Genomic DNA, 71,753 nt, shown 5'->3' on the forward strand with positions numbered 1-71,753 from the left:
CAGATTCAGGACTTGAAGACTGTTTAAGTGTTGTGTGTCCTTGTACACAGATATAGATCGAGCATGTATTCACCACAGACTGGAGGATGCTGGGGGAACATCTGCAGCTGGTAGAGAGAGTTAGGATGTGTTCAGGGACCTGCCTCATCACTGCATGTTACAGTATGTCTCTGTGTTGCCTTCAGGACTTCAGCTGAGGAGACTGTAGCACTGAGGGATCTATGAGGTCAACGCACAGAATGTTCAACCCCCTCACACACACCAGAGCAGACCAGGACCCAGTACGCTCCACAGCCAACCTTCTCATTACATGTGAGCACAGCTGAGATGGGCAGGACAGAGAGGGCTGATGGGAAAACAGGCAGGTTCTGCAGCTGTCAACAGACAAGAGGCCCCACACACTGCTAGTTACAATCATATTGAGATGCTGCAGAGTCTGTGTGTGTGTGTGTGTGTGTGTGTGTGTGTGTGTGTGTGTGTGTGTGTGTGTGTGTGTGTGTGTGTGTGTGTGTGTGTGTGTGTGTGTGTGTGTGTGTGTGTGTGTGTGTGTGTGTGTGTGTGTGTGTTGCTGGTCCACTTGAGAAAACGACTGTCGGGCGACTGTGGCTCAGTTGGTTGAGCGGGTCGGCCAATGATCAAAGGGTTGGAGGTTCGATTCCTGCCCTGCCACTTGTGTCATGGTTGTTGTGTCCTTGGGCAAGACACTTCACCCACCTTGCCTCGTGTGAATGTCGATAGTAAGCCTGCTATCGGTGTATGAATGTGTGTGTGAATGGTAACGTGGGAATGGGAACAGGTCACCCTTGAAAAAGAGTCTCCGGTCTCAATGGGATTTACCTGTATAAATAAAGGTTAAAGAAAAGAAAAAAAGAAAAAACAAATCAGCAATAAAAAGATGCCTCTGGACAAGTGATGTGCCAGTACAACACACATGACTTTTTCAACACGCGTGTTTGTTTGTGTGTTTGAAAATGAAAACTTACAAAAGGGGACATCCCCAGAGACGGGCCCACACAGGGGAGAAAATATATATTTCAATAATAATAAATAATAATAAATATTCAACCACAAAAAGCTGTAAAGGTAAAGACAGTTACACAGAGACCATGTGATCAGAAAAAAACATGCAAACGACCAAATATTGCTACTTCAACAAATACTAACAAAGTGATACATTTATTTATAAAATGTCAAGTATTTGCACTTGTAATGACTGGGGGGGAGGGGGTGTTGGGACACAGGTGCGGACACAGGGGCTTCTGAAAGCTATCCCCGGAAGGATAAACACTAAATGGCTTATGCGAATATGGGGAAGGGGCGAAAACAAAAAACACACAGAACTGTAAGGGCCACACAGGCTACCTTTAATATAACACACTAAACAACAAACTGCCAAGCAGCTGAAAGAATAGACAAATAACTCAACAGTTATCATGGGAACTCTAAACACAGAGAGCACTAAGAGAGAGCCTCTCACTATCCCAGAGGGCGAGACAAAGAGCAGCACAGAGCACTGGGGTCTCAGGGCATATATAAACTCCTCACACCTGGGCTCAATCAGCCAATCAGTGCCACACACACCTGACTGTAGTGAGTGAATCGGTCACATTCTCACAGAGCCGAAATATTCCGTGCCCTCACATGCACTCATATCAGGACTGGGGACAATGGATTTGTGTTAATGGTAATGCGTAGGACTTTGGCAGCCTTTAACGATTTGTACATTTAAATTTTGATGGGAACAGCTTGTAAAAATTCAAAATACAGAAACACCAGTTGTCATTCTTAAAATGTATCCATAAGAACTATCTATATCTATCAGTCTTTTGATAAAGTCATAAGCCTCTGCTCTGGTATGGATGTTCATTGTAGACAGTTGGGACCAGGAAAAGAAAATCTAGTTTACTTGATTTTACTGAATTCCTTGACATAATTCCAGATATATATATTTTTTTTTCAATGATTCACTTTCATTTGCTATTAACACACATTACGTAACAAATACCTTCAATATATTAAAATGTATTAAATACAGTATATGGACACAACAATATTGGTATTTTTTTGCTGACCAACCAAACCAAAAAACATGTATTGTTTTACTGATCTAGTTCCTACAAAGCTGTGAAGATTTTTTTTTATTATTTATTTATTTAATTATTTCAGGACAATGCACATTGATAAACATAGTCATTCCAACATGTAAATGTGCCAGATTGTAGCCCAGGGGCTAATTTCCATCTGTTGTCCATAGGCAGGTGGATGTTACAGTAAAAGCAATACAAAAGATATACAATAAACATAACATGAAAAGGTTCTATAAAAAGCAAAGACAAACATAAGTATTGGTTAAAAAGGAAATACAATTCAATAGAAAGTGGGCCGATACAGTGCAGTGTTATATGTGGTTACATGTTTGGTTATCAGTAAGCCATGTCTTTATTTTGCGCTTAAAAGAGGCCAGTGTGGGACATGCCCTTATAGTTGGAGGTAGTGTGTTCCATAATGCAGTACCGGTAACGGAAAGGGTGTTATGGCTAAAAGCAGTTTTCCTGAAAGGAATCTCACAGTCCCTGTTTGCAACAGCTCTGGTGATCCGAGTCTGTTTGTACCTAATAAACTCTAGCAGTGGTGGTGGCGCCAGGCCATGTAGTACTTTGTAAATTAAGCATACACAGGAGAATTTACAGAAATTATCGAAACTCAGTAAATTATATTTCTCTAAGATGTTACAATGATGGTAAGAGAAAGGTTTTTTATCTAGAGTTTTAAGTGCCTTTTTGTACAGAAGCTTAACTGGTTTTAAGATAGTAGAACCCGACATGGACCAGCTGGTGATGCAGTAGTTCTGGTGAGAAAGTATCATGGAATGCAGAAACATCATAGCTACAAGATACTGTGTTCCAATCCCCATACTTTCTGCTATGTAGTATGGTAGGAAAAAAAGATTTAGGATGTCCGAATGATTGTGATCAGATTAAGCATGCATACAAATACCTGGATACCTACTACATCCGGTCGAGATTTTTAGTGTTGAAATCAGCATGTCATTTCTGACCCCCAATCCAGTGGGCGCCGGAAGTGACGCAACATCGATGGAGCCTCAGTATAAAAATAACCAGGTATGCGACAGATATATACAGTAAGTAACCTGCAGGATCAAGGCACAATGTTATGACGAAAACAAATAAGTTAAACTATGTCCCAATTGTATGTGTATACTGCATGCTAACTCAATAATTTTTATGATCATGCAGAATAGGGAAAATAAAGAGTATACGATTTGGAACGCAGGGTTTACGTCACAGAGCACAAGCCAAGTGACTTTGATCCAACATGTGAAGCTACGCAGCGCTGACTGTGGGGTCTCTGTGGGACATGACAGCCTTAGGTCAAAGCACTTGACCCACGGCGGGCTTGTGTTCCAGAGGTGTGCGGAGAAGGCTTAGCTTCAGGCTCTGTGTAGTGTCTCCTCTCTGGCCTTCTCTCAGTGAAGAGGAGGCAGATCATACACCACAAATTGGGCTCTGGAGATATCTGCACTCCACCTCTGCTGGTCCGGAAAGGCCTCAGAGCACAGGAGCCTGGGGGGGGGGGGGGGGGGGGGGAGAGGGGAAGAGAATGGAAGGGACATGAAAAAGTCAGAAGTGGAAACTGACTGTAACTTTTCTTTTCTTTTCAAGATACTTCTTTTTTTTGGCATTTTTGCTTTTATTAGACAGTTTGGAGAGACAGAGATGAAATGGGACAGAGAGAAGAATGCGATGAATAGAACAACCCGGGCATGGTAGAGACAGGCTCTGAAATGGAGTGTTTCTGAAAAGTGGAGATTCAGCTACGCCACAGTGAGAAATATAAGAGGTGTAGTGGACACTGCACTATGGAAACTGTTTTGAGTAGAAATCCAAATTACAGTTTTGAACATGAAAATCAGCATCATACGTGATCTTTAAACCAGTAAAGCCTTTAATGTAGTCCAGATGGACAAACATAGATTGTAATCTTGTTCCCCTTCATTTATACACCTTGCTTTAGTTGAGTCCAATAGAAAAGCATTACCAAGGACAAAGTATGCAACAGCACTGACGGTGAGGAGGATGAGGAAGATGGTGCCCAGGCCCAGGTCTCCCATGGCACAGGCGTTGGGACAGGCACAGGGGCTCTCCACCCAGATGTGCAGGGGCTCCTCAGCCACTAGCCTCTGGTCCTGGATGATGGAGGTGGCGCGGTCGGGGTTACAGTGGTAGTGCACTACTGTCAGAGGCTGCTCCTCCTCAAGAGCTAGGACAACGAGAGTAGAAGAATGGCTGTCAAGGTTGCAACACTGACAAAATGAACTAAAGACTTTTTGCAGCAGCCAGTAATGTTGACTTAAAATAGACTTAAAATAACATAGATAAGAAATGGACTTTAATTTGCTTTTATGCCATCATTTGCCACAACACCTCTTAGCACACAGTGGACTGGAGTAGATCAGGAAATCCTCCTTTGAACTAGATCCAGAAATAGGTTTTTGAATCTGGAATCGATTTTGAATCAAATCGTGACCCCAAGAATCAGAATCAAATCACATCGTGGGATTCCAAAAGATTCACAGCCCTAACATGTAATGTAATGTGTGTGTAGTGGCTCACAGTAGTAAGAGACAGACAGCGTCTTCAGGCTGTCGTTGTAGTGGAACTCATTGCCCGCATGTCTCCCATAGCTGATGTAGTGGCTGATGTATCTGTTGAGCCTGTGATACCTGTTCACATGATATGAGGGCAAAATATCACACAGCAACAAGGGATTCTTTCAATGTGTCAGTCACCTGCCGGAAGAGGAAAGCAAGACGGGTTATTTAAGGCCCAATGCAGAATGTTTTACACAGATCCAGAAGCTGCCATACTTTCAAACATGTCAGTGCCAGTGGCAAGATCTTTCTGGATCCCGGAGCTTCATTATCATCAACCAATCTCTCCTCCATCTCTTCAATATGCTAACTGTGCACCACAATTAACTGTTTTAATTGAAGGATGGAATTTGTTAACAGTCACATTTTCAGTCAGTGTTTGGGCGCCCCCTGGTGGCGACACCCCTCAACAGCTGCTTAGTTTTAAAGAGGAAAGTAATTAAATGGTTGTCAAGTAGTAAATATATCTGTGTACTTATGCCTAGTTTCAAACCTCGTAACTTGCCAACATAATTAAATGACTGAGCCAATAACATAATAACTTTTTGCCAATAAAGTTCTTACATTATTGGCTGGTTGCAATAGTAAGGCTAAGTGTGATACTTTACAGCCAATGATTAAGGAGTACATTATTATTGCATTAGTATCTGCTTTGAATAGCCTTCATTTAAAATGGAAAAGTTATTATGTTCTTGGCAGTTATTACGCTATTGGCCTTTAATACATTATTGGCTGTCACTACAGTAAATTGTCAAAACAAAGTCTTGAAAAGAAAAAAGCCGATGTAACTATGTCACTACATTGAGTAGTTTTTATTTGTTTACACTTAAGTTTTCATTTCTCTTTTACAGTTTAATTTAATTCTTTAAGTTTCTGTACAGTTTTAACTAGACAGGGGTAGGGGTGTGTGTGTGTGAGTGTGTGTTTTTGTTATTATGTGTTCTGCTATGGATGTCAGAATTTCCTTCGGGATCAATAAAGTATCTATCAATCTTTTTATCCATCTATCTATCTATTGATCTATCTATCCATCAATCTTAGTGTTGTCCACTCCTTACCTGACCATAAGGCACACAGCCACGTTGGTGCAGTCCACTCCGGTGAGGTCGTCTGGCTGGGAGAAGGGCAGACAGGGGCTGAAGGAGAGGAATATCTCCTCGCTGACGGGCGTGCTCTCTGCAGACATGGGCTTGAGGTAGCCCAGGAAGCCCTCCGGATCCCCCATGGACTTCAGGTTGATCACCCCGCTCCCGTCCTTCATGATACATTTGCAGTTGTTGACCCTGAAGCAGCCCGACTTCTTAGTGGTTGGATGAGTGGACAGAGACACGGAGCTGAAAGCAAGCAGGAGTGTGAGGGCAGTGTGGAGGCCCATTGCCACAGTGTGCAGCAGTGCAGACGGTATAAGGGACAAAGTTGTGTGTTGTAAGTTAACGAGAGAGAGCAGCTGACAGCAGGGTGATGGCAGGGAAAGTAATTAGAATAAAGGTGATTGCCATTCCGGGCATTCCTAAGAACCCACACAGTGTTCAGATCAGTGTCCCCGGGCCGTCCAAATGCAGCAAAACACAAACCAGCAGCTATAGTGTCATGTTATACAATTGATCACTAAGGCAAATGGCTATTTGTGTGATATTAGGATGAATGAAAACGGATTTCATTTGGGGTACGGTTTGTCGATATACCAACAGAAACCACACTATTCCTAAAAAAAGAATCTTCGGTGTTACAATCCTGATCCTTAAAATTACTTTTAATAATGCTTTAGTGCAAATTATCTAATCTTATCTTATTATACTGCCTAAATATTTGACCTGATTCTGGAAACGGCATACAGTGAGGTTGGTTTTATCTGGGGCACTGCCTGCTCTGGGATGTTGTCGAACCCAAACAGCGCTGTCATCATTATGTTATTGAAATCCCATGACATCACTTCATATAGATGGGGGAGGAGCAACAGACAAACAGGAAGTAAACCATTTAAGGGCCAAACAAAGGTCAGTGACATACGGTTTAAAGAAAATGTATGCAAAGGCAATACATTTGTCATGATGCATTTATGCATGCACAATGGCTATATTGTTATTTTTATCCTGTCTAAATTATTCTTATGTATTTTATTGTTTTTAGGAACACATGTATGTTTATTGTCCAAGTTTGTTTTGCACTGTATTTTGTGTGCTGACAGTTTTTAAGAATATTTTCTGTGAATACCGACAACAATTATCTGAATTTGAATCTCTCCACATTGCATTGCCTTTAGAGAACTATTGCTTGTATTACCACTGGCGCGGAACAACCTCTATACACTATAATGCAGCTTCCAGAGCACACATACATTTAAGAAGCATGTAAATAACTTAGTTTAATCAATAATCATATATATATGTTGAAAAAATATGAAATGTGAGGGGTTCTTGAGGTCTCCCGCCAAACACTTTAGTGAGAATGTCTGACAATGGGTGGATCAATAGTGACCTATTTGTTGAATGGGGGAAACTATTTCTGTGCAGCCTGCCAAAGCAGGATCTAAGACCATTTGGTCCAGACGGGCATAGGCCACCGTCCATGTCTACAAACAGGACTTCTTGAAGAATGGACAACTACATCAATGTGTTCAGATATTGTCTTTTCTATCCTTAATGACTAGCCTACAGCAAACTAATTTTCTTGAGGATTTGGACAACTAACTTATTTCTTCTTTAGCTAAATTCTTTGGGATAACTGAATGGTATCAAGTGTGGGTAAATGTAATAACTTCATATGCTAATATAGTAAATACGTTGAAATTATTAAATTCTTCACACAGGCTGTTTCATAATCCAGAACCGACAACAGATGTCAGACTGTTTTAATATTGTTGCAGACAGTTATAAAGCGCATGTTTGGGAATTCCATTGAAACATTTTTACCTAACCCTGTCACTAATTTGAGTTTTAGGTTGCATCCTTTTCATCTCCTTCACTTTGACTCACCACAGGTAATTAATCATTTTATATCATCATTAAAGAACCAATAAAACATTTCAAACAGGTCATAAGGTGTGAGGCTCAACCAGGACATGCCCAGAAGAACTGGAAAAACCTCACCGGCTGCTCCCATTAAAGGGTCAGTGAGACACCATTCACCGGCAGCTATAAGAGTAGTCAAAGTCAGCTTCACAACATGTTTGTAAATTGCTGAACTGTACAGCCCTGTTCATATTAATCCCATTGTCCTCGATGTTCTTGATAGCATAGGTAGATGCCCCACCAATCCCCATAAAAGGGAATGGGACTGCAGGGCAGAGGGCACACATAAATTGATGAGAAAAGTTCAGAATGTCACCCCAAAAAGTGTTAAATCAGATTCCAAATGTAATTAAGAGGTTTTTAAGTTAAACACGATTTTTCCTCAACAGTTGGTGAATGAGGCCAAGTTGGTGGATTTGTTGTTTGGTCTGGATGAGGCAGGGTGCTGCCCTCCTGTGGTGGAACAATATATTACACTCCTATTAGAAAGGACTCGTCAGCAAAACACTTTTAAAGCAGATTCAGATAAAATGATAATTTATTCACATAGGGAACTTCTATCTACACTAATCAAGACAAAGCCCAACTGAAGGTTTTACTCACATGGCCTCATGGATTTGTGAGCCTTCCATTGCTACACTGAGCAGAGAAAATGTACAAAAAAAACACTGCTACTTTGTAACCCTTCCTGGTTTTGATAAGCTGCATCAGTAACATTTAAAGGGCAAGTTTGCAGGTTCACATATCCAGTGGACTTTGGGATTTAATTCAAAATCTTAAAGTTTGAATAAGTCAGAAGAATTTGTGACCTTTGATGAAACACATGGTTATTGAACACTGAAAATTAAACGACTGGTTTGAGTGCAGCCGTGATGACATTAAAAACAATTACCAAACAATATTTTTCTGTCCTTTTCAAAGATTTTATTGAGGTGGTGTCAGGTCTCAGTCTTTTGGTAAGCAATGTGAAAAAGCATCAGCAAATCATCAGCTCACAAGTATCATCTTTGACCAGAACACCACCAAGGTAGATTAAAGAGTAGGGGTTGGAAGTATATTTGGGGCCCAATTCCCACTAGGGACAGGGAACAGTCTTGTTTTTCCAACCACAAGCCATCATCAGCACAGAGGAGCAGAACACAGACAGCTTAACTCTGGACTTGTGTGTGTAAAATAGAAGTGTCTGGGTTCATGTAGAACAACCTTTAATGGAACAAATGGGTCACAGAAAATGGATGTCAACATAAAAATATATATTGAAGAACAATTACAAAACAGATTCTTAACAAAGCTTTTATTGAGGTGGTGTCAGGTCTCAGTCTTTTGGTAAGCAATGTGAAAAAGCATCAGCAAATCATCAGCTCACAAGTATCATCTTTGACCAGAACACCACCAAGGAAGACTAACTAGTAGGGGTTCACGGTATATTTGGGGCCTAATTCCCACTTGGGAAAGGGACGTGTCTCTTATTTAACCACGAGCCGTCATTGGAACGGAGTAGCAGGACACAGACAGCCCAACTCTGGACTTTAGTGTGTAAAATAGAAGTGTTTGTTCATGTAGAATTACCTTTAAATGGCGCAAATGTTAATGAGTGTCAAATGTGAAAATATATTAAAAAATTACAAAGACAATTTTTGTCTTTACAAAGATTTTATTTAGAGAAAAAGCCTCTAGGCTTTGACTGCAAATTTGCGGATGGAGTAGAGGAGATCCTTCCTCTGCTGTTTCTTGGTGCGCAGACCCTCTTCGTGCTTGTTGAGCTGGCGGCGGATAGCTCTGGTCTTCTTGGGTCTCAGATCCAGGGGCTTGTACTTCTTACCCTGAAACAAACAATATTCACTTTGTCAAGCAGAGAAAACCCTTTCAGAATGACAACTGATCAAAGGGAAGGACAGGAACAAGTCTGCATCAGTTTGACACTAGCGTATTATACTTTGATTGACCATGTATTGACATGATGTCTTCCCCAAGCACAATGCAAGGCTTGATACACCATTAATCTGCTATCATTACATTCAACTGATAGAAAATAGAAGAGTAGAACATTAGACACTTTCAGCATATTATTTGCAATATTCCAATTCAAGATACTCTTCTGAAGGGGAAGAGGACGTTTTTTTGGGAACCTTTACTGGAAAAAATTTAAGATATGTCGAGTTCAGTTATGTCATCCATCAAACAAACAATCTGCTTGGGGAGATTCACTACAGCTCATCACTTCCATTCTGTCGTTTCCCTTGGTTATAGATACAACTGAAGTACATACATCTCTGCTTGTGGCAATTAACTGAATCTTTTTCTTGGGAATCCATTATCTGCCATCTTAGTCTACTCATGCATTTAAAAAGTCTGTTCAAACTCCTAAAATAAATGATAATTATAGCAAAACCAATATGTTAGCTGTGTGTGAGAAGCAGGGACACTGATGACATACTTCAAACAGGGGCTACATCAGGTCATTATTATTGGGCCTTTTCTTAACACGGTGGTAATATAAACATTGAATAAATTAGTACATCCAGAAACAGTCAATTCAGGTGGTGTCTGGTCTCAGTCTTTTGGTAAGCAATGTGAAAAAGCCTCAGGGATCATCAGCTCACAGGTATCATCTTTGACCAGAACACCACCACGCAAAAAGCTTCAGTCACACGGCAGCAGGTAACTCACCTTATAGAACTTCCTCAGGTTCTCCTTCTGCGTCTGGTTGATTACAGTCAGGACTCTGGCGATGGATTTGCGGACAACGCGGCTGGAAATGAAAACAGCAGAGTCACACTTTGTTTTTGGCAGCACACATTTTCTGTTTACTGGTGTTAAAGGCCTTCTAACTGTACAGAAGTCATTTTTGTCCCTACACAAGTGTTCAATCCTGAGTGGTGGCAAGTCCCCCCAACCGAAAAGGACGTGCATATAGTAAAATACTGCCAATTAGGGACACTAAGGCGTGTAAAATACATTTGCGACAACTGGTAATAATGATTATTACAAGGACATAACGCTAGATCTTAAGAACTTTTTGAACAAAACGAATGCTTAGCGTGTCTGGTCTCTTTGGACGAGATGTTGCTGGGCTTCAGCCCCAAACAGTATAAAAGGAAGCTCAGGATATATACAGCTCTGGAAAAAAATTAGATTGTTCAGTGTCTCCCGTTTTACTATTTATAGGCATTAGGGGTGTGCACGTGTACATGTGTAACCGTTTAGTAAATCATAACCGTTTAGGAAAAATCAATAAACGAAAACTGTTTTTTTTTTCCCCCCCTTCAAATTTCAAAGTTTTTAAATATGTTCTGGAGACACGCGTTCATTGATTTTACATCACTAATAAACTAATTGGGAGGATAAAAGCTAGTCTGCCGAGAATCTGTCTGTCCCTCGGCGAATGTGAGTGAGTGAGTGTGTGTATTGGCGCACACACACACACACACACGGGGAGTCGCCGTGCTGGGACTCGACTCACAGCCATGGAAGAGTGATGAAAGATAACCTAAAGATTAAAGTTACCCGGTTGAAGTGAACTACGCTCGTAAGTAGCCCGAACTTTATAACACCTGTTCAACATGCATTTAACGTGGACATGTAGAAAGCGATAGGCTATATTAATCAGGAAATGAATGAAGCGCGATTATGACGGCGAACGTGTGTGTGTGCGTGTACCATGGACCTATTATAAGAGGTGTGTAAACGAGCGTAGTTCATGTCAATTGTGTGTTTACAGGCGAACAAACGCGTGTGTGTGTGTGCGCGCGCGCCTACAAGACGGCGGGGGCACGAGGACAATGAAGTCACGGTTAACCGTGTACACGAAAAAAATTGTTGTGTACACGGTTAGGCATTTTTGTAAACGTTCACACCCCTAATAGGCATACGTTTGAGTAAAATGAACATTTTGGTTATATTCTATAATCTACTGAAACAGTTTAACCACATTCCCAATTAAAAAAACTGTCACTAAAAGCATTCCCATTAAGTAATTAAGAAATTATTTAAGAAAAAACTATATTTGAGGAGCATTGAGGTGGTGTCAGGTCTCAGTCTTTTGGTAAGCAATGTGAAAAAAGCATCAGCAAATCATCAGCTCACAAGTATCATCTTTGATCTGACCACCACCAATATGTATGAATATATCAAAAAGTACATGTTGGGCCTAATTGGGACTGGTTTCCACTTTCAAATGTGTGTATTATAACAAATGTTTGACTGCAAGCCTTCACCTGTGTGAATGAGGACACAGGCAGCCTGACTGAACATTTGTGTAAAATAGAACTGTTAAATCCTGTCTTCCTCCTTCGGATATGACAGCTATCCCAAACTCCCTTTTTCACAATTCAGATAAGTTACATTAACATTTCAGATCGTATTACAACATTTCAATCACTGCTTATGTGGAGGCCACTGTCAGACAGCAAATGAGGCCCTGGTGCTCTAAAGACACCAGGGACTGCACATGAACCGTGCCCGACTCTTCTAGCAGTCATGTCTTGTGAATGTGTGTCTGATACGGTACGTACATCTTTGAGAGCTTGGAAGCAGCTCCGCCGGTAACCTTGGCCACACGGAGCTGGGACAGCTCATTCTTCAGATCGTCAAGCTGCTTGAGCAGCTCTTCCTTCTTCTTGCCCCGAAGGTCTCTTGCCTTGATTTTGGCCTGGACCGATCAAAGCAGAGAAAACTATTTTAAAATGACATCTTCTCAACAGTGGCATCACTCACGCCATCCGCACATGAATCCATCGGGTCTGTGCTAGGTTTCCCGACACGAGTCAGCAAGGCTATACAGCTCGTTAATGTTACTAATAACACATAATGTATTCCGTTTGGGCCAACATAACTCTAGCTGCATAGCCAATTCAAGCTAGTTTACTTGCATTAACCGGGGTACTTAGCAATTACATTATCTGTTAAAACAATTCGTTAGCTGTAGCTACAATGCTAGCCATAGCCTGACATATTTTCATTAGCTTGTGGCTAGCCACTCAGCGTACAGTCTTCGGTCGGTAGCAGCGCTCCATAATATAACAATTTTCACGATTTTGGTAGAAGCCAGCTTATCTAAACATTCACCAACAGTAGCACACTAAGCTTATGTGTAATAATAACACACATTTAGTGGTGTATAGTTGAGCTAAACATGAATTAAAACAAGATTGACGGACGAGTATCGGCTCCTCACCATGTTCCCTCTCGCTGCCCTGTTGGAAAGGCCGGACGCACCGCGTGCTCACGAAAAAGTAGCTTCCGGAGAAGTACTTCTTCGTGGGTTGAGTTTTCACTGCGACACACGCAAACAGCGCCACTGATTGATGGATCGAAAATCAGAGGCTTTGCTTCTCTCTAAATTCTCTAACAATTTAATTTGCCATTAGTTTTGAATGGCTAATTAAAATAAAAGAGCACACTGATGACAGTCTGGTTGAATGTATGTAGATACATGTATTTATCTAAACTGCCAACAGAAAATATGCTATGCCTGCCCTGCCCCAAGTTATACAAACGAAATGTTTTCATACCTGTATAAAGATGCATTGATACAACTATGACTAAGGACAGTATTAAACAAAATAAATAGACCATACGTAAGGCAAAATTGACCTTTCCACCAAGTATGAAGGATTTAGAGCCAGGTGGCTTGATGTTACCATTTTGGATTTATTATCAATACATGTGGGAAAAGGAAACCTTTGTAGTGGCAGATATGGGTAAATCACAAAAAGCAAAGGAGGAAAAATAAAGCTGTAGTGATTGAGTGCACAGTCAGGATTTAACACATGGTTCAAAAGTGCATTCCTTGTTTCTTATGATTCTCATGGAGACAGTCCATCGGTCTACTACCTGTCATTAGTAACACAAGATGGTGACACTTCTGCATTCAATGATACTCCCTAATCCCAATATACAAATAATATGTTCAGCAGACACAACTTCAAATGGCTGAAAAGAAAATGAGAACTTCAATACAGTTTCCTTTCCTGTGACCACCCCATGTACTCCTGCTTCGTATTGTATTGTATGCATATGACTGGAATTAATTAAATGCAGAATCCTATGGTCGTTGACTGCTTTATAAATGAAACAATAAAGCTTTACAACAGCAGGCATGCATATTCCCTGGGCTTCCCACTGTTGATAAATGAAACCCGGTCATATGGTAAGTGATATGGTTTCTAATCTACGATAATGATTCATGATTATGATAAATACTGCAAACAGGTCACATCAAACCGTTTACATCCACTGATTTATAAAGATCTCAAAGCATACAGTATGTACATAGTTCTCTATATATAAATAGACATGTGGAATGTACTTTCATTTACATAAGCAAAGGCAGGTAAAGGTTGAGCATGTCCTCCAGTCATCATACATATACATGGCATTCACTTATTTCATCACATTATAATTAATATTATGCAAATGGACAAGTCATTCATATTGGTGTTAAAGGATCTAAAGCAGTGTGTGTGTGTGTGTGTGTGTGTGTGTGTGTGTGTGTGTGTGTGTGTGTGTGTGTGTGTACAGATTGGAGCAGCTGCTTTTTAGTTTAGCGTAGGCTATGTCAATCCAGGTGACACATGGTGGATTTGAGAGCTCCGCTGCTCTGCTTGGAGGCCCAATTTACAATAATAGAAGTCATATTCCCAAAACATGTTAAGATTCTACAGGCAGGCCCATTTCACTATCTACATACAGTATCTCACGAAAGTGAGTACACCCCTCACATTTCTTCACATTTTTCTTTATATCTTTCCATGGGACAACACTGAATAAATGACACTTTGATACAATGTAAAGTAGTCAGTGTACAGCTTGTATAACAGTGTAAATTTACTGTCCCCTCAAAATAACTCGACACACAGCCATTAATGTCTAAACTGCTGGCAACAAAAGTGAGTACACCCCTTAGAACAAATTTACAAATTGGGCCCAAAGTGTAAATATTTTGTGTGGCCACCATTATTTTCCAGCACTGCCTTAACCCTCTTGGGCATGTAGTTCACCAGAGCTTCACAGGTTGCAACTGGAACCCTCTTCCACCCATTTATGACAGCATCACAGAGCTAGTGGATATTAAAGACCTTGCGCTCCTCCACCTTCCGTTTGAGGATGCCCCAAAGATGCTCAATAGGGTTTAGGTCTGGAGACAGGCTTGGCCAGGCCATAACCTTTACCCTCAGCTTTTTTAGCAAGCCACTGGTCGTCTTGGAGGTGTGTTTGGGGTCGTTATCATGTTGCAATACCACCCTGTGGCCCAGTTTACGAAGGTTGAGTGCACGTGGTCAGCGTCGTACACAGAGGTTGGCTTTGGAAAATAGACGTATGAGTGCTGCCAGCATTGCTGAAGGGCTTGAAGGGGTGGGGGGTCAACCTGTCAGTGCTCAGACCATACGCCGCACTCTGCATCATACTGGTCTGCATGGCTGTCATCCCAGAAGGAAGCCTATTCTAAAGATGATGCACAAGAAACCCCACAAAAAGTTTGCTGAAGACAAACAGACTACGGACATGGATTACTGCAACCATGTCCTATGGTCTGATGAGACCAAAATACATTTATTTGGTTCAGATGGTGTTAAGAGTGTGGAGCGGCAACCAGGTGAGGAGTACAAAGACAAGTGTGTCTTGCCTAGAGTCAAGCATGGTGGTTGGAGTGTCATGGTCTGGGGCTGCATGAGTGCTGTCAGCACTGGGGATCTACAGTTCATTGAATTCTAACATGTACTGTGACATACTGAAGCAGAGCATGATCCCCTCCCTTCATAAACTGGGCCGCAGGGCAGTACTGCAACATGATAACGACCCCAAACACACCTCCGAACGACCACTAGCTTGCTAAAGAAGCTGAGGGTAAAGGTTATGGACTGGCCAAGCATGTCTCCAGTCTTAAACCCTATTGAGCATCTTTGGGGCATCCTAAAACGGGAGATGGAGGAGCGCAAGGACTCTAATATCCACCAGCTCCTTGATGTCGTCATGAATGGGTAGAAGAGGGTTCCAGTTGCAACCTGTGAAGCTCTAGTGAACTACATGCCCAAGAGGGTTAAGGCAGTGCTAGAAAATAATGATGGCAAAACAAAATATTGACACTTTGGGCCCAATTTGGAAATTTTTTCTTAGGGGTGTACTCACTTTTGTTGCCAGCAGTTTAGACATTAATGGCTGTGTGTCGAGTTATTTTGAGGGGACAGTAAATTTACACTGTTATACAAGCTGTACACTGACTACTTGACATTGTATCAAAGTGTCATTTATTCAGTGTTGTCGCATGGAAAGATATAATGAAATATTTGAAGAAATGTGAGGGGTGTACTCACTTTTGTGAGATACTGTATGTTGGTGGATAGGAAACAAGAAACCGCAGTACAGATACAGTATGTGTTCACTATTTCATAAACACTTGTCAGTCACCATTACATATTTGTTGTTGCCAATTCTGTCTTTACCAAATGAATGTATATAAATGAATGTTAAATGTAAACAATTAAACTAAAAGTTCAGGCCATGCTTTAAAGGTGATTTCAATGATATAGTGGGAAGAAATACAGTAGGAGTAATTTTGACGATTATTGAGAGAGCACTGATGTTTCATTAAGATGCACACCCAACTTATTTTCGATGATTTCCAAATCACACATGGTTCCAAATGACTAAAAAAAAAATGGCTAAAATTAATATTTTTCAACAGCTTATAAAAATAAAAAAAAAAGTAAAGGTTAAGAAAATTGTTGACCATAGGGTAGGAACCTTAAACTCTACATGTACACACATTTAGATCCTTTAACACAAAAGGTGAACTATGGAAGTCCATTTGGCAGGTACTATTAAATAAACTCTCACCGCGATACTGACACCAGATCAGCTTCAGTATCCTGTACAAGTCATTAAATTACACATTTTCATTAAAGCCCTCTGTGATTCAAAAGGAAACAAGTAACAGAATAAACGGTCATTGGGCAAAAGGCTGTAGCATTTGTCCAGTGCAGACGGCCACATCAAGTCACACAAACACCCATGTGACTTGTGTGGTTTGAATGTGGGTAGAAATTAGACAGTTCCTATGATAACAGTCTGTTATTTATTTCTGTATATTGTGTCTCTTTTCCTTACTTAGACTGGAAAACATGTGATCGGTGTCATACTGTATGTCAGCCAGGAGAAATGATACAAGACCTTTCATTTTACCCATAGAAGTCCATCTGCATTAACCGTGCATGGACAAAAGAGTAAAAAATAAAAATAAAGTCATTTCAAAATAATATTTTAAAATGACCAATTGATTCTGAATAGACCTGTATCCCTCAATCATACCCGTGCAGCCCTTCTCTGCTCCAGACAGAGCAGAAGACAAACAGATCTTCCCACACATAGCCAGCGGGGGACTGTGGGGGGAGGCCGTTTGAAAAAAGTTTAAAGCTAGAGTCCTTGCTTAGTGATGGGAGCCTTGGAGGAAGGGAAGGCGGTCCTTTTAGTTGCATTCTCTCCATCACTTCAGCTCTCTTTCTCTCTCTCTCTCTCTCTGCCGCTCATCAGCTCCACTGGGTGGGCGCGCCTGAGACTGAAGGCCGGATGGTTCCCTTTGGAGAAGGCTTGGATCCAAACCAGGACATCTACGACAAAAAAATGGAGCAGTGTCACCATTTTTTATATAGAAATGGGCAAAGGTCGCTCATCCAGGTTAGCTTACCTCAAACACTGGTAGTCAAGGGGAGCAGGTCAAAAAATAAACTTTACAACATCACCAAATGTTCCTGTGTACTTGTTGAGACTTGTTTATTTACCATGTTATGTTTGTTGGGCTCTATATTTTTACACATTATGTAATTTTTAAACCAAATACATACATGACCGTCACAGGCACAATCATTTAATTTGCTGTTACTGGTCATTACAGGAAAAATGAGACTGTTTCATAAACATTGAAAAGTTCCTCGTAGTCACTTTAAATAGCTTTTTTTGACTATTTTGACTGACTTGTTTGTTTTCTATGTGCTGTGGTCATCATTGTAAATGAGAGTTTGCTCTCAATGGTCTATGGAGATGAAATAAAGTTTGAAGGAATGAATGAATCCAGGCTGTATAAGAGCAGCGATGTGTTTGGTAATAAAGCTTACAGTGAACAAAGTGACTGTTAATCAAAGACCAACCTTGTACTCCAGGGTTTGTTTCAACATGTCCTCTTCCTCACGAGTGAAGTTCAGCAGCACAGATACAGCTCGGATCAGCTGGAATGCCTGACAGAACAAGACACAGATTCACAGTGCCAGGGTCAGTAGTCATTTAGCCAATACACAGCAGCTTGATATACAGAACATCTTCCCCTGCTTGTTTTAGCCTATGTTGGTTTAAATAATGGCCTTACCTCAGCCTCCCTGGATGACATGAACTTTAGCACCACGTGTTTGAGATACATGAAGTTGATTTCTCGTGAGTCGTTGAGGTCTGAGGTGTTGGTGACAGTGGTGTTGAAGGTGGGGGGGCTGGGGGTGGAGGCTGGAGGAGGCTCTGGGTTAACCCTCTCTTGTTTCTCTGCTCGGCTTTCTGGAATCTTCTCCCTGCCCTCAGCTTCTGGCTCAGGCTTTAGTTTCTACAGAGCACAAAGAGAACAAGCCCTTTACAATGTACTGCAATCCAATCTAATGTAACGAAGAGACTTTCTAATGTTCAGAGAGGAGCTGATTCAACAGTATGGTGAATACCCAAACCCAACCCTTCAAGGCTTTAATGACTTTGCACTTTGTTTAATCAACTTTCCACTTGTCAGAGAAATGTTTAATGAAAATAAATCATGTGGAAGGTTGTATTTATTTTATAATGACTGGACTTAAAAATGATTTGCATCCACAGAAACTTGGGCTTGACATTAAGCTTAAATCAGAAGTGAGAAAGTATGAAAATGTGTTCATTAAAATTTGTCCTGTACATGTTCTAAAAGTGATTACTCCACATCAAATGGCTTTACTTTGTTAAGGTCCATTTGTAAAAAAAACAAACAAACAAATAAAACAGTGAACTACAGTAGCTCCAGTGTTAAAACATGTCCAGTTTGCAGACATATTGTCTGAACTAAGGAAAGACAGTAAAGCCATGTTAAGAGGGACTGTGTCTTACCAGTTCCTTCTGCAGCGTTCTCTTCAGTTCAGCCAGCCTCTGCTGCAGCTGCTTGATGGTCTGCAAAACAACGTGGATGGGTTTAATGTGTGCCGACGGCTGTATTTTCAGCTCATATCGGTGTTTAACATAAAGCTAGAGAGACATATAAAGGCTATCTGACCCTGTTCTTGTCGGTGAGCTGCTGCTCCAGGTCTCTGTTGACCTTGTGGATGTGGTCCAGGTCGTCCATGGTCACAGTGCCGTTGTGTTCCTCCTCACACACTGCAGGGCTCTGGAGCTGCTCTGTCAGGGTCTCCACCTCCACCTCCAGGTAGGAGATCTGAACAGCACAAACACCCCAAAAACATAGATTTAAACCATACCAGTACAATCTGAATACAAACTAGATTAGAACAAACTGATGGTGGCACACACAGGAGAGTAAATAATAACAGAAGGTGTGAAAAACATTGGCAGTAAAACACTGCTACAATGTACAATGAAATCCTATATGTTTAGTTCAATATGAGAGCGGGCCTGAATGTACGTATGTATTTTAGCCTTGGTGTGTAGGTGCAACTAACCCGCGCCTGGCAGCCGTCTAGCTGTTGGGTCAGACCGCTCAGCTGGGAGTCTTTGTCCAGCTCCGTCTGCTCCAGCTGGGCACGCTGCCTCTCCAACTCCTCCTGGAGCTGGACCAGGGAGGCCTGCCGACACTGCACCTCTACACACACACACACACACAGGCACCATTGTTAATAAGTAAACAGAAGGAGGAGAGCAAAATTAACCACTTCATGAAAAAGTTGCAACATTTGCTTTCTTTTATAAAAATAAACATAATTATGAACTGCTAACTCTGCTACTAAGAGGGTTCTTAATTATTTTTGGCGACTGTGTAGGAGGTTTTGACGGTTGTGTGTGTGTGTGTGTGTGTGTGTGTGTGTGTGTGTGTGTGTGTGTGTGTGTGTGTGTGTGTGTGTGTGTGTGTGTGTGTGTGTGTGTGTGTGTGTGTGTGTGTGTGTGTGTGTGTGTGTGTGTGTGTGTGTGTGTGTGTGTGTGTGTACCATTGTGGAGTGTCCTGATGTCTTCCTCTCTCAGTGCTAGCTTCTCACTGACAGTGGACAGTTCCTGCTGTGTGGACTGTAGAGATGAGGTCATCTCTCCAACCTGATAACAAAGCAAAGGGAAACACTTTTCACTACACACATTACGCTTTCACACAGAATGACAGCTACAGTCTGAGTGATTAAATAAAGAACCAACTGAAAACAATCTCTTCTGTTCTTTTATGTTTGTACTATGTATTACTGGTTCAGAGGGAGACGGGCTACATTAGTTGTGAGTGACCACATGTTAGCGGTTGCCTTTCTATTATAGTGAATACTGCATGGTGTGTGTGTTTGCCCAAAGACCTGTGTTTGTAGCTCCTCCTTCTGTCGTCTGCTTTCTTCTAGAGCTTTGGCGATCTCCGTGCTCACAGTCTGCCGGCTGCTCAGCTCCACCTGAGGGAACAAAACCAAGACCAAGGCATTGAGCACTACAATACTGTGCTGTATTCATATCACCCACCTATTGTTTGGAGTCAGTACACCCTCGATAGCACAAATGGATCACACAATTTTGGTGAGGTTGAAAAAAACAAGCGAGTTGATTTGAGTAGTGTTACCCTGCACTGCTCCAGCTCTTGTGTCTGTTGTCTGAGAGCAGAGTCTGCCTGGTCCTTCTGCTTGTCCAGATCAGCCTGACACACACAACAAGGGTAAAGGATTATTCTACATCAAGCAAATGGCGCTCACGCTTCAATGCAACCAATACATTTATATGTACGGTAGTGCCATAGATTATAAAGAAACGAAAAGAGTAGACAATGACCAGCCATAAATCAGGACGTGAGTCGCAAACTGCAGCAAATGCCAGAAAATGCTGCGAAAAGCTCCAGTGGGGATATTTAGTGTGATTAAGGTGTTTGCATGTCTCAATAATGCGACTAACATTGGAATACCCCAGCTGTCTAAATGCGATTATGGCTTACTTCGACTATGACTCCTACTCCAGCTAAAACTATGATGGTTGATTGCTGTCTGTGTTCTCATTGACAACTTTAGTTTGGTATTTTATTTTTTGGTCATTTTAAATTGTATTTCACGTCTGATGTATTATTTGTTTTAAGTGGCTTTTGTAGCTTATCAGGGCGCCATGGTAAATAAGAACTTGTTCTTAGTGACTTGTCTGTAAGGTAAGCTGAAACTGCTGTTTACATGGCCATGTCTTATTTGTAATGTGATCTCAAACCATGTTAATATCAGAATATTGCTGTGCCTGTAAACGTGCTCATTTAGAAAGAGAACCTACCAGCCTGTCCTGTAGAGCCTGTCTGTCTGTCTGTAGAGAGGTGATGCTCTCCTCCAGCCGGCTGCTCTTCTCCTGACTCTGCTGCTCCAGCAAACACACCTGCTGCTCCAGGAAGGCCTTCTCTGCACTCCACTCTCCTTGCTGAACAAAACAACACATGTACAAATACATACTTCAATACAAATAAAAACTTTTAAAAACACAATCTAAACTAGATTATTCCCTTTTTTATTATCAGAATTTCAGGTTTTAAAATTTAAAATGTCTCTATATTTGGCAAATAGGAGCACATTCAATAGCTAATTATCTTAATTACAAGTAATATATTTTGACTTGAACACTCACAAACCCAACTTATTTCAAAAGTGAATATGTAATAGAAACAGTATTATATCATAGAAATAGCAATAGTTTTAGGCTTTAAGCTTTTAACATTTTAATTTCTGTACCAAATGTCTTCATAACTGTGACTCACTATGTTTACTGAAAACATAATTCTTATGAAGATATTTTTCTGCACAAATGCATTTTGCAAGCGGTGGTGCTGCATTACCAGGAGGACTATCTATCGTACGTTACTGCCTTCCACCATGTCATTATTGATACTACCACCAGATGGCACCAGAGTACAGTGTGGATATTTTTCGAGTCAGGAGGCGGCTATGGGAGGCGGTTGAGGAAGAACAACAATTTGAACTTTTATTAATCTTTTTAATTGTATTCAATGATTTACATAGTAAATCAAAATGTACATTTTCGAATTATATTAAAGTTTTTCGACAACCATTATTGTCCAATAATTGATAGAGAAAAGTGCCTGAACTTTCGCATCCACAGTTCTCATGAGGTACGAGGTTAAGCTCTTCATGTTGACTTTCCTGTGCCATTTTTTCCAGTTGGCTGACAAGAACTATGTGTGCCTAGAGAGTCTTCACACCAGAAATCTATAGGTTGAGTGATAGTTCTGTCTACTCAGCTTTTACTGTCACATCCAGCCTATTCCTGCCTTGTGTTCATACCAGTTTGTCCATGTGCTGCTGGTCCTCTGTGATCTGCTGCTCTGCACTCTTCAGTCGACCACTACTCTCTACCACTTGCTGCTCAAGATCTGCTATCTGAAAGCAGAAAACGGTTGATAGTGAGCAAAGCTTTACACCAGGAATATCATTATAAGCAACTTAAGTCAACAGAAAATCATGGGTTTCCTATTAAAGTAAAAAAAAAAACATATTAAAGTTAGCCAAGCCAGAACCTCTTCACTGTGTATGCTTCCAAAATCCACATGTTTTTGTTAATGAACATAGGTCAAAAGGAACAAGTTGATTTAAAGCTTATAAGTTCTCTAGTAAAAAATTAAATAAACATCAAATATAAGGCTTAGAGAACTTTCATTAACTGTAAATCGAATGAATCCTATGCCTCTATAGCTTACATGTTAGCCATAATCAGAGTAGCCTAGCCAGTGGATGTGCTCACCTGTGTGTCTGTCCTCTCTCTGTAGGCTCTGGAGGAGTCGTCTTTGTGCCGGAGGAGGTTCTGCAGCTCAGTGATGCTGCAGCTCATTCTGGAGACCTGAGGTCAGACAGGTGGGCCATTCTGTCACACTCATTTATTATTCTCACCAACAGCCTTTTTCATTTGACATCATAGCCTGATCTAAATATGGAACTAAACCAAAACGACCAGATTTGAAACTAAATAAGTCATGTTAAGCCTTGAGCGGTTTCAATTCGGTACGGTATGGCATGCATTTATTTTCGTTTCCACTGTCAAATGTGCGTAAAGGGTACCAAAATAAGCTAACCATGCCAGACCTATTTTTGTCACCCATCCGTTTGTGTTACCAAGCTGTCCCAAAGGATGGAGCTACACACTGCGGTCCTTAGATGTGTCATTTCTGTGCCAGAGAAATGCAGCTTTTTGTTTAATGTGTGGTATTCCTCCTCTTCATTGAATTTATTGGCGGGCTAAACTGTGTCCCGCTGCTATGATGTCATGATAGTTTTGTAGCTGCTGAGGCCAGCGCCGTTTGACAGCTCTGGTCCATAGACTGTATGAACTATGTTAACGCGGTCCGGCATAAACCCGCCTACCAAGTGATGGTGCTGTTGGCAGTGGAAACCCAAGCCAGATCTATGGTTACTGTTCCGTACCAAACCGTGCCGCGCCGAGGCATTAGTGAAAATGCAACTAAATAAAGCTGCAATTCTTTTGTATTCTTTTTTAAATACTGCAACATAAACCTCTGTTTGGTGATATATGACTGCAAATTTAGCACAGTGACTTAATACCTCAACAGTGATATCCATAAGTATGCACATGTTGGCCGATATAAGTATCAAATGATAATATATGCAGGGACTTAAACACAGGTTAAGGGCTCAGTGTTTTACCTGTGCCTCCAGAGAGCTGACAGTATCGGCGTGGTTTGTCCGGGCCACCAGCAGCTCTGCTCTGCTCTCCTCCACACTCTGCTCCAGGCTGCACTTCTGGAAAGCAAAACAACTGCACTGGTCAGACAGCTGATTTGGCTTTTAAGTTTTAATACAGTTTCTGAATCGCATTTCAGGGGGACTGTGGAGTTTCTCACTTGAGGGGGCAGGACGTAGTACTAGGCATAATGAAATACATGGAAACAGAAGCTTTACATAGTATCACTAAACAGCAGTAAAAGTGTGCAATCATTTCAACAACAACACTCTCCATCACCACTCAAACATCTGTCATTTCTATGGCGAAAGACATTGACAGAGCTTTTTAAAGTTACATTTCAATTCCTTTGACTTCATCCCGAATTGAATCCAATTGAATCCAATTCAGTGTATGATAACTAAATTGATAATTACTTTGAGCCATATAAATGTCTGACTGAAAGAAAGTATTTCATTTAATTGGAGCGCAGGGTAAGTGTCTTAAAGATCTGGTCTGAACAGCGCCTTGCTCTAGATGTTCTCTGACCTCCTGGAGCAGCTCTTGGAGATGTTGGTCCTGGCTCAGGTCCCCCTGCAGCCTTCTCTCCAGAGACTTGACCTTCCTCTGAAGGTCCACTAACGAGCGCTCTTTGTCCTCCTCAGTGACAGCAGCCTGGTGACGGCAAGGCAACACGTCAAACAACACAATATTACTCATGTCTTTTACTAGGGCAGTCAACTTTTACAGCAATTGTTTTTAGCTATACTGTCGTTCCCATGTGGGTGGGATGGATGTTCAAAAATGTAAACTCACTTTTGTATTACCGTAAGTTTTGTTATAAATTCATATCACATTTACATTGTCAATTTGATTTAAACAAATTATTGCAAATTATGTTTTAACAACTTTTCCTAAGTAGCTTTAGTTAACAACATTAGATTTCTCCTTAGGGTAGCTTTGCCCCTATTTCAACTTCTTCCAGTGTGAAGTCATCACAGTTTATGATTTCAAAGTATGTTCTGTTGGAATCGGTTCTCATTTGTTGATGACCTTTACAAGTCACGCACAATGTTACGGTCTATTTCAGGTTGTTGCCAAATGGAATGCAATCTAAACTGGATTGCATTTTTGGATCACACACATACAGAAGATAAAGAAGGCCCATACTGCTGACCTTTTGTTGTTGCAGTTTGAGGGCGTCATGTTCAGTGTGCAGTTCCTGGAGGGACCTCTCTAAAGTGGACACCATACTCTGAGACTGAAACACAAACTCATTTTACTCACACACAACTAGCGTGACAAATGGTTGACAGAGTGAATGAATAGTGAGAACAAGTTGAGTAAAGCATCAGTAGCGTGCAGCAGGCTGTGTTTAGTACTGACCTTGGTGAAGTCTTCAGAGACCTGCTGGATGACTGAGGTCAGCTCCTGGCTCTGGGCCTTCAGCTCACCCATCTGTTTGTCTGCCTCCTCTCTGAGCAGCAGCAGCTCCTCTCTGCACACATCACATGCACAATGTCTTCTAGTGGGGCTTTTCACACTCATATCTTAACAACAAATACAAACTTGTAATGGAGCTTGTAAATTGCATAAATAGAGTACATTTACCATTTATAATATTGATCTTTATATGCCTCATGCTTGTGAGCGCAATATCTCGTGAACGCCTTGAGGGATTTTATTCAAACTTTGCACAAATGTTGGCTTTGACCTATGGATGAACTGACTAGTTCAATGGTCTTGTACCATAATGCAGCTTGTTCGGCAACAATAATATAAAACCACACACACACACACATAGACAGACAGACAGACAGACAGACAGACAGACAGACAGACAGACAGACAGACAGACAGACAGACAGAGCGAGCTGTCGGTTGGATACCATTCTTACCGCTCTATTTCAAATTCCGTGTTGAGTCTGCAGCTCTCGTGGTGCTGCTGTTCCAGAGCTTTGAGCCTGGTGCGGGTCTCGGCCAGGCCTCTGCGTGCAGACTGGAGCTCAGCCTCCTTCTGCTGGATCTCCTGCTCCCTCACACTCAGCTGCTCCTCCTTCTGCAGCAACTGATACACACCAATACAGGGAGGTATACTCTAGTCAAAGAGCTAAACAATGAGCTGCTATGAATGCAGTTAAATTAAATGATTAGTCTAAGCAACCTGCATTTAAGAGGTAATATCAAATATAAAAGAGAAATAGACTTTAATATTACATTGACACAATATTGGTCAAATCACACCTGTACTGGTGCTACTAATGACTCTACCTATTCTGCACTGATGCTGACAAGACTGCACTGATCTGACGAAAATCCACATGTACAGTACGCACCATGTGTTTAACTTTAGCCAGCTCCTGCTGCTGAAAGCCCTCCAGTTCATCCAGGTCGTCTCTTTTCTGGAAGAGTGCTAAGCTTTGCTCCATCATTCCCTCTATGCGTGCTGACAGGGCAGCCTTCTCCTGAACACACACACACAACAGGTCACATTACACCATCGGCAGGAACTTTAAAAGAGGCCACATTTAAGTGTGCTATCAAACCCTGTAGTTTGGTTTGTTCTCCTTTTGGAGGCGATGGAATAACGTGTAGTAGGGCGATGAGCAATAACTGGCACTTTTAATAACTTAGCACACCAAATTCGTATGGTCCCCTAATTTCTGGTTTGTCATGAGCAACAGTTGTATATTGTTTGTTTATTGTACTCTTTTACTGTTCTTTTTTTGATTGTTTGTGATTTTTTTTAACTTGTTTTTGACGCCAACTGGCCAAAATGCAAATGGATACTTTGGATACTATATGTGTGCAGGTGACTGAGGAGGAGTTATCCTGTGTTCCACTACTCATTAGTATAGTAGAAAAAGATTTAGGATGTCCCAACTCTTGTGGTCAGATTAAGCATGCTTAAAGTTCCTGGATGCAGGGATGAATCAATTCAACCTGATTGATGGTGGATGCCAAGTCCACTCTCTCTCTCTCCTTCCCAGCAAATAAGGGTTTTGTTTTATTATGTTTTGTTAGCAAACTTTGTTACACTGCACTACATTCCCCACGCACGCGCACACACACGATTCCACTGATGATGCTGGTCTACATACTTTATTCTTTTTCTGTATACAATTCCAAATAAAATTATTTGTTAGTTGAATAGCTTGAAAAGACTGACCTTTTCCACTGCGGCCATTTTTTCCATCCATTCCTGCCGGTAAAGAAGAGAAAGTGATAAGCACCTGAGCCATACAATAGTACTATAGTAGTAACCTGTATAACAAATGAGACACAGAGGCATTTTTACCTGATCCTTCTTTTCCAGTGCCAAAGTCATGCCCTCCGCCATTTTGGCTCTGCTGGACTGGTGGGTCTCATTCTGGTCCTGCGTTTTCTTTATGGATACTGGGCAGAGGAAGGGAGTGAGAGAAGAAGGGGAAAGATGGAAACCATACAGAGAGGTTTGTGTACGCAAGCATCGCAAACAGAAATATAAAATCACACGGTTAGTAGCTGTGAAAAGTTAAGAAGTCCCATTAAGTAGTTAGTTTATTTCAGAAGCAAAGACAGACAGAAGGGCAAGCAATGCATGGCAGCTGACACAAACTAAAAATAGTTGGCTTGAAGCTGCAACATCTGTGTGTGAACTGAGGAAAAAATGGGCAGACCCTCAGAAGTCTTTACAATGATCAACTTAACCTTTAAAGACAGCTCTGGGAAAGGACGAAAAAAAGCTGTAAGGTCACTCTTTTTTTAATAGCGTATATTACTTCAGCAGATGGAACAATGTAGACGAGTGAGAAACTCCACTCAGAGTTCCAGTGGAACCACATCTGATCTCCTCAGGGTCCCCAAACTTTACAATAAATTCCCAGGAGCCAGAATATCCATATAGTATAATCATGTCATGATCAAAAAACAATGCAAAAGGACGAGGACCAAAACCTAAGACCCAGATATACGGGTTTCTCTGGTGGCTCTAAAGCCCAACAGAGCAGAATGCAAACAATAGGTGTGCCTGCAATCATTGCTTTGACAGTAGCAACAGTAGCTCATGAGCTATATTTACATCACAAACAGTCCCGTGTTTTATTGTAGTTTGGTCCAACTAAAATACTTTCACATTATTAGCTGCTGTTACCACTCAGTGTAGAAATGTAGGAAAAGTAAAGTCAAGGTGTGGGGGTTTACAGAGGGATGTGGGAACACCAACAGTAACTAAAGATGCATACATAACATAATTCTATAAATCAATGTACAGCTGAGCAAGTACAAGCCTTAGAGATTACACATTTTTAGATTTTAAAAAGGAAAAAGCATTCAGAGCTCCCCAAAGCAAAAGCCCATATTATTAGCATCTGGAATTTGAAATGATCTTGGCAGGAGGAAGTGATATAGGCTAGGACGGTGATGGTTAATACAGACGGATGAGAGAGAAAGGTGAAGCTAATCGGGAGGAGAGTAGAGGTACGTACAATCCTGATGCGTTTCTAATGCAATTTCAAGCTTGTCCTTGGTCTTCTGCATAATGCGTAGCTGCTCAGCGTAGTCTAGTGTTGGGAAGTATGGGTGATATGATGATGAGGTATCACACACACACACACACACACACACACATACACACACACACACACACACACACACACACACACACACACACACACACACACACACACACACACACACACACACACACACACACACACACACACACACACAAACACACAAGGTGAGGGAACAGGCAGATGAGGGAGAAAGCAAAAGGGAAAAACATGGTTGAGAAATAATGGAAGGTAGAAGCTATTCATTTTGGTATCTGAGAGAAACCATGGTGGGTTGAAAGGCTGCATGAGAACCTTTAACCTTTGCTAGTGGGGTGAAAAGTCACATCCGCCACCCAGAGGAAGGAGCAGTCATTACACTGAATGGAGGAGAAGAAAACTACTGACACACCCATCACATATTTAAACAGCAATAAGCTATTAGCATTCAAATGGGATCAGGCATTACGGTACACATTACACAGCAGGGGACAACTACTGACCAAAACACGCCTCACAATGAGTGGCTATGGTGATAGATACCTTAATTGTTTACAAGGAAATTAATCAAATGTAGGCTATTAAATAAATACAATTATTTTGTGTCTGTTATTGTATTTCCTATTTATTCTCTAATGCATGCAGATTCCTCTTGTCCACTTCCAAGATGCATTTTAGGAGCCATGTATCATCCCGTTTAATAAAAATGTGGCCTTCAGTTGCTGTTGGCAGTATTCTCTTGCGGCCAAATACATTTTCCCACCCTGCTCTCGTCCACTTCAAATGAAACCTGGTTTTGATGGTCTACGCTTTGCCGGATTCCATGTGAATGCAACATGACACACTATGTGCTGTATTATGCAACATGTACAGTAGAGCCTGCTTTAAGTGAATGGAATAACAGGAAGACGACATTGTTCTTCCAGGGAAAACACAGCTAAAGATATCACTTTTGTGGTAAATTTTGATGGTTGCGGGGGGGATGACAGGCAAAAAGAAAAGGTTTGAAATTGGGTTTTTCAGCAATGCAATGAACGTGGCATTGGTCTATTAATGTTTAACAAGAGTGTCTGTTTTGATAAGCGGCCAGTGTCTTGCAAAATTGGCTAACTCAAGATTAGAATCGGGATGGCTGTCAAAGTCACAGTGTGTTCAATAAATGGAACTTAAGCTTGTGGACTGTTTGTAGTTGTGTCAAGAGAAGACTAGAATCACAGGAATGGAACAGCTCGGGGAAGGACAGACTAAATGAAATGAAATCTGCTTTACACTTCAAAGAGTGAATCCAGCATTTATTGAATCTGGTGATAATCCTAAACAGGAGTGTCACTTGTGTCTGAATGTCTGTGCTGGTGGTTGGGCCTCTCCTCTCTCCTACCTGACAGCTTGGCCTCCAGCCTCCGGATCTGATCATTCCTCCTGAGCAGCTGCGCCGGCAGGTCATCCCTGGAGCTGCTGCTATCAGACGCCTGACACACACACACAAAATTAAAACACACTTAATATTAGTCCTTTATGAGTGGGGAATCTAAAGGTCACCTATTATGCAAAATGCACCTTTTCAGGGTTTTTCAACATTAATGTGGGTCCCTGGTGGGACTAGAGACTCTAAAAAGTATGAGGAAAAAAACAACCCTCTACATTTTTCTCCGCTTCCACATTACTGTAAAACCTGTGTTCAAAAACCCCAGATATCAAGTTTACAGATCAAGTTCAAAAAGCTGTAAGTTATCAATGAGAGTTTGAAAGACGTGGTAATATGACACTATACTGCTGTAGTGCTCCAAAAATACCTCTGTATGATTTGTAATGGCATTTGGCCAGTCAGCTGAATCATGAATAATAAAAAAAAGAGATGAAATATAGCAGACAGATAAGGTGCCACCATTCAGTAACCTTTAATCATGTTGGGTAAACTATGATCTCCACACTACTTAGTATTTATTGGTCTATATACACAGTGTCAGCTAGCCGTATAGCTACTCAGCCACTTCACTAAATAATTAAGCCAAGTGCAACTGAGACGGCATTACAGCCTCCATAGTGAGGGACTGCAGTACACTGATAGCTCCAATAAGCAGAGCCCCTACAATATGGCAAAAACATCAACCAAACCTTTAACATATGACTGGGTGGCTCTGTAGAAACCACTATAAAATGAAGCAGTCACCAAAACAGGTAATTAAGATTACATGTGAGTGTGTGTTCTGTGGTGAACGACATGAGAAATTATCAACGTGGCTTCATGTCTTAAGACTTAGTAACACAATATCCTGCTGACATGAAATCAATACAAAAGAGACCCAACCCTCCAAGTCACTTTATGGTAAATGTCAGTCACAGCCCTAGCCCTGTTAAGAGCCCAGAGCTGCCTAAACTGCTGGCCCACAACTTATTCACACTGGAAAATGGCATGGGAGAAAATAAAAATCCTTCCATGATCACTATTATTTTTCAATTTGGACTGATAGTGTAATCCAATCAAATTGTGAACAAAGTTGACAGATAAAAAAAATCTTGTAATATTGCAAAAATGACCCGTTCAGAAAATATTGACATTGAAAGACATTCTCTGGATGACATGAGTGTACTGAAGGATCAAACAAATAAAACTGCTTTCAGACTGGGTTTAATAACTGCTGTTTTATTGCTTCTAGATTTTTCTTTAATAATTCAAAAGTCTTACAGCAAAAGCATCAAAAGCAGTTTGGTTTCTTTTTTTATTTCCTGCAACATTTATATCAGTTTACTACTCAACTACTGTGTGCGCTGCAAAATAATCTGGTGTTAATGTATAGACTAGGCTCTGTAAACTACTATATTAACAAAGGGTATGTAAACTAAGGGGGACCTCCGAAACTAGCGACATGAAAACAAGTAAAGAAAATACATACTACTAACGCAACAAACCACCTGGTAAAGGGTGCAGAAAACCATTTAGAAAACCACATGCATCCATCCTGAATATGGACTGATGTTAAGGCTAACCATTTTCAAGCTATTTTTTGTTGTTATTATATTGTGTCAATGTGTCTTTGTTTTATTGTAAGAAAAAAATTAAATGCTATAAAAAAAATTTAAATAAAAAAAACATACATTAGGACTGCAATGGTTTTTACAATGAGCACTTACAAAGTCATCCCCAGAGTCTGCCCCCATGGAGGTGATGGATTCCTTGCTGATGGTGCGGGGAATACGGACACCGCTCCGAGGGGCCGTGGCCGCCTCTTCTGCGATCTTCTTCTTCAGCTTGGCAAACATGTCCGACTGCTTTCACTGGCTCTTTGTCAGCACAATCTTCACAGTTTCTGGAGAGCAGGTAACTTCATGGAGGTTTACGTCTCCTTGTTCAGAGTGCTGCCACAGAGCCGTGTCCTTACACAGTGCCATTCAGAAGAACTTCGAACTGGTGGTTCCATTCTGCTACAGCTAGGAAAGAAAGAGAGGAAGTTATTTAATAAGGCAGGCAGAAACATTGGTATTTTTTTCAAACACTGGTCAATTTTCAAAAGTTTGGGTATTTTTCTTGCGTAACATGTCTTCTTTCATACAAGTATTAGGTCAACGGTTTAAATGTGAATTTAGGTGTTTATTGGACATAAACCTTGTCTGTTTGCATCGTATATTCTCCCTTATCTCATTCTCAACATTAGTTATTTTTCAATACTCAACTTCTTTAAATAAACTTTCCATAATCATTATTAGCACATTTCTGATAGTTATTAGCTGGATTTGTTCATATGTTTAATTGTCCGATCTATGATACATTTTCTTCTTAAAAGTATGTTGAAAATGTGAAAACTCTGGCTTTACCGAAAAAGAAAAAATATATAGATGCAAATTTACACACACAATCAGTTAGATATTGCCAAATGTGCACATTTATTCAAACCATTTCATTAAACAGTTTTAATTTAAAAAAAAGTTTTGTGATGATATCGATAAGTCAGAAATTCTACCCTAATCAACTGCAGTGTGTCTGGACTTAGGTATAGTATAGTATAGTAGATTTTATTTGGAGTGGACATGACAATTTCATTGGACGAACCAGATGCATTGTTTACAGTGTGTTAGCATAAATGCTAGTTTACAACACCAGTGTTGAATGACAACAGTGGCTGCTTGTCTGCCAAAGTCACATGTTATAATCAAAATCAAGACCCACTCTTTTTGGCATCCATTATCGTCATCATATAATCATAATAAGTGGGCTATTTTGACATATCAAATATGAGCTGATCTAGGTTGTGGTTGTTAAGAGTCTAGTCTTCATGCAAATTCTATCAACTCATTTACAGGCATAATTATGAAATTATAAAATATTATTATTACTAATAGAAGTATAGCACTGAAGGAAAAAAGAAATTCCCCTAAGAAACCAACCACATATTTCTCAAACTGATATGGCACTGTGGTTGGGAGACAAACGGTTTCCCACAGTAGTCCAATAATGTACTGATAACTTACTCAAAGCAGATGATAACCTTCTGAAAGCGCCTTTTGTTGTTTACTTTTCATAGAGAACGGGAAGTATAATGCAATTCTTTAAAAAAGATGCTTTGGAAAGAAACCAGATTTGGAGTGTGTAACTACAGTACATTTATCTTCATCGCTGTGCTACAGTCAGCCCTAACTGACTGTTGTGTCTCATCAGAGATAATCCCATAAGGAAATATATAATTACAGTGTCAGACTGAGTCGGTTTTGACTGACAGCTTACCAGCTAGCTCTTACTAGCCATAACAATGAGAGTTAACGTTACCACCAGCAGGGATGTTAGCTGACGTTAGCAAGCTCGTTAACTGAAGTCGCCTTTCCCTTACCATATTCATTTTGATACAATATCAGTCCGTGGCGTTTTCAGGTGCCCAATGACTCTACGTTGGCCTTTTCTCTGAAACGTTTCAAGCCCAAATATTAGCTCTCTCGTTGAGTCGCTGGGTGCTATCCCGTCTGACGAGCTAGCTGCTGCTAGCATGTAAACTACACGTAATCGGAATCACCCCAACACAGATGACTGCCGACGTCACAGCTGTGCCTGGGTTGATTGGCCAGAAGAACTGAGGGGCGTGGGGACGTAGCTAGCAACGTGCGCCCCCTTCAGGCATGAAAATTAACAGCAGTAGCACCAGTAGCACCAGTTTCAAACCATAGGTAGTAGGCTATAATAAAACCGGCAGGTGCAGTAGTAGACATACAGTAACCTATCTTATTTTAGCTCCTCATTATGTATGCCTGTAAATAAAACTGTTCATGAGTTTAGCTATCAACGATATCAAGAGTATAAATAATAGTTGAGAAATGCTTCACGCTGCAGTGAATTTCTACTGTAGGGCTTGGACAAATTATTTTACTTCCCATGCCCAATGTAACAGTATTTGGAGTGTCACATGTCAATATTTCAACATGGATTTTTTTTTTCGCTTTCTAAGGTGAAATATAATCTTGAAAAGTTAATGTGTGCGGCTCTGTAGGGGAGAACGGGGTAATTTGTCACACGGGTTGGTTGTCACAATCGTTATATCTCGGAACCAGAAGGCGCTGTCTGTGAAATTTTGGTATGTAAATATCCAGAATTGGGATCAGAGGTCACCTACATAGTCTTCCTTGGAGTTAAACTGCTGAATTTGAGGTGAGACAACGGTTTGTGTTTTTCATGTCAAATTGAAAATATTTAGCGCCTCAGTATTTTTCTTCTAGGCTTTTACACAATGGGTTTATAACAAAACACTTGTTACCCATACAAAGTGTGAAGGGTAAACTATAGTTTAGATTGTGGTTAGCAAGCTAATTAGTTGTCAGATGGTTGTTGGCCTTGATGCTAGCAAGAAATTCAAGTTGGGGTTGGTTGTCACATTTTTTTGGGGGGTTGGTTGTCACATGTTATCTCAAGGCTGCAGCCAGAAAAGGAACCCAATAACAAAATAAATTGTCAAGCTGTATCCTCACTGACACCCCAGAGAAGGAAAGAATAGAGCAGGAAAAGGTAGCTAGAATGCAAAAGAAAAAAGGACAACACAATCAAAACAACCCAGTGCATCCCAAACTAGACCAGCTGCCAAGGCTACAGTAAGTTATGTAGGCCTATTTGTCAACTTGACAATGCAATTAAACTTTCAAATTTAGTTCTACTTGCTTGCCTTCTATTTAAGATTATTCCCATTAAGATAACATTGTGACAAACAACCCCATAGTGTTTGACAACCGACCCCTTGATGGGGTTGGTAGTCACAATGTGTAAGGGTGTCTTTGATGATTAATTTCTTCTTTATCACAATAAGATAGAAAAAGTGAGGGGTACACATTTCAAGCCAACACCTTAAGCTTCAATGTAATGTAGGAATGACTATTGAAAGATGTTTAGGTGATAAGCAATTCTCACTAGAGTAAAAAGTGTGCCTACTTACCCCATTCTCCCCTACATTCTCTCCCTTATAGTTTTGATTACTGTGTGACTCCCAATAAAATGTATTCTGGACCCCTCCATGCTCTGTGCCTTATCTCATCTTGAGGTAAGGTTGTGCAGAAAAAATGGTTTATGGGAAGTGAAGTCAAAAGTGGATGAATTTCTTTTAATTTAACAGTTTCAAAATCTCTTTGAATCCCAGATATCAAAGGTAAATAAACATAGAATAAAACATGTTGTTTGTCGGTAGTTTATTATTTTTGAGAGGAATAGACAAATTAAAGGTGCTGTAAGCGGAATGGTCAGTTTAGCTAACTTCCTGTCAGTTACAGTTAGCAGTCCCCTCGCTCGTCCCTACGTCACCACATTAATGCACTGCGGTCTTCAAGAAGCGAGTTATCTAGCATCATCTCAGATCCATAAGTGTGATAAAACATGATAAAAACCATCAAAACAGACATTGGGAAGGATTTTTACCTGCTCCGCCATTGTAAGCGCACACACATTGTCGCTCTGCACATGCACCGGCAGTGAGACGGGTGCCGGTTTGTAGCGTTCTCTATTCTGATGGTTATCAGTAGTGGGATCCCTGAAAAGTGTATTTGCCGAGTAGACTACATGCAAAGCGAGTGACTGAGAGATCGGCTTTATAAAACGTGCACCCTATCCCTATATAAGTGATCACTGTATGAATAAAGAGCGATTTAACACTTATATTAACATAAATAAATCGCTCACTTCACCTTCAACAACATCCCTTAAAGGTGAAGTAAGCAGTTTATTTATGTTAATATATCGCTCTTTATTCATACAGTGATCACTTACATAATGTGCGCGTTTCATAAAGCCGATCTCTCAGTCAGCTCCTCTGCATGTAATCGGCAAATAAACTTATTAGAGGATCCCGAAATTTTTATCCAATCACAAGAGAGAACGCTACAAATCGACACCCGTCTCACTCATGGTCTCATTGCCAGTGCACGCCAGAGGACACATCGGTGAATGTTTATGCACCGACAAAGGTGTAGCAGGTAAAAATCCTTCCCAATGTCTGTTATGATGGTTTTTATCATGTTCTATCACACTTATGGATCTGAGATGATGCTAAATAACTCGCTGCTTGAAGACCGCAGTGCATTAATGTGGTGACGTAGGGACAAGCGAGGGGACTGCTAACTGTAACTGACAGGAAGTTAGCTAAAAGAACCCTTCCGCTTACAGCACCTTTAACAGTGGGCCAGCAGGGGGCGTGGTAACATACAGGATACAGTATCTAAAAAGCTGCCACTACACATACAGCAACAACTTGGGACAGACGTTGGGATTTTAACAGTCAAAACATGTTAAAAAACGATATAGAGCTGCTGTCATCAAAGATCATGTGAATGACATATGGCAGTCAATGATTTATTTAAAAATAAATATCACAATTATTCACAATTATAAATTATTCTGCATGCACATTTCACAATTTCATAATAAGGCTTACATCGAAGCAGAAGAACTCTGTTGTCCAGCTACTGTATCTTTTTTTCCACAGACAAGGCTGAAATAGGCTGTAGACTATACACAGTGCATGGGCAACTGAGGGCAGCCCCATTTCCAATTGTTTTTAAATAAACTCAATACACACTGTGCATGGATGTGAACGTGACATGATCAGATAATTTCGGATTGCCTCCCAGATGAACTGATTACATTTTTAGGCTATTAATTATCTAGACCAAAACATTTTATTCCTTTTTTGTATGATAACTTACATTTGCACAATATGATGTTAATATCAAACTAAAAAAAAAAAAATTAAAAAGCTTAGTTCGCTTATGCCTCGGGCCGGCTCTGTACCTGTTACTTGTGTCTGGGTGTCGTTGTGAAAAGTATATGGACCAGACGAAAGAGCAGGTTGGGTACCTTTTGTAGTTCTTCTACATTCTTATAAAGAGGACAGGCTAGTCATTAGTGTGGGCAGGCCTGAAAAGGGCTGATGCTGTAGAAAAAAAGTAGCGATACATTTCTGCTGCTGTAAGATGAAATTAAAAACACTAGGAGAAATGAATACCTAAACACAAGTGTAGACAATGTAAAGTCAATATATGTCACATTCTGGATGTTTACACCCCATGAGGAATGAAATTAAAAGTGTGTATCAAATGATAGTATAGTGTACCACAACCAAGGATTGTATTTCAGCGTGCGTGCACACACGCACACACACACACACACACACACACACACACACGCAATACGGACAGGTAGTGCATCGTGAGGAGATAGGGCCTATTCACTGATTGTGTTCTCTAGAATCACTGGTGTCCCTGCAATCAAGACATCTCTACGTATACAAACATACGTATTTTCTTTTTCAGTTCATTTCTTAGGAACCCTCAGCTCTTTCAAATGAAGAAGGAAAAGGTATTTGGCATCTACATTTTTGTAAAGATAAGATAAGATAAGATTCGGTGGAATAAAATCAAAGGACTGGTTTGATGAGAGGCGGTGCAAAAACAGGACATGAACCTGATCAGCCAGTTACAACTTCACAATGCGTACATCACCTGGACTTGTGCAATAAGTGAAGTGTGCAAGTCTAACCCCTTGTCATAATGTGATGCTGCATGACAAAGAAGATATCTGACTCTCAATTGTCTCATTTTTAACTAATGGCAACATTGGTATACAGTCAGCTTGTGTACTTTGTCTAATTATTCCTTCTGGGACTCTGAATCTGCATCATGGAAATCAATCAGATAGATGTTTATAAAATATGTCAGGTCCAAAACGACCAACAGCAGCATGCCTTTACATTAGTTGACAACAGTAGAGACCAGGATAAAAAATGCTGTATATTTTGCTGAACTGACCCGTTAACCCAACTTTTCTCTGATTTAGTATTCTTACCATTTTATGGCTGCTTATTCATTCCAGGACTGCTTTGGCTTTGCTGCCTCACAGGTTAGATTCTCTGTAAAGACTGCTTCACTTTTAGTTGGTTGAATGACTTACCTGCATAGTATCAAAATGGGTCAGACATGAGCCTTACATTTGGCATTAGATTAACAAGTCATTATGGTATTTCATTCTCCCAAAAGTTCCAAAGACATACGTTTCATGGAGATGAACGCTGGTGTCAAAGGGCCCCATGTGCATGTTGTCCTAGGGCCCCTAACAGGTTCTAGAATCACTAGTATTCTACACATTCCTGCTACACTACCTGTTGTGACATCTGTTTATGAGTGTATGTAAGTAGACATTGTGGAGAAAAGTTATGACTGTTTGCTGCCGTCCTCATGACTGGTATGTTTGTATATGTGTCGCTGTCCTTTTAACTTTTTATTGTGGCTGCCGGTTCGCCCCCAACCCCACCTCCCCTCAAAAGGCATGTCTTTTGCCAGGCCGAATATGGTCTTAATCACCTGTCTGGTTAAATAAAGGTACAATAAATAAATTAGATGTCTGTCAAGGTGTGTGGTGAGTGTGTGCATTTATGTTGTGAGAATCTCACATTTGAATTTTAGACTGTGCAGATAACAGTTAGCACTTGGCTTTAGCACAAGGACTGAGTTATGTGGCAGTAAACATGACAGATGACAGATGCAAATATTTATGTTCTGTCAAATTACAGGCAGTGAGCATTGTTGGGCAATGTCACTCACAGAGCAATCATTGCATCAGAACAAAAGTTGACAACTCACAGTCCACGCAAGAGACACGTCAAAACAGGTCCTTGTCAGTCGTCTGCATGCAAATCCTATCTTCAGGCAGCATGACCATAAAAACCAAATGCAGGAGACAGATATTTACATAAGGATTTTGAAGGATACATTTTTATATTCAAGATTTAAGAGTCATGAACACAAGAATAAGAGGTGCAGTAGTCTGCACTGGAATGATTGAGTCTCATGCTCTTGTTAAAAATGTAATCAATACATATAAAATAATACATATAATATAGCTACTGTATACTGTATGTTAAAAAAAGTTGTTTTAAATGTAAAATGTTAATTACATTTAGTGCTGACATTTACAGTATGTAGTTTAACTCACAGTTTGAATATTTGCCTTGAAGGAATCTAGTTGCTTCCGAGGTTTTGGGATGTGTTGTTCTCAAAATAAATATGAATTTGCTCTGCCAGAAATTGTAGAAACCTTGAGCTCTGCATCCATTTAATGTGAGATAGACCATTAAAGGGTGACATAATTGGGGTTTGATACCTTTTTGTAACTTGTGTGTATGAATTTTGGGAAGAATGTGGAACCCATTTTTAAAAATTGTGCCAAGCAATTGTAAAAAAAAAAAAAACAGATGGATACCTTTTTTGTTTCTGATATTTTCTTTTGAAGAGTCCCTGTTATGCGTTTCTGTCTTTTCTCACCTATACATGTTATTATAATGTTGTGTGGTCATGTTGAACGATACCAAAGTGTCAAATAATGATATAAATGCATTTAGATGTGTGCCCTGCAGACAGGGGTTAGCTTTTGACAAGATAATTACTCTGTTAATGTTCCTGAGGCAAAACCAGGTTCAAATTATACCCTTGACATATGATAACATGTTCACACACCAACCAAGGTACAACAATATGCGAATTTCAAACAAGCTAAATGTCACATACCAAACATGTACAGTAGACCAGACCCATGTGTTACAAGATCAGGAGCTTGTCAGTTTACTTTAGCAGCTACGAGCAGCTTCTTCCTGTATGGTTTCACCACCCCAGATACCAACTTTTTGTTGGTGGAGTGGATGATCTATTCGTTTGGCAAAAACAAAAACTTTCCTCAACACAGCGGTCCACTTATTATCTAAAATGATCTGTGTGAGATCATAACACTGTAACCTTTCGTAAGGTAGAGGTATCTAGGACAATTTCCTGCATGCCGAGAAATGTTGGGCATATCATTTAAACAATGGAACTGATGCCAAGAGATGTGACAAAGCACAAGTATTGTAATTGGCTTAAACATCTTTATTAAAACAGTTATTATATTCGGTTGTTGATTGGTCTATGAATTTCAAGGAAACAGAAATAAAGGGAACTATTATTATCCAGAAGATTGTTAAATGAAATGCAGCCGAAAAAATGATTGCATTGACTTAAAGTTACGAATGGTAAATTGATTATTGTACAGTTGAAAACAGATAGAAGAAAAACATGATGAAAATGTGTGATATTTAAAAAATAAGCTGAGTGGTTGTGTGTCAATTTCTAAAGCAGAAGTAGTGTTTTGATCATTTCAGCTCACTTCCTGTCAGTGACTGCAGTTAGCAGTCCCCTCCTTCACACCTGCAGTGATACATCGGATCCGTAAGTACAATAAAACATGATGATAAAAAAACATAAAAACAACCATTGGGAATTATTTTTACCTGCTCTGCCATTATAGCCATAGGTAAACATTCATTTCTGTACGTTCACGGATAGAGGTTTCTGCGTTCTTTGTAGAGTTCACTTTCATGATTGGATAAAGGGTTGTGGGATACCAGAAACGTTTTAGAAAAGTGATTTAGAGAGTTGTGTTCAAAACCGCACACACTGTAACAGATTGCTGTTTGAATATAGAGTGATGTAACTCGTACATCACCAAAAATATATATTACTTTTGCCTTAATTAATGTCCTGAGGAAGTTGACTCATACTGAACTTGCCAGAAAGGAGGAAGTCAAAGGTCCTAACACGGTCTTCACCAATTTTGAAGCAACATCCTAAGCAGATTCAACTTGAGGTTACTGAAACAGGAAGTATACGTCCACATATTGTATTCACTAGAAACTGTCCAGGATGTGTGTTGCTTGACGCACAGACAGGAAGCAAACAAAGGAGTATAGCGGACTAAATTAAAAGATAGAATGTCAGTTAGTCCTTGGCCGACCCTTGTGTTCTGAAGCTTGCTACTGTATCGACCACATGGGCAGCCACATGGGCAGCTTAACAACGCAGAAAGGAGTTTCATTCTAACATTCACCTGAAACTAGACAAGCCAGCCAACTGAAAAACTGACCACTTCCACCCAGCTGAAGAATTATAAATCTGTATGGTGAATCACCTTTTGCTCTTTCTGCCACTACTCACTGAGGACTTGTAAAAAGATTTTTCTGACTTTGGAAAAGGTTGGGAATTTCTGCAGGATCCAATGGTCCGGCACCAATGAAATAGTTATTGGGCCCATATGACAATGAATGTATTTCCCAATGGATGCAGTAATCTTTTTCGTAAACTGTCAACATTTACAGAAGTTAACTTAACGTTAACTGGCATGGCAGATGTAGTATTTGACTCAGGTGCTATTCAGTCAGGTGCTATATCAGAGGAAACAGGGTTGACATCAGGACGAAGGCAGGTAGAAGCTAGGTGAATCTCCTTGCCACCAGCTTAAACTATTTTCAGTAATACTTAATTGGGTAATACCCATAGGTTAAAGCATTGGACCCTGTAATTCGGCAAAACTCATAGTATTCCCACATAGGACTCATTCCCTACCCAGTAGGCAATAGGCAATCCATTGGTTTCCTGCTGAGAACCATGCCCCCAGATTTAGAGCTGCAGATCCTCATCCCAGCCACTTCACACTTGGCTGCAAACTGCTCCAGTGGGTGCCGAAGGTCTCAGAATGGTGAGGCCATCAGGACCACATCATCTGCAAAAAGCAGCAAACTCCTCCCACATCTGCTGCTTTGCCTCTGTCCCAGCAGAGGCTTCTGCCCTTTTGGCATGTTGGGACCTCTCCACAACCTCTAGAGTCCCTAGGGATAACATATCTCTGAAGGACTCCTTCTTCATTTGCAAGGTTTCCCTGACCACCGGTGTCCACCACAATGTTCGAGGATTATCGCCCCTGTATGCACTTAGACCTTGACATCACATCTTTAGCACTGGGAGCTTTGCGCATCGCCCACTTGGGTTCTATGAACCCAGCCTCCACAGATACGCCAGAAAAGCTCCACCGGAGGTGTGAGTTGTAGATCGCTCAGAAAGGGGTCTCCTGCAGACATTCTCAGTTCTCCTGCACTACATGTTTGGGCTTACCAGGTCTGTTCAGTCTCACCCCATCCCCGATATGCTCCCCAACAAGAGCCCAATGCAGGACTCCACTCAAGGCTGAACACTTTAAGCTGGTGTTTGGGGCACATGCACAGACGACAGTCAGAGTCAACCCCTGTCCAGGAGTACGGTTCCAAAGCAGATACTGCGTAGAGGTGAGCCCTAGCAGATCTAACTGGTAGCATGTCCCCACAGAGAGGTGATGTTCCACATTCCCAGAGACCGCCCAAGTCTGGTCTGTCAAGGCCCCTGGCCTTCACTGCCACCCGTATGGCAGCAGACCTTACCCCAGTGAGTGCCATTGTTTATTCGGTCTATAACTGACAGGGCTCCATTTAAAACCATGCCCCTCTGCCCTCGCTAACGAGCACTCCTTCTTAACCTGGCTCAAGTAAGGGGACCCTCGCTTCCTCCGGGCAGTGCCACTCCTCCCCTTCCACGATCTGCCAGTCAGTCTTCGTTCCTACTCTCACCTATGGTCACTAAAGCTGAATCATGAGCAAAAGCAATAGATCACCGATATAAGCAGTGGAAATGGGTTTTCTCAGGAGTTTGGCCCCCTTGGGCGCCTCCCTTGGGAAAGGCCACGGGAAAGACCCAGGACTACGCAGAGATTTTATATCTCCACATGGCCCTGGGAATGCCTTGTGATCCCAGAGTCGAAGCTGGATAATGAGGCTGGGGAAAGGGATGTTTGGTGTCCCCTGCTGAAGCTGGAACACATAATTGTCCACAGCCAATCGTAGCACAGGAGGGAGTCATTGCAGTTCTTGCTGTTGGAAGGAAAGACTGTCTGTACCGGTCAGTAGAGTGAGCCTCCCAAAAAAAACTGGGAGGTGCTGTCTGACCACTGTGTCCCAGGGCAGTCCTGAGCACAGAGCCAGCCTTCTATATCACTTTGTTATGTTTCTCATAGTCACTGGCTCTGATGATGCTGCCCAAACAAATGGCTGCAAATAAATAGTCCACTCCACGACTGGTAGAAGATAAGCAACATCTTGTGGCACACATCGAAGGATCTAAGCTTCCTCACAAAGTACAGTCTGCTGTTCCTTTCTGTAGAAAGCCTACATTTCCACTCCAGACAGGCAGGGCCGCCCATAAGGGGTAGAAAGTGGGAAGGCTTTCTAGGGCCCAGTCACTTGGGGGGCCCATGGTCTTTGGAAGCCAAGAACCTAACTAAGCTAAACTTTATTTTTAGATTTTTAGATATTTATGTCAATATCTATTCAAAGTTGGGTGTTTACACAGAGCCGCGGCTCTGCTTAGGGCCATTTAAAAAGCAGTAGAAAAGCAGAAATGTTCAAAATGTTTCAGATTGAGCACAGCGGAGTGTAACTGTTTCAAACATTATCCATCCTAACCCTTTGTGTGCCAAATGGTGACAAGATTGGGTTTTGATATTAAACAGTTTTGGCTGGATTATATTTCCTGAGTCGTTCCTGCTCACGGAAAACACATACCTGCTACTTGTGTCTATGTGTCGTTGTGAAAAGTATTTGGACCCCATGAAAAAATATCTTTTGTAGTTATTCTACATTAGTTACTCTGTAATTTTCCTGAGTCTAAATTCTCTCTCCCCATAACGTACATTCTTGTGAAAAAGAATTTCCCTTTGGGGACTATAACTTCTAAAGGCTTTGACATAAGTCTTCAGGATGACCCGGCCAGCCAGGTCTGACCAGTTTTTCAGAAACCTGGCCAATTGACCAGCCAGCCACCCGGGTCCTACCACAATGAAGCTGACGAGCAGCATCATCCTGTTTTAATTATTGCCGTAACCACCAAGGTCCTGCTTTCTGTATTGTTTCTAAAAATTAAAAATTAAAATTGACCTAAAAAAGTTCGATTTGAGTTCAAAGATTAAGAACTTTTTTTGTAATGATTTCAGTGCTTTTGCAGTGATGAGAGGAGAATGAACTAGGCCTAAATGTTGCAACCAAACAACATGTTGCAAGCCAACTTTATAGTTTTGAGGGTTGGTTGGCTTGGTTATTCATGTAGAGAACCGCCTTTTTTCCATTTGTGTGTGAAGAATTTGTTGTTGATGTTGTTTTTTAAGTGTTATTTATTTCAACAATACCACCAACAGATTTCAAATGATTTAATGTCATGTGCAGAAATACAAAAAATTGCAATATTTGGTGCAGTCAATTAGTGTAAATGTATCTTATACCAGAAACTAGTAGCATAGAAAACGTGCAAATTGTGAAAAAACGGTTTGCTTTAGTGAATACTAAAGAAGAACAATGTCTCTGTGTGAACTGATTATTTTGTAGAGATCTGTTGATCTGTTAAACAATTGTGTGAGTGTAAGGGCATCAAAATAAATTGGTATGCTGGGCTAAGTCAGAAATGTGCTACTATTTTAAAATAATAATGAGCCCTTGCTCTCCCAACTGTCCCTGCAAGTCCCTGGTTGATAAGATAGTTAGTCTCTCTACAAATACATGTATGTGTTTATTGAGGGATGAGCGCACTCACACTCATTGTTGATAGGAGTAATGGATAAGGGGGGCCCATTGACTGGAAGTTTTCAGGGGCCCAGCCATTTGTGTGGGCAGGCCTGCAGACAGGATAATAAAAATAATTGCAATGTACAGTATTTGAGTAAACACCAGGTTGCCTGCAACACAAAATAGAACATGTATTGCCAGGTTCTGTGGTCCAATGGTGCAAACATAAAAACATAAAATTAACATTGACATTGAGAACATATTTAAAGGCAAGTCAAGTGTAGAGTGAGCCCGCACTGTAGCATCATGTCTCCATTATTAGGACAATATTCGTCACATTACAACATATATTTCTCCCCTAATACGATCCATTTGATTCTGCAGTCTGCTGTTTGTCTGTTATTAATATGGGCATCATTTTGTTAAAACCACTCAACATGCCACTGTAGCCTATCTCTACCAGACAGGAAGAAATGTGTCCTTTTCCAGGGAACTTCACTAAAACCTGTTTGACAGGGCTCTCTGTTAACATGCTTTTGGCACAGAATATTTCTGCTTCTCTTCACCTGACTAACCTAGTCACAGAGGCTGCTACAGGATTATTTAAAGATTGTTTTAAATGGTCTGGTGCCTTCTTATTCATCAATGCATTTACTCAAACTCCAGTCAAAGCACTTAAGTCATCCAATCAAATGGTCCTGGATGTTCCCACCAGAAACAGAGGTGGCCAAGCCTTTGCAGTGATTACCCCAAATTTGTATTTGTTGGCTTTCAGTGTTGGTTTGTCTTGTATATTTGTTTATGTATTTTATCCATTTTATCCAAAGCACTTTGGTCTTTTTTGGTGGTTTTTAAATGTGCTAAATAAATACATTTAAAAAAATTGCTAAGAAACAACGTCTTATTTAAGCAATGGCCTGGTAGGAGGTGAACGACCTCCTGGGGGGAAAGGGGAGAGGGAGAGACCAACATGCTGCCATTATCTCCAGATGAACAGTCAAATGAGCAAAACCCTACACTTAACATAAAAACAGGAATATCCTGCTAACAACAATACTATGCAACATTTTCAAAAAGGAGTATAAGGGAAATATTTACAGGCTATGTCTGGGTGTTTGTCTCCTCCTACTATAGATGAAAGGGAAGAACCCGGCTCCTGTATATAAAGACTGGCTCCAGGGAAGAAGAAGGAACCATATCTTTACAGGACATCCCTCTGGGCCTTAGGAAAACACAACTGAAGCAGGTATGAGATTACTGCAGTCACATTTGTGTTTACTGCGTCTAGATAACTGTATGAAAGGAAGCCTTTCATCACCACCACACTGTGCCTGAGCACCTTTCTAATGTTTTTCTTCTGAATATTGGTGAATTTGCTATCCTTTGTAGATGATTTTCCAATTTGTTGAAAGTGTATTTGTTGATTCATTATTTTTAACTCTGTCCTGTTTTCATTCCAGCCTTTGTTACAGCATCTACAATGGCAAGTAAGTGCTTTTAAGTGCTCACCGGTAGTACACTGAATGCATCATCATTGTGCAGCTTTGTATTGTCACCAGACATTTTTTCAGTATACTTCTATCTAGTCTACTTTAATCCAAAACATGTTTCCTTTAGGCACTAGCCATTCAATTGATAATGTCTTGTTTTTACAGGTGAAAGTGTTAAGCAGGAGTACCTGGAGACCCACAATGCCTACAGGGCCAAGCACAATACACCACCACTGACCCTCAGCAGTGAGTTGAATGCCATTGCTCAGAAGTGGGCTGATCACCTGCTGGCCCAGAAAGCCATGCAGCACAGCGATACCAAAGACGGAGAGAATATCTACTATATGGGCAGCTCCAGAACCATTACACTGACAGGTGAATTCAATTCACATCCTTTTATCAAGTTATTTTTCTTCAACATCTGGCCTAGTCACTCGGAAAACTTTCCAAACCCCATTTCGAATTTGTCACTCTATAGGAAATGACCACGCATCTGTAGATGTGATTAAAGGATCGATAGGCTTTCATGAAATTATTTTTACATATGTAAAGACACTAATCATGTATTTGCCATTGCAGTTAGCTATCCTTTGACTTTTTTCGACCAGTGAAATTTCACTCAAACACTGAGATTATATCTGTATGCAGACCAGGTCTGTTTAGACTATAGTATTGAAACTCCTACAGCAAATTCAGATGTTCAAATGATGTTGATTTGACGCTTGTGTTTTTTTCGTGGTTAAGGGAAAGAGGCCGTAGACTCTTGGTACAGTGAAATCAAGGACTACCAGTGGAGCAGCCCTGGTTTCAGCTCGAATACTGGTAAGTCATGTGATGATTTGCATATAGGCACCCCATCTGAAATGTGTCAATGAGAGAAAAAGTAATAACATACAGCACATGTGTATAGCTGCATTGTTAAATATTTCAACTTGACAATTGAGGCCTACTGTATTCTTAAGAACAAAATAAGTGACTCATTTCTCATGTTGCTCTGTCATAAATTAGTTGAAGTGGGAAAGACTACAATATAACGAACAATACAGCACTTGAAGAAGGTGTCTGTCTTATCTCGCAGGTTAGAAACATAGCACCACACATTGAGCTTACGCTGTTGGGTTTTTGTTTCTGCAGGTCATTTTACTCAGGTGGTGTGGAAAGGCAGCACTGAACTGGGCCTGGGCGTTGCATCTGATGGCAACACAGTCTTTGTGGTTGGCCAATATCGGGCCGCTGGCAACATGCAGGGAGACTTCGAAGGAAATGTCCTCCCACTAGGTAACACGTTATAACAATTTTGCATATTGTATTGTTTGATTCCAAGGAAGCAGGGCTGAACTTCACAATATTGAAAACACCATTCAAGATCATTGCCCAGACCAGACGTCATTTAAAGGCTGCACAATTGCACCTTCAAGTGATGTCAATTTATAGTTGTGTCCCAATAAGAACTAATCTATGATATAATGTGTTGCAATAGTATAGTTGTGGTTCACTTAGTTTTTTGTAGTGTTCACACTTAGCCAAAACTTTTAGCATAACCATACCATACCACAACATACATCAGACTTCATCATTTTTCCTGATGCTCATGCTTGAGCTTTGTCTGTAGAACACTTACACACCTCACTATTCTTTACTGTAACTTTTCCAGCATAAAGGCTGTGCATTTTACAGCTGGCAGACAGGCGGGCGGAACAGACAACGCCTCCAGCAAGAGCCCGAGGCAAAAGCAAAGCTGCACACTGCTGTAGAAGACCTGGAACCTCCCTACACACACACACATATAGGATTGTTAAATGTGTTTGCATTGTAAATGAGTAAATCAGCTATTTTCAATAAAAACACGTTGCCTCATAAACTTGTTGTGATGCGTTTGATATAATGTTTGTCAATCAATATGAACATGGTGTTATCAGTTAATACTGTATGTATGTTAAAAAATAGGTGAGAAAATCTCATCTGCAGCATAAACAATTAGATTTATTTAGTTTGGGAAGTGAACCCAAACTGGAGGGGGCAAATTTGCTTTAGCGCCCCTAGCTGCAACGCAAAGAAATTACAAATTGAACTGATATCAAATGTATACACTTCATGGACAAGTATGTACTATTCAATGAACACCTCTTGTGTTCTGGTGAAATGTGGCCGATTTCAAAGTTTTCTGTCTTTACAATGCAGTTAACTTAATCCTATTGTCATGAGGTTCCATGTGCACACTGGGCCTCTGAACACATAAAAAAGGGTGATATTATTCATTAAGCTTTGGGTGTTTTATTTATCTTTGTTACACTCATGGTGTACCCGGTCAAAAATGATTTTGAATCACAAAATCAAAATAATTCTCAGAGGATAAGTGAGCAATTTCCTTTATTTCACTTGAAATAAAATGTTAATTTCTAAGTTATAAATCCAAGTCGGACTTTTGTGAAAATGTTGAGTTGAACGCATTTCTTCCTGGAGTTGCAGGCTACATGTTTCGAAAGTAAGCTAATAAAAAGCTGGAGCATAATCAGTTTTAAACATGGTTTCCCCTTTCCATAGCGCGCACACACACACACACACACACACACACACACACACACACACACACACACACACACACACACACACACACACACACACACACACACACACACACACACACACACACACACACAGGCTTTCCTTTTCAGGCACTGCATTGACATGAAATGAGGTAATTGACGCGTCATTTCACCCTGTCTGAGACCGATTGCGTGCAGCTTACTAAAAAAAAAAGGCATTCCGCTTACTTCACAGTGTTACTTCTGAAGAATCACAGAGCAGAGAAATAACAACTGTTAAATGTAATAAATACTAGCCCTTTATTCCTTGGTCTGACACTGTCCCATAACACGACAGTCTCCATAGGAATAATTTTAGTTTTGGGTCACATCAAATTGAAACTTATCTTGATTGAAGATGATCATAAATACCAATATAAACTTATTAATTACAAAGCCTGTGCTGTTTGTGAATATTTCTGACAAATGTGAAGGGAACTGTGCAGCAGCTTTAGTGAACCTGCAGCAACATCCATATGTGACACCTGTTACTCAAAAGAAACCAGCACCAAATATTTGACATAACCAAGTAAACCTCATAATAAATAATAATAGCCCATATAGTGAACTTAAGTTGCAACCTGTGATTATACAAGGCTTCTTGTATAGGTTTCTTTTGTTAAGTTTGCTAACCTGTTCATCTCTTTTCGCAGCACAGCCCTCAGGTAAAGCACACCTGGCAATTTGCACAAACAATTGCACATTGGTTCATTGTTTAAAAATGTGCATTGTGCTCATTTCCCATCGAGCCCCCTTCTGGCCTACCATTTTAATTATCCGTGGTCGGTTCTCTGCATGTCATTCCTCTCTTTGCCCCATTTCAACTCCAAACCTTTCTTATAAAGGAACAAAACACCAAACAAATATACGTATGTATTGTATATAATACTTATTATTATACATTTTATTAGGAGCCATACAGCAGTCGAAACTATCGCAAATGTATCCAGTCACACATATGAGCTTTTCAGGACTACATTTGGTTTCACATTGGAAAAGGAAAAAATAAATCTCTTTCGTGTTAGATAATAAGTAGCCTGTATGCTTGGGAGGAATGTTGTCACAACCTAAAAAGTGTTGGCTTATTAAAACTGACAACCTTCCGTAATACACCCTGGGGAACTGCAGCCCACCATTATGGCTACCTTATCAGATTGTATATAAGGAATGCCCTGAAAGCAGGCTACATTGAATGCTGGTATACCCACATTAGGTAAGTGTAGTGAATTAGCACTCATGGAAATACACAGTGTATCAGGAGAGGATGTTGCTGTGATAAGAATGAATGTATTTTTTGCTTTGTCTCTGTCCAGGTATATGGAGCACATGCTATTCTTTGAAAACTACAGCAACAAATATGTGACCATTTCAGATTGATCATTTACGAGCTGCACATGATATGAGTTCTTTGCTTACGACACTGAACATATAACATTGTCATCTTATGATCATATTCAGATGTGACTGATTAGCCTAATATTTAAAAGGAGGAGACTGTATGAAATACTCTGCTGGTCCTCACCTTAAACCCTGGCTTTGTCTGACATATACTGCCCCCTTGTGGCTGTTCTCAGAAATATGTCTTTTCTTTGGATTCAAAGATATCTAGATGGTTTATTTCCATATGCATAACAACTAAAGCAGCAGTCGTTGGCAATGACATTCTTAAGTCCCAGGCTCCTCTCAACAATGCAGTATAGAAGAAGAAAACGTAGAAGTGAAGAGAGCAACACCTGAGACACAAATAAACACAAAAGTAGAGCAAGGACACAGTGCAGATAAAAAGTGTGATACGGTGGACCATATCAATAGCAAAATACAAAAGGAAGTTACATTACATGTAGAAGAAATAGAATATGGAAGTAAATAATAAAAGTAATAACTGTACAGTTCTTAAATATGATACTGTGTGTGTGGTAGAATAATGTTTGTTCAAATTAAAAAGCTCCCCCTCGCTGACCATGTGAATGCAGACATGAAGGGAACCTGGTTGAATCCTTCTAACGTTGAGGTTGTTCTTTGATCCCACTGCTATTGTGGGTTTTGGAATAGATCACATAAAGAGAATGAATCCAATAAGCACAATGAAGCGTTCATCTAAGTTCCTCTGTGTTGTGGTTTAGACTTTTGTATCAGCAGCTGCTCAACATTCATTCCTCCCTTCCTGTCACAAGTAATGTGTTCGGAGATCTGGAGTTTGTGTAGCTCCAGTTAGAAAACCACCAGCTTATGACCTTTTGAGGAGGTACCCAATAGGAGTACTGGTTTGGATTCTGGCTGTTGCATTTTAAATGATCTGCGGCAGCTTCCCTATTGTTTGTTTAGGCAATAGCAAATAGTGCAGTGAGGTAGTTAAAGGTGGCTGGAGTACATGAGTCAACTCCTTTTTTCAAATCACGTGTTTCATCATGTGTTTTTCAAGTGATATCTTTTTTTATTTAAGCTTTATTGTAGATATTGTCAGTGAGATGTGGGGTCGTATTTTCAAGACAAAGCGAGTTACAGACGGACCTGACAGTCAATAAAGACAAAAGCCTTTTTAACATGAAGGCCGGCTACAGATAAAAAGTAGCTTAGCCTTCTGGATTTTTTGAATCCATGTATAATCATGTGTTTTGTTCATTTGCACTGTCCCCTTCTTAAACAGACATAATTGAATTTAATTGAAAACGCTGCCATAGTTAAGTGGCTGATGGGGCTTTCAGTCAATGTTCAGTGCTTAGAGGTAACTGAGCTTCCTGGCACTAAATGTATTGCAGACACAGCAGTGACTCAAATTGTGCAAATACATTTCCTGTCCCTTATTAAAACCACATTTCCCATAAACCCCAGCTGCTTCCTGATCCCTCCCCCATGCCGTCATCCTCACATGATGGGAGTGAGGTTTAAAGCCTCCAGCTGCCAGGAACGCTGCAATGCAGCCCTCAGGCCAATAGAGGCAGCCATGTCTTTTTGCTGAAAACATTTGGGCGTAATAGTTATATAATATAATACCAGATAGGCCTACATGCTGGTGGCAAGTTTAAGCTCATCACAAAAACACATGGTGTCAATGTAGTCAGTAAATAATCCCCAAAACACACTGAATCTGTTCCCAGAGATGTATAGGCCAGACAAGACAATAGAGGAGTAGAGTAGAATGGGAGCCTCCCTCCTGTGAAGCCAGCTGGGCCTGAAACAACGCCCCATTCAGCATCAGGGGGTGTTATACTGAAAGCCGTGACCTAACCTAGTCACAGAGGCTGCTACAGGATTATTTAAAGATTGTTTTAAATGGTCTGGTGCCTTCTTATTCCTCAATGCATTTACTCAAACTCCAGTCAAAGCACTTAAGTCATCCAATCAAATGGTCCTGGATGTTCCCACCAGAAACAGAGGTGGCCAAGCCTTTGCAGTGATTACCCCAAATTTGTATTTGTTGGCTTTCAGTGTTGGTTTGTCTTGTATATTTGTTTATGTATTTTATCCATTTTGTTTTGAGCTGTAAAGCACTTTGGTCTTTTTTGGTGGTTTTTAAATGTGCTAAATAAATACATTTAAACTTGAACTAACCTAGATCCCAATGGGTAACCCAGAATGAGCAGTACATGCTGCCATTATCTGCAGATGAACAGTCAAATGAGCAAAACCCTACACTAACAATATGCAGCATTTTCAAAAAGGAGTATAAGGGAAATATTTACAGGCTATGTCTTGGTGTCTGTCTCCTCCTACTATAGATGAAAGGGAAGAACCCGGCTCCTGTATATAAAGACTGGCTCCAGGAAAGCAGAAGGAACCATACCTTTACCTGACATCCCTCTGGGCCTTAGGAAAACACAACTGAAGCAGGACTAGGTTAGTCAGACAAAACAATAGAGGGTAGAGAATGGGAGCCTCCCTCCTGTGAAGCCAGCTGGGCCTGCAGCAACGCCCCATTCAGCATCAGGGGGTGTTACACTGAAAGCCGTGACCCATCAGATTGTGTGACAATAGAGGACACTGTTCTTATTCATAGACTGATTTCAATAGACTGTATAATCAACCCAGTCTCACAGTGAAATGGTTAATAACGACGATGGTCCACAGCTCATAACGTAGTACTTTGACAAAAACAGCCCTGCCATTATGAGATTATTAGGCTACGTTTCTTAACAATTTAAATGATTGTGCTGTGGCCCAAGCCCAACGTATAGCCTCATACACATTTCACTGTAAGACTGGGTTGGTTAATCACATAAAAAACTTGACAATCTTGGATTTCAGTGCCAATTCTGTGTAACTACTATACGTTTTGTGCTGGGATCAACGTTTTAACCTAGCCATATTTCACTATGAGACTGGGTTAGGGTCACACATTCTGATGGGACACAGCTTTCAGTGTAACATGGGCACTGTTTGGCAGATCCATGCGGGATGGGGGGGCTTCCCCTGGAGCCCACTGACCATGGGGCTCGGTCATGGGCTCGGTCAGTATGCTGTGGGGCTGTGGCTCTGCATAGCTCGCTCATGACTGTCTGGCTGTATTAGCATCAAATAGACTTCCTGACTCAACTCTCTAGGGAGCATGCTAAACAGGCACAGCACTCTTAAAGGCACACAACACATAGTAAATGCTAGGGAGGGAAATCAATGCAGAGATGCCTTTCTCCCTCTGTATTATTCAGGCCAAGTATGTGTGTATGGCTTATCTGGCCTTCATCTACATTTCCTGTCGATGGGAGGCTCTCTTTTATCGTCAATACATTTGCTAACAGAATTGTAGGTTGTAATACATTCATTTGTATTACCGGTATCAGCATAAGCTGGTAATTTTACAACCAAAATACCCATAATAGTGCAAATACTCAACACTGCCATTGGGTTGTCCTAAGAAGGAATGGAGAAATGCATAACTACATGTTTAACGAGCCTACTGTATATGGATGGATGGGATGGATTTATATGGATAGGTAGATAGATAGATAGATAGATAGATAGATAGATAGATAGATAGATAGATAGATAGATAGATAGATAGATAGATAGATAGATAGATAGATAGATAGATAGATAGATAGATAGATAGATAGATAGATAGATAGATAGATAGATAGATAGATAGATAGATAGATAGATAGATAGATAGATAGATAGATAGATAGATAGATAGATAGATAGATAGATAGATAGGTAGGTAGGTAGGTAGGTAGGTAGGTAGGTAGGTAGGTAGGTAGGTAGGTAGGTAGGTAGGTAGGTAGGTAGGTAGGTAGGTAGGTAGGTAGGTAGGTAGGTAGGTAGGTAGATAGATAGATAGATAGATAGATAGATAGATAGATAGATAGATAGATAGATAGATAGATAGATAGATAGATAGATAGATAGATAGATAGATAGATAGATAGATAGATAGATAGATAGATAGATAGATAGATAGATAGATAGATAGATAGATAGATAGATAGATAGATAGATAGATAGATAGATAGATAGATAGATAGATAGATAGATAGATAGATAGATAGATAGATAGATAGATAGATAGATAGATAGATAGATAGATAGATAGATAGATAGATAGATAGATAGATAGATAGATAGATAGATAGATAGATGGATTTATTTAGTTTAAGCTTTTGATTAAGATTGCTCCTCAGCTATAGCTTAGAAAGTCTGCTTTGTCCAATTTTCTATCTAAATATGTTTGCAATGCATTGGTTTTGGTAATAGTGTAAGGTTGCATGTAGGTCGACATGCTGTTTCAGAAACAATATAAATCAGTGGCCTAAATCCAGATACCGGTAATGAGCTTCAATCATACATCTCTGTAACAAGTCTATTCATTCTGATGCTTCCCCTGCGGAGCCAGCCATTGTGTCTCGTACAAAGCCATGCAGCTGAGGAGGGCGTTGCCCACAGTCACGAAACGCTGCAGTTTTGTCCTGACACACTTTGAACGCATCATAATGTGTGTGTCTGTAGCCTGAAAGAGCATTGGGTTTGCGGCAAAATCATGAGACTGAGGCTGAATACTGCTGCAGCGGGGAGCCGGTAACCTGATATGAGAGTGAATCAGTGCTTCTCTATCGCAGACATACTGTACATGAGCACAGCTGTTCCTGTCTGACACCTGTCCAACCATTCCCCACACAATATCTATATAACAGTCTCACACTGGAAGACCCCTGCCTCGCTCAGCTGTTGCATATTGTCCCTAAAAACTGTTTGTCTGTGTGGATTGGTTGAACTATTACTAAGCAGTTCATGTTCTTGATATGATATTTCAATTAAAAAAATCAACTTGGCTCCATTTGTTGCAGTGTATGCGTTGTTGTCATTTGGTTAATCTCGAGGTAACATTCCTTCCCCTTTATTTGAATGCATTTTGCCATATACTCCTGTTTGCATTTTCTCATTACTTACTGAGTTGCATTTTGGAAATACACTACCAGCAGCTCCCTTTGGAGCTACTCAACATCCTTACATTCAATTATTTCCAAATATTATATGTTCTATTCTTTATATCAGATCTCCGCCCTGTTAGCCAATGAGAGTGTTTTCTATCAGGTTTGTAGACATATTTTATTTTTTTATCAAATCACATAACTGGCTAATCTTATTATATAACATAACCTAGGAGCAGGACTGATATGGGTGTGTCTCTCCAAGGCAGCAGCATCTGTTTCCTTCTTGTAATATTGATCTAGCTAGCTCGCTGGAGGCTGAGTGCAGAATGCTGCAGTGTCCTGACAGCTGCTGAGTCATTGCAAGCAGCACCGCTCTTTTACAGGGCGTCACACATAGGCACACTGTGTGACGCTGGACGCTGAACACACAGTGGAAGATGCTAAATCATTATAGCTAGCCTACCGTTCTCATGAAAGACATTAAACAGCAAAAATCTCCTCCTAGTGCGCTGAAAGGTTTTTCAAAGCATTATTACGCTCCAGCTGACCCCCCTCTGTCTGTCCCCACAAACCACTCAACGCACACACATGTACACACGCGCGCACACACACACACACACACACACACACACACACACACACACACACACACACACACACACACACACACACACACACATACACACACAGAGACACACCCAAAGAAAGAGATCAATGAATTATTGATCAGCACAAAAGGCAACAGACTGGGGAGGAACAAAACTGATGGAGATCAAAGAGAGTCCTATACCCACAAAAGCCCAAGAATGTTTGTAACAAAACAATGTCTAACTCTGTGTTATAACTGGGATATGTTCACATGTTTCCCTGCATATTCAAGCTAAATAGGCCATGTCTGCAGTGCTCTCACCAGGGTTTATACATTTAACTATTTACTACCATTGTTACTTTCATTTCATGATGCTAGCATGCCCACAATGACAATGCAACATTTGAGCAAGTATGATGTTTCGAATCACGAATACATCTGGCTAATTATGGTTTTTCAGGAATTCTGTCCTAAACCAAACTGGACCTAATTGTTTACTCGATGATGGCACTATGGATGAAGTGCTGAGGGATCACAAGTGATTACAATTCATACTGAGGGGAACGTGGATATGTGTATCCACTATTCAGCCAGCACACTGACATCCTGAGAGCCAAGCTGCTAGCAAGCCGGGTAAAATTTCAGAATCAGCATTAAAGGGCCAAAATGAGTGTAATATGTGTGTAACAGCCGAATTTAAACCACTCAACCTCACAATTTCCACAGGCCTAAATATCACCCAGGACATAACGCAAAGGCACAGATGCTCACATTATCTTTTCATGCTTTTGGTTACATTTAACAGACAGTGAAAATAAATCTTGAGGCTACAGCATACAGTTATAATTTAAACAGTAGCCCTATTGTGTTTCAAACACTTTTGGGGTCAGATCCATAGAGAAATGCCCGTAGTTATGAAATGAGATAGCATCACATCCACTTTTTTTAAACCTTTTATTTATACTCGAGAGATCATTGAAGGGTGACCCTCATTTCCAATAATGCCGGGTCAACCAGAAAACTCAGTCCACACCGGAAGTAATTTAAACTGTGACAAGCAATGTAAAACAGGTGATAATATAAATATTCGGTGGATATACAGTAGCCCAAGTGCTATAAGCTAACATAAATGCTGGGGAATTTCCCTTTCAGTCCAGCTGCTGTAGGCTAGCCTTTGTTTTAGGCCCTTGCCATTCTGTGCAATATTCAGAACCACCATATATCTCTCTCTGCTATAAAGGCCTATTATGATTATGAAACATTAGCTCATGCAGGGATCTAACCTTTCACTTCCCTGTTGCGGAATTGTTTGGCTCCACAGTTCAAAGTCAGCAGATAACTGATTACGGTCAACTATACACATTTTTGCCTCATAATTTCCTTAAAAAAACAAGGGCCAGTGTGGAGATGGTAATGGCACTCTAAGCTAAGCTGTTCATATTTGCATGACTCATCCCTTCTGTGACATATTGTAGCTGTATGAGCAAAAAGAGGCCTTTGTGTGTGTCAGACAATGCACACACAGTAGAAACAAGGAGCATGACCTACATAATATGATACGCATAGCAGGGGTGTTCTTGTAGTAAAAGAAGAAGAAAAAAAGCCCACGCCCAGGCAGAGGGAATATGAATTCATGATAACAATGTATAGATTTAATGAAACACACTCAATCTATTCATGAACCCCCTGAAAGCCTTAACTACTCTGCACAAGGACTAATCCACATCAAAATGTATGTTATGCATAGATCAGCTATACTGCTGTATCGGCTGGGCAGGTCCATGGAAAGTTTAGCCCTATGAACTATGCACACACAAGTCCACATCACCCAGTGGGAAAACCTAATCGTTATGGCGACAACCACCTGGGAGTGTTCTCCCTCCTTCTCAGTTGTTTGAGGCATGGCGTCCGGTGGCAACTGTATCCACAAGAGCACTGGCATCACAGACACATTCTCACCTGGCATTTAGATGAAGTAGGCTATTATAATAAAGCCCATCTGCCTGTATTCCAAAACTCATCTAGCCTACGGCATAACATATGAAAACACATGTAGGCTATATGGCTTACAGATTTTATTTTTTTCCGGACATTTCTGAGCATGCCTGTGTATATTTTTAATGTTTGAACCTTCCATTGTATCCTCGAAAGCAGCCATGAATCTGCATGCTCTGTTGAAGATTGATACAAGCTGAGTAGGCCTATACATTTAGACTTCACGAAAATCACAGGTTTTGTGTAGGCCAAGGCCTATGGCTTATTTCGGATTCTGAATCAGTCCATTAGGCCTACTAGCCTACATCTCAGGACACTTTTCTGATGGCATCATAATGTTAAAGCCTCAGTCTACTGTTCACTGTTTTCACACCTAAAATGTTAATGTTTTTCAGTATAACTATTTTTTATTTACTTTGACATAACACCACACAAACGTTGTTCATTAGACTTTCTGTAATGAGATGTTATGGCGTTGTAGTTTAAATCATGCAACTTGAAGGCTTAGAAAGCAGCTTTTCATTCTAAACTGTACAGTTCACCACATAGGCTACTGAAGGGGGACTAGTAAGTGAAATTACAGGCTGTTGTGCTTAGCTGGAATGAAAAGCTGTAGACTCCTTGGCCTCAGAGGCACATGACTGAAAATCACATTGTTGTAGCCACACCAGTGACACGTCCTGTTCTCTTGCGACCGTTTCCGCTAGCTAAATTCTGCTAAACTGGACCATTGTATTCTGTTAGTCCGCCACGTGGACTGTGCTAACAGTTTATTGGTGTATTCATTGAAATTATTATTTGTTCTCCTTTCGAAGACGAATTAAAACCTAGAAGCTTGTGGTATATGACAGACGCCCGGGTGCGGCTGTGAAATGCAGAATACAGTAGTCAGTCTCGCATTTCAAGTCCGCCATCATGAGGGAAGTAGGCCAACGTCTACAGATTAGACGGTCACATATTTCCATTTCAGATGAATGTATGTGACTGCCATACGGATTCGACCAATGGCCGAAAAGAATTCGAACATGTGATTGGTTTAAATTTGTGTCTGTAAAGCAAGTGTATGCGAATGAGCCAATAGACATTCGAGCTGAGGAGTAAGGGGCGGGACCACTTGCACTATAAATCTGGCAGTTCAGCCGTTGCTCACGCACATACAGTAAAGCTGAGTCGTTCGACGTAAGGTGTAGTCTACCTCCAGAAATAAGAAAAATGAGGGAAATTGTTCATCTCCAAGCCGGCCAGTGCGGAAACCAGATTGGTGCCAAGGTTAGTAAAGTTTTTTTTTTTTTTTTTTTTTTTATAATTTAATATTTTTTTATTCAGAAACACCGTGTTCACTGCTCTAGGGGCCGGTGCTTTGTGTTCGTCCGAGAACCACACCCTGTCATTCTGAATGTGTCCTACTTAAGAAAATTGCCTTTTAACGTTTAATCTTAAATGGATGGCTTTTAAAATTGTGTTTGGGATCTTAAAGTGTCGAAGTATATTCCAATTAAAACTATTTTTTTAAGGAAACTCGAAATTAATTTGTTAGTCTGATGTAACGAACGAAAACCGTTGGATATCAGTTGAAACGTTCCTGACTGCTTTTACGATGGTACACGTATCGGTTTATCCTCTCCTTTTTAAGTTGGCTAAGCGTTACTGCAATGCGAAAAAGGAAGCGAGGATAGTCTATGGATACAATCAAACGCGTTCATCTTGTAACGTTATATGAACAATGTGAAAGGTATATACGCAGTTAAAATGTCATCCGCTTTTTATTTAAAAGTAAATAAAGGATTTTGTTAGTTTCCGGCTCATTGAGGCCTACTTGGTGTTGCGTTTTGAACGGCACCGGCTTTGCCTGAAGTAGGCTGTGTTGGCGGTTGGTGACGTAACCATGCATTTCAAATTCATATCCCATAAGGAGCAGCCAATGGGATTTCAGACCGCGCGCGCGTAAGGCAGCGCGGCGGGAAATTGATATGAACTGTTCAACAATATTCGCCTTTTTTATTATTTAAAAACTGTTGAATGAGCGATTAACTATACAAAATTGACCATATCAGTGTTGCATATCAAATCTGTTTAAGGTCCTAACTAAGCCTTGTTTCCTTAATATTACAGTTTTGGGAGGTAATCAGTGATGAGCATGGTATTGACCCAACTGGCACATACCACGGTGACAGTGACCTGCAGCTGGACAGGATCAATGTCTACTACAATGAAGCCTCGGGTAAGTTTAAATTACCCATGATATTTGCTGAACTTGTCAAGGCTGCTTAGTTTTTTCCCCCCTAACCTTATGCCTTCATCTTCTAGGGGGAAAGTACGTGCCCCGCGCTGTGCTGGTTGATTTGGAACCCGGTACCATGGACTCTGTGAGGTCTGGACCGTTCGGCCAAGTCTTCAGACCAGACAACTTTGTCTTCGGTAATTTGTGGACAATTTTTCCTATACATTTATTTGCATCTCATTATGCACCTAGACTGCTGTGACGCTAAGCCTTTATTCTTGTCGTCTAGGTCAGAGTGGTGCTGGTAACAACTGGGCTAAAGGTCACTACACGGAGGGTGCAGAGCTGGTGGACTCTGTGCTGGATGTGGTCAGGAAGGAGGCAGAGAGCTGTGACTGCTTGCAGGGCTTCCAGCTCACCCACTCGTTGGGTGGTGGTACAGGCTCTGGTATGGGCACCCTGCTCATCAGCAAGATCCGTGAAGAGTACCCAGACCGTATCATGAACACATTCAGCGTGGTGCCTTCACCAAAAGTATCAGACACAGTTGTTGAGCCCTACAACGCCACACTATCGGTCCACCAGCTTGTAGAAAACACAGATGAGACCTACTGTATCGACAATGAAGCTCTGTATGACATCTGTTTCCGTACCCTTAAACTCACAACCCCTTCATATGGTGACCTAAATCACCTTGTCTCAGCCACCATGAGTGGAGTCACTACCTGCCTCAGGTTCCCCGGACAGCTTAACGCTGACCTGAGGAAGCTGGCTGTAAACATGGTGCCATTCCCACGTCTTCACTTCTTCATGCCCGGCTTTGCTCCCCTCACAAGCCGAGGCAGCCAACAGTACAGATCACTCACTGTGCCAGAGCTCACCCAGCAGATGTTCGATGCCAAGAACATGATGGCTGCCTGCGACCCACGTCACGGCCGCTACCTCACCGTGGCTGCCATCTTCCGTGGCCGCATGTCTATGAAGGAGGTGGACGAGCAGATGCTCAACGTACAGAACAAGAACAGCAGCTACTTCGTTGAATGGATCCCCAACAACGTCAAGACAGCCGTCTGTGACATTCCTCCCCGTGGCCTCAAGATGGCTGCCACCTTCATCGGCAACAGCACAGCCATCCAGGAGCTGTTCAAGCGTATCTCTGAGCAGTTCACAGCTATGTTCAGGCGCAAGGCTTTCCTCCATTGGTACACCGGTGAGGGTATGGATGAGATGGAGTTCACTGAGGCCGAGAGCAACATGAACGACCTGGTGTCTGAGTACCAGCAGTACCAGGACGCCACCGCAGAGGAGGAGGGAGAGTTTGAGGAGGAGGGAGAGGAGGAGTTGGCATAAACGTATCATTCTTAACAAATTCTGCTGTCCAGTCTTTGCATTGAAACGTAACGTTCCAAGTCTTTTCCAGTTTTCAGTGTTCTTTCTGTCTGCTGTTAATGTTAATAAAATTTCTTCTGCATATTTGATTATGGCTATGTGGTTTTAATGAGTTAAGAGTGTATTGTGCAAAGAGGAGTTGAGGTTTTTGATTAAATGCATTACACTGTATATAAAGTGATGCTGCATTACATCAGAATTTCTGTCAAATGAATATACTGCTACAATGAAACCCTTTACAGTTGAATGCACTGTCTTAAAACATTTGTAAAACGGTGTCAAAGGGGATAAGAAACATGCCAGATACAGTAATGGCTGCATTGAGTTGAAAACATTGATTTACTGTATCTGACATAAAGATAAAAGCAGATTAATGCAACAATCTAATTTCATATTGTGCAGTGTTGGTTTACAGCTTTAGCCATTTGATCAAATGAATGATAAAAATACTCATTACATCTGTAATATAGTCTTGTTACACCACAGGATTGTACAACTTATCACCAAAACATACATTTTGCTGATGTGTTTGAGTGGTTTACTGACTGACAGAGTAAAAAAAACATGAAATACCTTTACACAAACATGTCTGTGGCAGCCTCTTATATCGGGTCCATGGTTTTATATGGGTGGATGACGTGACGTGGCTTTTTTTGTGTCCAAGCGTCAAATACATATTAAATAATTATGTGGTTCAGACCATGTTGCTTTAGGTTGACACACTGAACATTAATGTTATAGGCCTACATCACTCACATTTCCACAGTTCAAACTAGAAGATGCTCATAATGGTGTGACTGTCCCAACCACATTTCACACATTTTAAACTTGAAAAACTAATGTAAATCTTCTCAAAAAAGGTACAATATTTTGAATTAGCTATGATTAAATAGATTTTTGGTCTGAAAATGTATGAAACCTCATATGGTGTGATGCTAAATCATATTTCTGCTTGTGGTCACTAGGTGGCAGTATTGGCTAAGTTATTCTTTTCCACACAAAGTAGACGAGGATGCTTATGGCCAATGCCAGCAATGTCCAACGGCACACTTTCTTCACCTGGCCTTCCAGGCCCTGCTTCTCTCCAAAGCGTAACACAAACCCACTCTGTAAGAAAACAAATAAGAGGAAAGTTTCAAATAAAATTATACATATTGTTTAATGGCTTACCAATGGTATTGGTAAGCCATTAAATCCCCTTTTAGCAGTATTCCTTCCTCAAAACAGTAAGAGAGCATTTAAATCATGTAGGTCTAGTAAAGAAAAAAACAGTAGGCTATCTAATGGAGTATAGTAGCTGGTGGGATTGTCCATTTAAAAAAATAATTTTGTCAAAATTGTCGCTAGAAAATGAATTTTTGACGGGCGAGTTATCAATTCATTGACTAATGTTTCATCTGGGCTGTGTAGGCTTACATTGGGTAGTACAGGCTTACAGTATTTTGAAAACTCTCCGTATGTTTCCTGTGCCAAAGTCATAATTGATGAAGTAATTATAACTTAAATCATCAGATAAATGTAGTGGAGAAAAAGTAGAATATGTCCGACTGACTTGTAGTGGAGTAGTAGGCTATATACAGTAAAGTAGCATGAAAAAAAATACTCGGGTCGAATAATAAAAAACTTTTACTAAGGTACAGTATTTGAGTAAATGTACACTTTACTTTACAAAAGTCATACATGTTTTGATTGCCCTTTAGTAGGATAAAATACTGGAGCGGTTTCGTAATGTGACACATAAGCACTTTTTGTATAGGAGATCGGTGGAGTATACACACACTTCACAAAGCTATAAGTTACAGAGGTTCCTGAAAACCTACTGTTTGACTGTTTGGTTTAAAAAAATATTCTCGTACGTTTGGTTCCAAGGGGCCTCAAAATAATTCTGTTTTGATTTATGATGATACAATTATTCAGTTATGAGAAATACATACAGAGTAAAGGTGTTCTGCAAACAAATCTCCCACCCCTGAAACTGCATAGCACACAGTGGTAGGCTATTAATGAGGTATTAAACAAGCCCCAACCACAACGAGTTCTACCAGCATCCAATGTGGAAGTGACACAAATTGCAGTTCACCTAGTGGCCACTAAGGGCAGGTTTTAAAACAGAGCAATTTCTTATTGACTCCCATGTTAAATGCCGTTTTCACAGCATTATTAAGCCTATTTAAGGCCTGGTACAAAAAAATATTTAGTCTGTATGTTTACATGACAACACTGATGGTGACTTTTTTTCTACAATGCTAGTTTTTATTCTATTGGAGGTTAATGTAATTAGGGGCCAGGCCTCTTGAGATGGGCGTATCTCCCTCCCCCGACGTCACATCAATGCCCTATTTCGGTAAGAGGAAATGAGGCGGAGTAAAAATCGGACAAAATGGCGACGCGCATATAGGCCAGGACGATTGGGTGCAGTTGAAATAACAGGTCAGCCAGGATGCTACATCCATTTGATATACTATCTATGGTATTAAAAAGTCTTCAATTTAACTTGGAAATTCCTGGGGGTACCCTGAGCCTAGGAGATTTGGCTTGTTTTGTCTTCTCTGTTGATGATATTCACCCGTGAACACACTTACCCATCCTCCCTTTTCTCGTAGGTCGGGGCAGATGACCCTCTCCACGTAGGCCCCCGCGCACTCCTTCAGCTGGGGCATGACCACCAGCAGACCCCTCTCGTGGCAGTGCAGAGCCATCTGTCCGGCCAGCACGTACACTGACAGCACGGCGCTCCAGGCCAGCTCCCTGCGCCGCCCCCCGGGGGCAGCGGCGGCGGGGGGGAAGAAGTGCTCGTCCAGGATGCTGAGGAGCGTGGGGCAGGCCGTGTGCTCCGTCACGTCCTGGAAGATGCGAGGCCAGCGCCGGAAGAAGATGGGGAAGCGCGTGAGGAGCTCGTCTCCGGCGTGACGCAGGGCCGCGCAGCAGACAGTAGGGGCCGGACCCATGGTGCCGTCGGCCCCGCCTGTGGTCACATACTCTATGTAGTCATGGGCCATCTGGAAAGCTTCTCTCACCAGCGGGTCAGGACTGTCCAGGCCCAGTCTGGCCTCTGGCAACTCCGACTGGCACATTAAGTCGCCTGTAAATTGCCACTTCACTAATCACCAAGCTGTATTCTCTGTAAGCGACAGATGACATGCTCCATCAGCATGGCCTGTATGTCATATCAGTCTGTGGTGGTAGGCTCTGTAAACCTGGTCCAAAATAGTACAAGTCAATATATGATATCAAAGTTGGGTGCCTCAATAAGCTTTTACCAAAACCTGATATATGGTCATAATTATTTGAGAACTTAAAAGTTGTGGGTGTGGCCATGTCAAATGGTCTCCATGGAAACAGTCCTTGTTTGGGCAGAGAACTGCCGTGATTGGTTCAAAATACTTATTGTGTAATAATAACCACAGCAGAGCCCGCCTTATCTAAACCGTATTTCTGTAAAACGTATCAAACTTAAATGACAATATCTTGATTTGGATTGATACATATGCCTAACTCTTTTCAGATTCTTACTATCATGTAACAAACTCCCCAAATGACATTGTATGAAGGATTTTGGTTTACAGGGGCTTTAAAGTAAAATGTGAAAAATCACAGTAGGCTATAGAGAAGCGGGGAATACACATGCTTAATGCAGGAAATAATGTTTAAAACTCACCTCCTCCTCAATAAGAACACAATCGGTATGAAGACACACCACACCGATTAAAAAGAAACAACCAGCAGGTGAAAGAGTGTCAGGGTCCAGCACCGTTTGTCTGTTAAGTGTTTGTTGCAGGCAGACTGGGTCAGCCAGTCCCCTACCCGACTAAATATAGAGAGAGACCTAGTTGGAAACTGATACTGCTCTCCAACCTCACATGCACAATCATGACTGCCTTGACACACATACTATCAGGTCTCTCATGTGGCTATGTAAACAGCACAGAAGAATTACAGATGAAGCAGAAACAAGTTATCTAAGAGGGGAATGTTAGGCAAAGTGACCTTTAAATTTAAATTTAAATTAAATCCACATTTTTAATCTTATCCTGCATTTGTAAAACTAAAAAGGATAATTTTGCTGTCATGATATCAATATCTTATTCTCTTTAACAATTCAGTGGACTCTCGTTTGATCAGGGAGTACATAAACAAAATGAAATGCAAATGTGGTCTTAATGGATCAGTTCACCTTAATGAAAACAAGAAGTATAATCATACAGATGGATGGCTTTGGTTTAACTTGTTTGTGATATATCTTTCCACCTCCATCATAATATAATGTAGCTCAGTGGAGTTACATTTTGTCCTCATACCAAAGTAAAAAGATACTTCTCCCAGATTCCTAATTTCTCTTTTTTTTCACTTGAAAATGTCAGGCAGACTTAAAGGTGGAGTCAGCAAAACTGGAGAACGCTTTTTGTCAAAAAAAACCTTTTGTTTAAATTAGTATCTCCTCCTGATCCATTATCTGTCAGTACTGTGTGTGCACTACAGCATAGGTAGCCTGGTGCTACCAGACCATCGTACTTAATTTCATTTGTACAGAAGGTCTGGAACTGCTGTAATTGGCAAACGTTCACTCACTTGGAGGCGGGTGTCTGTTGAAGTTTAAAATGATTGGATCTGCTCAGTGCCACTCTGGATTAGCCAACCAATAGCATAACGTTTGGTCGTGCCATGTGTCTGACGGTGCGTTCCTGTTGTACAGGGAACTCGGAAATTTCCGACTTCACTACATATAGTCTATGGATCTACGGGTACCTGGCAACGGTAACTAGCTAGAGCCTAACGTTTAGTTATTTGGATGAGAAAGGTTGTAGGCGTCCATACTTTCCCGAGCAGATGCACTGAAACACAGACAGGTCGTAACTCGGAACTACCAAGTCGGAAATTTCCGAGTATAAGGAACGCAGCATTCAACTGAAACTGGAGCGCGACTTCGACGTCATCGTTCTCAGCTACTCGCTCTGTTCGCTGATTGGACAACCACAACTCTGGACAAGCAGAATCCCACTAAGACGCCCCATCCCCAGACTGACTACTGAAGGGAAAATGAAATTTGGGCGGAAGTGGTGGGCGGGCGGAGCCAGGCTACAGCATAGGCTCTGTAAATGTGTATGTTGCTAGCTACGGTGAGTCCCCTTTGTTTACATACCCTTACCAGTTAACAGAGTCTAGTCTGTGTATTAACATTGGATTTATTTTTCAGCACACACAAACAGCCAGCACACCTATCAAATAATGGAGATATTCACTGATTTTGACAAAAAGTAATTTTGTCAACAAACATTCTCCAGAATCGCTGATTCAACTTTTAATGGCCTACAACAATACAACATATTCGATATCAGTCTATAGCACAAAAGGAGAGAAAACATTTGTACTTTTTTTACTTTTACTGGACCAAAGTTATCCACCCAAAACAGTAATGTTTGGTCACCGACTATTTCTTTGGTCAGGTGTTAGTTCCAATGAAATCTGTTGACCAAATGAGTTCTTTGGATCAGCAAGAGTGTCACAAGGATTGGTAGTGGAAAGACATGGGTAAGTGGTGTGTTGCATTCTGATTTGGGTGAAGTGGCCCTTTAAACATGCATCCAGACTTCAGATGTTTCACCACATGGGAGCAGTATTGCATTACTAGAAACACACTGCCTCTTATTTACCATTGAGCAGTGTGTGTGTGTGTGTGTGTGTGTGTGTCACATGGAATTTGATAGCCCTCCCTAGGATTTGAACTCATAACCACTTGTTTACAATTGACATCAAAATAATAGCTAGTTTTAGCATCAAGTCATCCGCGCAGGCCAATTAACTCTTACCACATGTTCATCAGTAATCTCACCTCGCCATAAACTAAAAAAATTATGTAAATGTAAACATGAAGTAGCATTCTAATTAGCCGACGTATTTAAATTGCGGATAACGCCCGTGAGATCTCGCCCATGGAATAACACTCGGGCATGCATGGCTACATCTACATTGTCCTTTAAGTGTTTCCTCTGCTTTTATGAAATGGCTTTATGCGTCACATGGGGATCAATCAAATGCTCTGTGTATGGCATTTATGTACGTTGTTAATATACTGATTTATAGCGGAGCGAAAGACATGATCAAGTGGCACCATTAGCAGCTCTGTGTTCTCTGGCCATCTGGCGCGGCATATATTGTGAATGTGGATGGGAGGGAAGATAAGGCTAACCAACCAGAAAGAACCCTAACCCACCCCCTGTGCACGCACGCACACACACACACATGCATGCGCGCGCGCACACACACACACACACACACACACACACACACACACACACACACACACACACACAAACTACTCCAGATGCACTATCAGAGTAAATGTCCAAAATGGCTACCAAGTTGTTCCTCATTGCAGGGGAAGTGACATGGTTGATACAAACTCCTATCAGGTCTCTGATGTGGCAACATCTGCAGACAGGGGGAGCTTCCTGTCTCCTGTAGAGAGCTGTTTGATGTGTGGACGGTTGTTGCCTTGGAAAGGAAGGTGCCAGATTAACAAGAACAACGCTGTAAGTCACTGTTGCTACTCGACTCCATGGAGCATGTTTCCTACAACAAGACAAAGAGTCTACTACGGCATCACTTGCAGCTTAACGTCAGCTTGCTAACATGCACACAACAATGGCCATTCTAAATAGCAGGTATCATGTTTATCATGTTCGCCCTCTTGGTTTAGTGTGTTAGCCTTAGCATACTAACATTTGCTAATGAGCACTAAACACACAGAACAGTGTAGGCATGTAGCGGGCATGTCACTCGTTATTCAGGCATTCAGTCATTAACTGAAGTATTTGAGAAATGATGATGATGGGAGCGTATACCTATGTTCCCCGGGTCCTATGTTTCCCGCTTTGTATGTGACCGGGGAACATAGGGTTCCCTCACCCTAAACCCCTAAACCCCTAAACCTAACCCCTAACCCCTAACCCCTAAACCTAACCCTTAACCCCTAACCCCTAAACCCCTAAACCTAACCCTAAAATACAAGATACAACAATGTACAGCCTAATCTCTCCTCATCATATGTGGATATGCACATCACATGGCCTGTAATCTACCGTAAAAAAGATGCTGAATTAAATCAGCGAAGGCACTTCGGCGATTATGGAAATTATGGTGGAAAAAAATAAGCCCTTTCTTAATATCATTGCAGGGAACATATGACCCTTTATGGGAAAAACGGGGAACATAGGACCCGGGGAACATAGGGATGACCCCATGATGATGACCTGACTTTGTTGTTAGATTAGCTGAGACATCAAAGTGCTTACCAAATCTTATGGAAATCCATCCAAAAGTTGTTCAGACTTTGATCAGATCCACACATATCGACCTCATGTTCACACTGTAGGGAAATTCAGACAAAGCTAGTTATATAGCATGGCTAAAACTAGCTTGGGAATCACGTGCCTGACATTGTGGCTGCTTGGGTGCACTATGTAAACCTACCCATAGACGCTTTATTATTTCCCCAACCGTTCCTCTTTAATAATAAATTAATATTTTAAAGTGCCAGATAATTGACTCTTGTCAATCTCTTGTGAAAGGTAAACATCTTCTATGATCATAAACTCAGTATCTCTGTCTATTGGACTTTTTGGTCGGACAAAAAAAATAATTTTTAAAATGCTCACTAGGCCTTTTCTGAATTGTCATGAGCACATAGAACTTATTTCTGACATTTTAGTATTTATTATTTAGTATATCTAAATTATGAATCGATAAAAAAGCAAAATAACCGTTAGACAAATCAATAGCTAAGGGTCTAAGGGCAGAGGGTGTCATATTGGGCACGGAATGTGAAGCCCAGGCAAATGTCTATTTGTGATATTGGGCTATACAAATAGAACTGATTTGATTTGATTTGAATAGTGGATATGATCATTAGCCCCTATCACTGGCCTGTCAGAACTCATTCCTGGACAATTTTACAAAGAATTAAATGTCAACCCGTTGATGAATCAATGTAATGAACTTGGGGCTTGTGGGATCCCAGAACACTTGCCCGGTTGTTCATTCAGCCTTGCTGACATGCGTTCTAAGTTGATTTCTAATTGTGTTTGCATTGTAGAATAGCTCATTTTTATCTTTGTATCCTGTCTTCCTGTTGCATTTAAATATATGTTCTGTGTTAATTAATTTGCTTTTCCTAATGCTTCATGTAAGCAGCATTGGGAAAAGTAAATGAATTAGAGATGAATACTATTTCAACAGCATAGCCTTAACCTTGGGTCAGGGCATAAGAGCTTTTACAGACAATGAGTGAGTTGATAAGGGCCAGACAGGCCTGTATAGGATGCTATTATCATTGCTTACACTCCCCCCTCTCCCCCCCCCCCCCCGCTTCAAATGAGCACAATGGTTCCATCATTTTCAGCCCTGTTGAGGTGTTTTTGTCAGTACATATTTGCTCCAGGACGCAACACACACAAAGTATCTGCTATAATTTAATCCTAAGCATTACAACCCCCTGCTCTGCTATTAGAGGAACAACAATGCAAATGGCAGAGTTGCAGCAGGGTTTCAACTGAAGGCGACGGACAGAGCCAATTTAACCCCTTTGATAAGCCAAAAACCTTGCGGTTCTTGTTCTGCTGAATGGAACAATGCAGTGTGTGTTGGCTGTGTGCGTGTGTGTGTGTGTGTGTGTGTGTGTGTGTGTGTGTGTGTGTGTGTGTGTGTGTGTTTGCCTGTTATCTTTAAGCGGCATAAGAGTATCTCTCGTTCTCAGGAAGTGGCTTATCGACAATCTACACAGAAGTTGAAATGCACTTTGAAGTTCCTACCCACTGCAACACAAACAACAGAAAAACAACAAGGCTCCAATAAGAGCTGCAAGGTGACAGAGAAAGGTTGAAGGAGTCAGACGGATGAAAAGCGCCCTCCTCCTGTTTCCTCCCCACCAACCCACAGTCAGACAATTGTGATCTCCACGCCTCTTTTGTTCAGGACTCCCATCAGCCGCGCAGTGGGAGGTGTGGTCAGAAAGAGGAGGAAATTGCTGTGAATTTGTGGGTAATTGAAAACACCTATATCCCCCTGTGTCTCCATCTCTTACCTGCTTTAAAATAAAAGCCTCCAAAGCCCCCTCTTCTTCCCCCTGGTGCCCGGGCTTCTATACCAATACACTGCTAATGGCACCCCTTTCCCTCACCGCGTCCTCCGTCTCCCACTGGACTGAATTGATGCAAACGATTGTGCGGACCATTTTGCCGTCTGGAGGAGAGGTGACCCACTTGCGGCAGGGTTTTTTGCTCGCTTGTCTCCTGCTCCACCTTCTCCCCAATTGCTGGTATTGATGCCGCGCCATTGTTTCCCCCACTGCCCAGGGGGTGGAGTGGTTTGTGGGGAAAATTGGGGGACCCCTCAGGTGTTTGATGGCTTTTATCGATTCGCAGCAGACTTTTGCGGCATCCCATTTACCCTCTTGCTATACAACGTGCAAAGCTTTTTAGATGGCGGCTGTATCTGCTGCTATTGTTAAGTGGTATTATGTCGTTTATTCTGCAGATGCATAAGCACATGTTTTTTTTTCTCCTTCCCATGTGTGGCTGATCAATGCAGACAGGAGGGACATGGTGAGGTGATTCTGCATCTCAAATGGAAGCTGCTCTACTTTCAATTGTCTCTCATTCATTTCATCGCCTGCTATAATATGGAGTAAACAACCTCCACCTTTGTCTAGAATCAGGATCTTCAAACTTACACAACCATCCAGCAGCTAGAAGAACATTTACAATAAACCATAACCTTAACATTTAACTTGATAGGTGTGTGTACAATGTAGTAAATAACATTGGAGCTGAAAACACATGCATTGTAATTCTTTCTAGAAAAGTCAGCTAGAAAAAATGGAAATTTCTATAATTGTATTCATTCATTTATGTTTGTATAGCTTGAGGTTTTAAAGTAAGACCAGTAGATCAGATCTACAGTATACATGGTCAATCTTTTTAAGTGTTAAGCCTCCGTGCCGGTTATAGCCTACGGCCGGAGGCATTATGGACGCGAAACTTCTGTCTGTCTCTCCATCCAGGCCATTCTTGTGAACGCAATATCCCTAGATTTTCTTCACACTTTGCACAAATGTCAACTTTGACTCAAGTATGTACTGAATAGATTTTCCAAGTCAAAGGCCAAGGTCACTGTGACCTCATGTCTCATGAACGCAACATCTCAAGAACACTTTAAGGTAATTTTGTCAAATTTGGCACAAACCCACTCTGATTGGAGGAGAAACTGATTCTATTTTGAAGGTCAAACGTCAAGGTCCCTGTGACCTTGTGTATTGAGAACGCAATCTCTCAAAAAAGCTTTGAGGGATTTTCTTCAAAGTTTGCGCAAATATCGACGGTTACATTGACCTTACATATTGTGAGGCCGCAGAGACCTTGTAACATACTGTAGCTTCTAAGGAGCTTTTAAAGCATTGTCGTTTACAGTTCTACAATTGTATGCGTTGCGGAGGCATATCTGCAAGGCAATATTTCAAGTTTACTGATAATTTAATGTAATTTCAAGGTAACCAAAGATATTGTGGCCACTAAAAAATCTAAATCAAATTAATATAAGGTTTTACTTTTTTTGCCCCAGTTTAGCAGGGCTCCCAATGCCAGGCGGTTTCCTAAAAGCCAAAGTAGGTCCTTGCAGTCTGCAGCCAACAGTGTAAGTGTTTTGTTATCAGTAGTTTGATCCCTGCCGAGACTCAATTTGAACTTTTGAAACAAACATGGCTGTTGAATCTGAAAGCTGATATATTTAGCCTAGTGAATATTTTTCCTTGGTAATCAACTCATTTTGTGTGTGAAAAAATAATCTGAACAAGTTGCACTCAGCAGCTTTGTCAGAGCTTTCAGCTGCATCTTCGCAGCAGTCTTCATCACCAAACAGAACGGTGCTCCTATCTCATAATATAGCTGTGGTAAACCATTTCTTATTTAGAAAAAAATGCCTGAAAGACAAAATGCTTTAAATACCCACATAATTGTCTCATCTTATCTTTATAATATCTGCTCACACTCTGCAGTCTATCTGTACTCTGTACTTATTCAAAACTCTGAAGTCGGACTTTCCTACTCTCTGTCATGTCTGAAACACACAAATTAGCAGGAGTGTAGGCGGCA

General features: G+C 41.0%; 5 protein-coding genes across 7 annotated transcripts; 2 read left to right on the forward strand and 3 right to left on the reverse strand.

Annotated features, from left to right (window-relative positions):
* Positions 1-9,317: 9,317 nt before the first annotated feature.
* Positions 9,318-12,918, reverse strand: rpl35 (ribosomal protein L35). The gene is made up of 4 exons (XM_080038058.1): positions 12,860-12,918; positions 12,198-12,334; positions 10,354-10,435; positions 9,318-9,506 (listed from the first exon to the last, which is right to left on the reverse strand). Exons 1-4 carry the CDS (start codon positions 12,860-12,862, stop codon positions 9,357-9,359), a joined length of 372 nt encoding a protein of 123 aa, XP_079894184.1. The 5' UTR covers positions 12,863-12,918; the 3' UTR covers positions 9,318-9,356.
* Positions 12,919-16,302: 3,384 nt separating this feature from the next.
* golga1 (golgin A1) lies at positions 16,303-33,068 on the reverse strand. Of its 3 annotated transcripts, XM_080041823.1 has the most exons (24): positions 32,894-33,068; positions 31,203-31,499; positions 29,449-29,539; positions 28,005-28,079; positions 26,837-26,934; positions 26,708-26,740; positions 25,875-26,003; positions 25,437-25,606; positions 24,925-25,036; positions 24,716-24,799; positions 24,088-24,213; positions 23,523-23,618; positions 22,606-22,701; positions 22,149-22,244; positions 21,130-21,270; positions 20,444-20,518; positions 20,190-20,279; positions 19,842-19,944; positions 19,359-19,498; positions 18,956-19,114; positions 18,793-18,852; positions 18,044-18,268; positions 17,829-17,915; positions 16,303-17,291 (listed from the first exon to the last, which is right to left on the reverse strand). In XM_080041823.1, exons 2-24 carry the CDS (start codon positions 31,329-31,331, stop codon positions 17,211-17,213), a joined length of 2,496 nt encoding a protein of 831 aa, XP_079897949.1. In that variant the 5' UTR covers positions 31,332-31,499; positions 32,894-33,068; the 3' UTR covers positions 16,303-17,210. The 3 variants fall into 3 exon arrangements, with proteins under 3 accessions (XP_079897949.1, XP_079897950.1, XP_079897951.1); XM_080041824.1 differs by lacking the exon at positions 28,005-28,079; XM_080041825.1 differs by lacking the exon at positions 25,875-26,003.
* A 6,668-nt stretch (positions 33,069-39,736) lies between these two features.
* On the forward strand, positions 39,737-47,250 carry LOC307265228 (Golgi-associated plant pathogenesis-related protein 1-like). The gene is made up of 7 exons (XM_080046871.1): positions 39,737-39,785; positions 45,110-45,221; positions 45,436-45,462; positions 45,631-45,840; positions 46,210-46,287; positions 46,600-46,743; positions 47,120-47,250. Exons 3-7 carry the CDS (start codon positions 45,456-45,458, stop codon positions 47,122-47,124), a joined length of 444 nt encoding a protein of 147 aa, XP_079902997.1. The 5' UTR covers positions 39,737-39,785; positions 45,110-45,221; positions 45,436-45,455; the 3' UTR covers positions 47,125-47,250.
* A 10,914-nt stretch (positions 47,251-58,164) lies between these two features.
* Positions 58,165-60,698, forward strand: tubb2b (tubulin, beta 2b). The gene is made up of 4 exons (XM_080049107.1): positions 58,165-58,268; positions 59,112-59,220; positions 59,307-59,417; positions 59,510-60,698. The coding sequence occupies exons 1-4, from the start codon at positions 58,212-58,214 to the stop codon at positions 60,568-60,570; spliced, it is 1,338 nt and encodes a 445-aa protein (XP_079905233.1). The 5' UTR covers positions 58,165-58,211; the 3' UTR covers positions 60,571-60,698.
* An 889-nt stretch (positions 60,699-61,587) lies between these two features.
* Positions 61,588-63,717, reverse strand: bcl2l16 (BCL2 like 16; the record flags this gene model as incomplete). The annotated part of the gene is made up of 2 exons (XM_080049682.1): positions 63,192-63,717; positions 61,588-61,716 (listed from the first exon to the last, which is right to left on the reverse strand). The coding sequence occupies exons 1-2, from the start codon at positions 63,681-63,683 to the stop codon at positions 61,588-61,590; spliced, it is 621 nt and encodes a 206-aa protein (XP_079905808.1). The 5' UTR covers positions 63,684-63,717.
* Positions 63,718-71,753: the final 8,036 nt, after the last annotated feature.

This window comes from Ammodytes marinus, assembly GCF_949987685.1.
Source record: "Ammodytes marinus genome assembly, chromosome: 2".
In the NCBI taxonomy this organism is placed as follows: domain Eukaryota; kingdom Metazoa; phylum Chordata; class Actinopteri; order Uranoscopiformes; family Ammodytidae; genus Ammodytes; species Ammodytes marinus.

Excerpts from the sequence above, each read along its gene's own strand:
- rpl35 (XM_080038058.1), bottom strand. Across the intron at positions 10,436-12,197 it reads GCTTCCAAGCTCTCAAAGAT|CCGCGTTGTCCGCAAATCCA; the intron begins GTACGTACCGTA and ends TTTCATTTCCAG. Across the intron at positions 9,507-10,353 it reads ACCTGAGGAAGTTCTATAAG|GGTAAGAAGTACAAGCCCCT; the intron begins GTGAGTTACCTG and ends TGTTTGTTTCAG.
- golga1 (XM_080041823.1), bottom strand. The coding sequence starts at position 31,331 with ATGTTTGCCAAGCTGAAGAAGAAGATCGCAGAAGAGGCGGCCACGGCC. Across the intron at positions 20,519-21,129 it reads AGGCTCTACAGGACAGGCTG|GCTGATCTGGACAAGCAGAA; the intron begins GTAGGTTCTCTT and ends TGTGTGTGTCAG. Across the intron at positions 19,115-19,358 it reads TAGACGGCTGCCAGGCGCGG|ATCTCCTACCTGGAGGTGGA; the intron begins GTTAGTTGCACC and ends TGTGCTGTTCAG.
- LOC307265228 (XM_080046871.1), top strand. Across the intron at positions 45,841-46,209 it reads CAGAACCATTACACTGACAG|GGAAAGAGGCCGTAGACTCT; the intron begins GTGAATTCAATT and ends TTCGTGGTTAAG. Across the intron at positions 46,288-46,599 it reads TGGTTTCAGCTCGAATACTG|GTCATTTTACTCAGGTGGTG; the intron begins GTAAGTCATGTG and ends TTGTTTCTGCAG.
- tubb2b (XM_080049107.1), top strand. The coding sequence starts at position 58,212 with ATGAGGGAAATTGTTCATCTCCAAGCCGGCCAGTGCGGAAACCAGATT. Across the intron at positions 58,269-59,111 it reads GAAACCAGATTGGTGCCAAG|TTTTGGGAGGTAATCAGTGA; the intron begins GTTAGTAAAGTT and ends TTAATATTACAG. Across the intron at positions 59,418-59,509 it reads ACCAGACAACTTTGTCTTCG|GTCAGAGTGGTGCTGGTAAC; the intron begins GTAATTTGTGGA and ends CTTGTCGTCTAG.